Below are 72,089 nucleotides of genomic sequence, written 5' to 3'. Positions count from 1 at the left end.
CCTTCCCCATTGGTAACCACTAGTTTGTTCTCGATGTCTGTGAGTCTGCTTGTTTTTTGTTACATTCACTAGTTTGTTGTAATTTTGATTCCACATATAAGTTATATAATACAGTATTTGTCTTTCTCTGTCTGACTTATTTTGCATAACACAGTGCCCCCCAACATGCCATCCATGTCGCTGCAAATGGCAAAATTTCATTCTTTTTTTATGGCTGAGTAGTATACCATTGTATGTGTAAACCACATCTTCTTTATCCATTCATCTGTTGATGGACATGTAGTTTGCTTCCATATCTTGGCAACTAAATGCACTTTTAAAAATAAATATTTTCTACTTAATATTGATAGAGAAAACAAACTATTAGTTTGTGTTTGTAATTTATTTAGGGTTTACAGTGTAATGATTTAACATATGTTTAGATTGTGAAATGATTACTATAAGCAAGTTAATTAAGACATCCATTACTTCACATAGTTACCTTTTTGGGTATGTGTGTGGTGAGAACACTTATGATTTACTCTCTTAGTAAATTTCAAGTACACCATACAGTATTATTAACTATAGTTGCCATGCTATACATTAGTTTCCCAGAATTTATTCATCTTCTAATTGAAACTTTGTACCCTTTGACCAACATCGCCCCATTTCCCCCATCCCTGAACCCTTGGCAACCATCATTCTAATGTTTGGTTCCATGGGTTGGACTTCTTTTAGATTCCATACATATATATTTATATATATTTCTCATGTATATATAAGTGAGATCATACACTGTGTGTCTTTCTATGCCTGGCAGACAATTGAAATAACACTTAGCATGATGTCCTCCACACTCACCCATGTTGTTCCAAATGTTCCATGTTTTTCCTTCATTTTTATGGCTGAATAATATTCCACTCTATGTATGTCACATTTTCTTTATCAGTTAATCTGTGGACAGACACTTAGGTTGTTTCCATATCTTGGCTTTTGTGAATTATACTGCAGTAAACATGGGAGATCACATTTCTCTCTGAGGAACTGATTTCATTTCCTTTGGATAGATAACCAGATGCTGGATTGCTGGATCATATACTAGTTCTATTTTTAATATTTTGAAGAACCTCCATACTGTTTTCCATGATGTCCATGCCAATTTATATTCTCACCATCAGTGTACAAGGGTTCCCTTTTTTCCACACCCTTGAGAACGCTTGATATCTCCTATCTTTTTATTTATTTGTTTATTTATTTTTTAAATTTATTTTTGGCTAAATTGGGTCTTCCTTGCTGCGCACAGGCTTTCTCTAGTTACAGCGAGCGGGAGCTACTCTTCGTTGCGGTGCATGGGCTTCTCATTGCAGTGGCTTCTCTTGTTGTGGAGCATGGGCTCTAGGTGCATGGGCTTCAGTAGTTGCAGCACGCGGGCTCAGGAGTTGCGGCACACAGGCCCTAGAGCACACAGGCTTCAGTAATTGTGACACATGGGCTCAGTAGTTGTGGCTCGCAGACTCTAGAACACAGGCTTAGTAGTTGTGGCACACGGGCTTTGTTGCTCTGTGGCATGTGGGATCTTCCCGGACCAGGGCTTGAACCCATGTCCCCTGCGTTGGCAGGTGGATTCTTAACCACTGTGCAACCAGGGAAGACCTCTCCTATCTTTTTGATAATAGCCATTCTAACAGGTGTGAAGTGATATCTCATTGTGGTTCTGATTTGCATTTCCGTGATATTAGTGATGCTGAGTAACTTTTCATATGACTTTTGGCCATTTGTGTGCCTTACTTGAATGTATTTGTAATTTAAGATCTTCATGATATTCTTTACCTGTTTTTGAATATTGTCTAGTGGACAGAAGTTAAAAGAAACAAGATAAGGAGGGAGCACTGTATTGTTAAAGGAAGAGAAGCCAGCTTTACCCCCTTTTTTTTGCCAAGGTAAAAATGGCTGTCCTGTCCTCATGTCAGTCCAGTTTCTATCATTTTATGTTGACTGCTGCTTAAATCAGTGTAAACTCATCAAACTGTTGTGATAGCATGGTGATGTAGCATGCAGGAGTAGTATGCCAGAAGGCTTCTCTTTATTGAAAAGAAATGAAATAAGCAATGACTGTTGGCTATCAAATTGATATATCCTGGTACCAAACCAAACCAAGCCTGGGGCCTTTTGAGGATTTCAGGGCTGTGTGAATTGTCTTAATTATAATGTGCTTCTTTATACACGTTTTTCAGAGGAGCTCATGTAGCCTTACCCACAACTTCACAATTAGCCCTTTTATGCTTATGTAGGACACAAAGAGTTGACATTAGGGTAGAGTGAGGAAATAAGGTAATCTAACATACTCAGCAGCAGCAGTGCTGGCCAAAATGGGGGGAAAAAATCTGCATTCTTCACTATAACTGTGGTGCAGAGCTTGAGTCAATGATTTCTTTTCCCTTAACCTCCTTACCTACTCATTCCAGATCCCACCAATAGGTTATGAAATATGCATAGAACTTGGCAGATGATAGCATTTAACATTTTGTTGTGTGAGAAATTATTTAGAAAAATTTAGCTAGACAAATGTCTTTATTATAGAGTAAATAATTGCTATTCAGTTCACATTGAATTATGGAAAATTTTTGAATGAGCAGACATTGTATGCAAAGATGCTCACATACTTTAGGGAAAGAAACTATCACTAAGGCAAATAGATTGTATAATTGGGTACAATATGTTTAGGAAATTTAATTATGAGTGTTAAATAAAAGTCTGTAGCTCTCTGTTAAAAGTATTGAACAAAAGTACCTTTATAGTGCTGATTCACTCTGCAAAGCAACCAAGGTTTCTTAAACCAAGAAGGGAGGTTTCTTATAACCAGAATAGGAGGGACCCTGTCCTTGCCCTAGGATCATTCACATCTTCCTGTTCGGGCTGCTTGTTTATACCATACTAAACTGATTTTTAGGTTTCTTGATCCAGAATCTATCCAGTAGCCCATCCTGCCCATCACTATTTTAATCTGGATCCCTGACCCCCTTAGCTTGTTTCATCATGACTAACTTGCATCTATGTTCATAGTCAACCTCCAGCTGGTTGGCTCAAACTCTGTGTCATATATATCTCTTTTGGTTGGATCTAGATCTTAGATGCCAGCCCAGATTCTTCCTGAATTAATTCATGATACCCATGGCCCCTGTCTATATGAACTTCTCAAGACATGTTCTCCTGTATGCCATACTTGCCCTCACATCGTTCTGGGCTGGTCCTCATGTTCTAGCCTAGCTTTTCTCATTTCCCTGGTTACTCAACAGTGAAGTAACAGGAGAGTTAAAGATGGGATTGGTTTGGGGAATGGTGTATTAGAAAGAGAGTAGGGGCAGAGTTATCCTGCAGTCTAAAGAGAGTTATAACTGGCCAAGAGATGGGTGAACAAAACTGAGTATATTGGAGGTCAAGACAGTGTCCAAAAATGAGAGTAATGTTAGGGTAAGTTATCCAAGGAATTATACAGGAATCCAAATCTAAAAACGGGTCTGATACTTGGCTAATAGTTCATAGGAAAAAGTCAAGCAGGTATGATGTTTAATAATCTTTCAGAGTTATAATCTGTCAGAGTTTTTCTCTCACATATATTTTTTCAAACCTTTTTCAGAGTATAGGTCCCAGTTTAGGAACGTGAATCCATTGGTGATTGTAGTTATGGGAGAACATGAGCATAGAGAAGGAAGCTGGTTTCAGGGAAAATTGTATGCAAAGCAAAGCGAAACAAAACAAAAATAGTTCCTGAAATATGAAGGTACGGGAAGATCAGAAGCAATTTTGATTTTGCCCTAGTGAGCTATGAATCTAATGTTTCTTATGTGCCTTCTAAATATGGAAAGACTTGGTACTAGAGTTTGGAGGGTGGGGGAGTTGACTGTAGGATTAGACACAGAGAGGTGGGTGGATATTTCTTGTGAGTGGGAGCTTTTTCTAAGGTTGCCATTCTGAATCCCTGATTTCTCACTTCTACCCCATTCCTTTTTCTCCTGGGTAAATTGTTTTAATCATTGGAATTCCATTATGGGAAATGATTCTAACTGCTGTTGCATATTCCACTCGGGTTAAATTCAAGTGCCTCTCTGCTAGGTATGCCTCTACCTCATTGCCACCTCTTAAAAAAAAAAAAAAAAAGGATTTCAGAATTTGAATGAGTGACATGATTATAGGCATATATTTGACTCTGCTCTAATCTACAAAGGAAAAGGAATTCATTTATTCTTAAACTTTGGTTCTTTAATGGTTATTAGAAACAAATTACATGGGGCCATATCTCAGAATGGTCATGATGTATACTTTAGCATGTATATAACAAGTTGAAGCTGATTCATCTAAGTATATCCTGATTAGTATGGTGATATATCCATAGTTAACAAAATCCAATCCCCCAAATTCTTGAAATGTAATGTGGGTCTCTCCTAAATATTTTTTTTCAGAATGTGAAAGATGGGATTACACAGCTCACCATCTCCTCTTTCCCAAAATTCCTCTTCTCCAGCAACATAAATGGCTTAATCTCTCCTCTTTTCCTGCAAAGCCTTCAGCACCTACGAACTCTATTCTTAATTCTTAGTCACTTCTCCATCCCAACCCTCAGAGCCTTTTTTTGTTGTTCATTGGGCAGCTGCATCTTACTTTATAGGTAGAATAAGTTTGCCTCTCAGCCCCGTGTGGTTCTTTTCCCCACTGCTTCCCCTAATCAGCACAAAGAGTTTAAGTACCTGAGTAGTAAGAACGAAAGAATTCTCTGAAAGTTTGTTATTTTCTTTATGCCTGACATGTAAGAATTCAGTTCCTAAGAATTCAGAGTCTAAGCATCTAAAGCAGAGGTTGGCATGTGGTGGATGCTCAGTAGACGTTCATCATATCTGAATAAAATATTTGAATATTTCACTTTGATAAGGAAGTAGGACAAATTCTGTAACTTCTTTGATCTTCAGGGTGAGGTGATTATTCTTCTTTCACATGTAAGTGTGACTGGCTCAGTGATCACGTTCCAGAGCCTGGCAGAGCTGAGTTCAAATTCTGCCTTAATGTTGCTTACTGTCTCTAATTTTCAATTTTTTCACTTGAAAAACAGGGTAATAACTGTAGATGCGTTGTGGTCTTAACTAGATAATGAATGTAATATGTAACATTTTTACCATGCTGTTTGGTAAGTGCTCAATAAATATTAGTTTATTATTAAAATGACTTTAATAAATATGTAAATATAATATTGAGCATATGATTATTATATAATATTTTATTATTAATAAATAGTAACATGTTCTATAGAGGCAATTCTGTTTATCTAGAGACTGTCTTGAGGTAACTTTAAAAGCCCTTGTATTGATTCATTATCATCAGAAACTTTAGTGAGACGTATTCTAAACAAGTTGCCTTATTTTTTGAGCAGATTCCTCTGAGCCCAAACCTAGTCCATTTCCCCATGCTGGCTGTTGATTTTCTCTCTGCAGCCCCTTTTCTTATCTGTGCACTCCTATTTTAACTCTTGTAGCTCAGGCCTTCATTGGGGTTGACATATATGTCCTCCTTTTGTCTCTTTCCTTCTCGTCTGACGCCCCTCCCAATTCATTGTCTACAACGTTGTCAGAGTAATCTTTTAAGAGCCCAATTCTGATCGTGTTACTCTCCTACCTAAAAACCGTCAACTTCTTGACTTGCCAAGAGCAGCTCTCAACACTCCTGCCAAATTGCATTTTCAGCATGATTGTTCTTCTGCACTACATTATGCCCTAACCAAGTGGGATTAACTGCGGTCCTGAGCACACAGACCCCCTGCCTCATTTCATATGGTTCTGTATGCATGGAATACCAGGACTTTTGGTTCAAAAATTAACCCAGTCCTTTGTCTTGCATCCCAAAGACACCTAAACCATGACCAAAAGATAAGAACACTTTCTTTTTTTTGCAGACTCCATAGAAATAAATATGCCTCAGTAAATTAGTAAAATGTCGAGCAACCTGCATATTTACAATTTTCATGTTCAAATATTAGAATAGCTAATTAGTTTTACATTTTGTGTGTTTATATATATATATATATATATATATTTTTTTTTTTAACTGACACCCTAGTTAAAGGACAGAGTTGATGTAACCGTCAAAGTACTGCATTGTTTTCCTCAACCACAGGACCTGGCCCTGTATGTCATATATACCAAGAAGTTGTGACTATTCATTTAATCTTATAATTATATTGACATTCAAAGATGCCTTTGCACATTGTTTTTCATTCTTTGTGTCTATTTTTTCCCCCACTGTTATTTCCAGTGTAATCACAGAGCCTATTAGCCTCTCAATAAGTATTTGTTGAGTAAATGAATAAATAATATGTGAATAAAAGAAAGGTACCTCAAAATAATGAACTTTTTGAATAGAACTATATAAATTATCTGATAACAAAAGAAAAATTAAGAAAACTTTAAAAATAAAGGTGCTGAGGGAGGGACTATTAATTTGACACACACAGTCACTACTTATTCTTTATCTTTGCCAAAGGGAATGAAATACTTAGTAAGAAACCAATGACCCTTTTTTTAACCCATGCAAATTAATATTGCCTACAAACTTAGTGTAAGAGTAAATTATACAGGAGCTTAAGAATATTGGGCAATGAGTCTAAAAAACAAGTTAAGTTGTTTGATCTGATACCATATGAAAAGATGGTAACAGGATCCCATACAAGGAATAGATCACAGTCCAATTTTTATCTTCTTTCAAACCTAAATACATCTTCTCAGTGTTAACTGCCTATTGATTTCAGAGGGTGATACGGAGTTACAAAATACATGTGATGAGTTGGAATGAATTAGACCCCAGCTATATATCACTCACTCTCTATGGGAGAGAAATTCATAGAAGTGCCTTAAAATGCATGTTTTACAAAAAGATGGCAACATTTTTTTCTCTGTTAAATAGGCTTAGGACACTCTTACAAAATTTAAATTCTACCAACCCAAGGACAACATTAATCTTCATTAACCCCCCCTTTTTTGGGGGGTTATATGCATTTATTATTCAATATGTTTTCAGAGTTTGGCATCCAAACCTTACTGAAGCTTTGCATCATTTAAGTTCTTAATTTAGTGATTATTAACTTGATCGTTAGAAGAGGGAAGTAGAAAATGGGTATTAATGATAAAAGAAAATGGAGAAAATAATATTTGAAGTGTCAGAAGATCAGTCTGAAGAGTAGATATTAAAGGCCTCTGAAACAGAGCTGTTGTGTGACTAGGATTCAAGTGAGTAGGCACTTATTATCTGTGTGACTCTGCGTAAGACACTTAACAATTCTTTGCCTCAATTTCTACATCTATGAGCTAGGAATGGTATAATGAGACCCAGCCAGGGGTATATTGAGAATTCCACAAGATAAAATCACAATGTCTGGTACTTTTTATTAATGACCGAGACAGAGAGATATTTATTAGTGGGCTGCATTTGATATCACAGAAGTATTTTTTATCCCTATTTTATTTTATTTTTTAACTGGGGTAAAATTGATATATGTCATCAGTGTCAGGTGTACAACATAATGATCTGATATTTGCATATATTTCAAAATGATCACCACAGAAGTTTTATCTTGATATGTTTAATTACTTTTAGTAATGTACTATGATCCTCAATTTTAAAAATACTTCAATAGTTTTAATATTTAGTCTTTTTTTGTTCGTTTTTAAAAATTTCTGTTTACTAGACAACTATTTTCTCAGGTGCCACAGTGTGCCAGACAGTATAGTCAAAGTTGAATTAAGATGTAGGCTTTACCCTACTTAAGGAACAGACAGAGTACTGGTGGCACTAGAACATGGAAATTCACAATTATTGTACAGTATGAAACTAGAATGGACAAAAGGTGGTGGAAACACAGATGTTCAGCTACTGACCTCCTTTACCAGCATTTATTCAGCAAATATATGTACCAAGTGACTGCTGTGTGCTAGGGACCTTTCTAGGCTCTGGGAATAGATGAGTGAATGAAATAAATTTCTGGACTCACTGAACTAATATTCCAGTGGGGTGAGAGATGGTAAATACATAACCAAATAAATAATATAAACTGAGGTCCAGGTAAGTGCTGTGAAGAAAAACAAAGCAGCATTAAAAGGATGATTGGAATTGCTGTTTTAGGAAGGGTGGTCAACTAAGACCTTTGTAAGGAGATAACATTTGAACCAGGACATGGGGAAGTGGAGTGAGGAAGTAAGCCTTGCAAAAGTCTGAGAGGAAGAGACCTACCAACAGTTAATGGTGGGTAAAAATGCCCCAGGCTCTTGAAAGAAAAAAGAAAAGGGAATGGTGCCAGTATGGTCTCAGTCGAGTGATTAGACATAAGATGGTTTGAAATAAATTGGGAGAGGTAGCTGGATTTGCAGGAGAACTCATAGTGGGAGAGCTACATAACTCAATTTTTATTTCAGCCAACATGTGAAGAACAGTCTCTACAGGGAGTCAAACAGAAATCAAAGGCAGGGAGACTTTCTGGTTCTTCTTTCCTCTGGCTTTGAATTTGCTTTGAAGACCTGAGACTTCCATGCTGTGAGACTTCGGGAGATGGTGGTTGGCTAGCTCTTAAGTCTAGTTCCTGGCCACCTCCCTGACCATTTAGCTTTTCCATGCCCTCTCCTTGGGCCTTTTGCACCTCAGGTGTAATCCATTTGTGTTTTCTTATTTCTTTAGTGTAACAGACACTTCCATAGACTTTACTATAAGTCAGAACCTTCCTACATCTCTGCCTCATCTTCAAGTCTATCTTTTTTTTTTTTTTTTTTACTATTTATTTGGTTGCACCGGGTCTTAGTTGCGGCAGGCGGGCTCCGTAGTTGCAGCTCACCAGCTCCTTAGTTGCAGCAAGTATCTGGGATCTAGTTCCCTGAACAGGGATCGAACCTGGGCCCTGGGAGTGCGGAGTCTTATCCACTGCGCCACCAGGGAAGTCCCTTCAAGACTATCTTAATTGTTGTCTAAGACTTTGACTCTCTTGCAGCTGTTGTCATTTAACTGTGTCAAATGATGAGACATGTAACATTAAAGGTATAAGGTACATCTAAGCTGTTAGACGCAGAACTTACTGTCCTTCGGTATAAAAGTTTAATTTGCTGGAAATATTGAACAGCAAAGTAGATCACTTTAAAATATGGTCAATATTGTGGAATATTTTTATATATTCAAAGTCAGAGGAAAGAAGAACCAGAAAGTCTCCCTGCCTTTGATTTCTGTTTGACTCCCTGTAGAGACTGTTCTTCACATGTTGGCTGAAATAAAAATTGAGTTATGTAGCTCTCCCACTATGAGTTCTCCTGCAAATCCATCTGCAGTGTTTTTCTTCTCTTAGTTTGTTATGTTTATTTTATTCAACAAATATTCTTGAACACACAAAGCACTGTGCTGGTTGCTGGACCTGCATGTTACGTGGTGTTATCATTGTGGTCAGGGGATAGTCATTTTAAGGAAAAGACTTGGGATAATACATGAATGTTTCCTGAGGTTTTGGTTAACTATTTTTTTTCTAAGTTATATACATGTAATGCATGCATATATGTGTCTGTGTGTGTGTGTATATATACATATATATGTGGGTGTGCTATGTATGTGTGTGTGTGTGTGTGTGTGTGTATATATATATATAGGTGTATATATCATGTAATAAAATAGTTACTGTTTATTTAGCTATCTCTTTGTGCCAAGCATTTCCCTGACATGTGATTTAAACCCCTCGGTAACCATGCAAAATGTAGGTATAATTCATATTTTAAAGATTAGGAATTTTAATCTTTAGAAGTTCATATTTTAAAGATGAGGCAAGTGGATCTAACTTGCCCAAGATCAGGAGATGAAAAAGTTGAAGAACCAGAATTCAAGTCCATGTCAGTTTGACTCTAAAGCCCACACCAACTCCCCCAAAGCGTGCTAGTATTAGCAAAATGCAGACTGGATTTGGAGCAAATAAATTTACTTCTAAGAAAAGTAAAACCAGGCTTAGAAGTCTTTGCCATCAAATCACATTTCTGTTAAGTCGTTTAGCATTTCCCCAGAGATTCCAAGTAAAGAGAGGGTATTTCATTTTAAATGAACATGTATGGAGATTTATATCATCGACTTCAGTTTCTTTTGTATTGTGCAGTACTAATCTGCATTTTCTTTTCTTTGTTAGTCTGTTACCTCCCTATAAATAAAAAACTGCAAAAAGCTGTTATACCACATTCAAGATAATACTCAATCCTCCGACTTTTACAAGCTTTTGTAAAAGTGTAGTAGTGATCTTGGTGGAAAACATCCTGGCTGGTAATATAGTGAACAGATGAGCTCACCGCTGGTATGCAAAGCTGCCGAATTAGCTGGTTAAACAGGCTGCTGAGATAATTACATTGTCTGTTTTGTGACACATTACACCGGTGCACTTGGGATTAACCTGTTCTCTTGTGTCTACTTCTGATCAGTTTTTTAGACAGCCTTTTATCTGATGAAGGAGCACAGACATCAAAAGAGAAGGGGGCGTGGGTGAAAAGAAAGGGCTCACATAAAGCTGAAGAGTTAAATTTTCTATTCAAATTTCTGAGCATATATCCCTTATTTCCATAATTTTAGTTGCTCTCTAGAGACCTCTGCTGGAAATGATAGGTATAGATTTTCCTTTCCAATTTATTGTGTTTTACTGTGGCTAATATATTGTAAACTCAGTAACTAGTTAAAGAATGAAATATCAAAGTCATGTCATACATATGACACATTAGATATAAAGCCTTACTCAAGACAGAACAATTTGCATTTTAAAAGTTTTGAAAGGCACTGTCATGCTAGAAGTACACTGTGATAGTCAATCAGCACACATTTCTACATTTATTAAGAGCCTACTATGGGCTTAGCAAGTATAATTTTCAGTTTGTTTGTTTATTATTTCCATATCGTTTTAATGCTGTTGAAGCCCAAGTGGAATTATTTATTTTAAAATTAAATGTGGCACATTATAAAAACAACAAGAACAAAAACTATCCCTAAAGATTTCTGTGGACCTTTAGTTCTATGTCATTATCCTGAAGAGGAAAAATTATTTAGACCTTCTGATTATGTGGGAATGTGGTGCAAATAAGATTTCATCATCAGTGATAATTTAGATAGAGAACAATTAAGAGAATAAATAGAAAAACCTACCCATTAACAGCCCCTGGCAACTCAAATTGAATTTAAACAACTATGGAGCCTCTGGCTATGGGGAGATGCAATTTAAAGCAGGTATAATAGATTTTAACAACTAAAATTTGTTTGTCACACTGTACCAACTAAGATATTAGTTAAATGAGGCAAGAAATTTCCCTTCATGTTAATGAACATCAAATTTAACTCCTGCTGTCCATTTTTTTTTTTTTTTCCTGTCTAAAATAACTGTGCTTGACTTGATAGGCCAGCATTCAAATGAGGTTCTTGCAAACAAGTCTGCAAGCTTTTGGGATGAAGTTTGCCTCAGCTGATGCTTCATCCTTCAGATATTTCCAATGTTTAGGAGAACTTAAAAATATTAGCATATTTCCTCCTTATAAATGCATCTACAATATAATGTCACGTGCAAAGGCTCTGCTAACTTTAATTGCAAATCTCTGTAGAAATGTTAGAGCACATGTTGATATGAGACCTCATTGAAAAGTAATATGTTTTCTTAAAGATTATTTTAAACATTCTCATCAAGAGAAGCAAAGTCTATGTTAATCATTTTTCCTGAGTCAGTTCTACTGGTTGTAGATGTGTCAAGCTTTATTTTCATTACTTAAATGCAGACAAAAATGATAAAAAGTTTATTTCATGTTTTTATTATCTCAGCGAACACACAAGATTCTTAAAATATGTCTTTGTGACTCAGAGAGTCTCAATCACTCTTTATGACTTGAGTCTGAATATTTCTTGCTACTTATAATTTTAATAAATGTTGTGATAAAACAGAAACAAGTGATTGAGATAACCTTATATGGTGATAAACTTATTTTCCAGTCAATCCAGAAAAAGGTGATTTTTCCTTATAGATTTTCAAAAATATTATTTACTGTGCAGCTATGACTTATAACCATAGTAGTCTAATTAGTACTCTGACAGTGGACCTACTACGTATCAGAGACTAAGACTAAAGGAAATTAAAATAATACTGTTCTCTTTTCCAAACCTTTTTGCTTTCATTTAGTTTCTATGTTTATGCAGAATTATTAGTATACTTATCACATAGATGCCTATTTTCTATTTATCCAGTGGGTATGAGTACAAATGATAGATGGTTTTGTGTAGCACTTACTGTGGGCCAGCAATATCCTAAAAAGTTTATGGTATATAATCTCATTGAATCCATCTAATGATCCGGTGAGATGGTAATTGTTAAACCCGTTTTACCAATGAAGATATGTGGCTTAGAGAAATTAAATAACTTGCTGAAATTAGCATGGCTCAAGAGTGGCAGCTTCTGGATTGAAACCCAGACTCTTTTTACTCTAAAACTCAATTTGAGTACTAGGTTATACTACTTCTGAGAAATGAGCAGGATTAAATGTACTGTGTACAGACTGCACCTTTTGGAAGTTGGATAAATTTTGTATGCATTTCTCAAAAATGGAAGAGACTGGTGTTCAGAGTAGCATAGTCAGGATTGGAACTCTAGTTTCCAGTCCCTGAAGCCCCTAACCTTTCCACTTTAGTGGTGGTGGTGGTGGTGCTGATAGCATAGGTTCAAGTACCCACAGGAATGAGGTGTTATTTCTACAACACAAAAAGCGTATAGAGAAGTCTTTGGGAAGATATTGTGGTGAGCAACTATGAAATAAAATTTGCTTGAGTTTGAATCCGAGAGTGCCACTGTAGTAGGTGTGTGACCAAAGAAGGCATATAATATCTCTGGAATTCTATTTTTCCATCTGAAAAATGGAGATATTAATGCGTACCTTAGGGAGTAGCTATGAAGATTAAATACAACACTAAAGTGCCTGGCACAGTGAAAGTGCAAGGTAGGTTCCCATCTCATCCTTCTGGCACAGTAAATTTTGGGAAACTCGACAGGTATACATGATGCAATTAGGTATGAAACAATGACAGAATGTTACATAATTGCACCTTGATCAAGTGCAACCCTGAAGTGTAAGAAAAATTCTGCAGTATGGAAGGGAGTTTCAAGGGAGCATTCAGGGAGAGAATGAGGCTTAAAATGAACCTTGAAAGATGGGAGGAGAATTTGTATGATTTGAGAAAAAGGAATCTATTTTTCAAGGAAGACAGCGCTAGCCGAATTGTTGGGTGTAGTAAAAGTTCAATCCAGTTACGAAAATACCATTCCAGTGAAAGGCTTTAATAAGATTTCAGCACCCCAGCAGATGACTCACTTATTTAAATACCCCACAATATTCAAAACTACAGAATTCCTTGACGACGTGACAGTTCACTCAATCTCTTGCAACTGGGTGTAGTATAATCAGTAGAAATTGAGGACACTTTCCTTGCAGTCAGTATATTGCCTCTTGAGTTAGCATTCTCCATGGACCCCAAGACTGGCTACTACTCCTGTGATCTTCTTTTTGAGAACAGTGTTTCTGTGCTTTCACTACCCATGTACCAAGACCACTTTTGCATGCATTCATAGAGTAGTTCACCCCTTTTGCTCTGTCAGCCCTTTCTTTAATCTTTGCAGAGGCGGTATTACTTTCATTCTAAGTTATCAGTGGTTAATGTGATTAAATTTGTTCAAAAAGTCCTTTGTGAGTCATGAAGAGTAAAAGTGGAACAAATGTGGAACATCTCTCATTTATGTTATAATCCAGGTATTTTCGTAAACTCTTCATAAGAGCTTATGTAGCAGTGGCCTTTTGGAGGGAAATATGTCAATAACTTTAAATTCACACAGTCTTTGCTTTAGCATTCCCTTTCTAGAATGTTATCTATAGATATATTTACAAAGGTGTTCACCAAAAAAAAGTTGCAAACAAGCTAAAACATCAATCAAGATGGGAATGGGTGAATTAGTTGAGATATATTTATACGATGAACTATTATGTAACTATTCAAAATGAGTTAGGTTTGGAAGTGTTGATATAGAAAGACTGCTAACATATATTGTTAAGTTGAAAGAAGGTTCAGAAAAGCATGTACTCATTTAGATAACCAGCACCATTTACTGAAAGGACATTCTTTTCCCAGCTGCTTTGTAGTGCCACCTTTGTCATAAATCAAGAGTGAATTATATATGTAGCTGTTTCTGGACTCACTGTTCTGCTCCATTAGTCTACTTATCTATCTTTATGTCAATAATACATTGTCTTAAATACTTTAACTTTATAGTAAATCTTGGTAGACAGTATTAACTTCTCTCTATGTCTTTCAGATTAGATTTGATATCCTTGGCTTTTGTGTTTCCTTAAAAATTTTATAATCAGTTGATTTCAGCCTCACACAAAAAAGAAACTTACTCATTTAAAAATGTGGATTACATTAAATCTGTGAATCAATAGAGGGGAATTGACACCTTAAGAATACTGAGCCTTCTCTACTGTGACTGAAGCATATCCTTTCATTTATTTAGATCTTTTAAAATTTCTCTCAATACTAGTTTGTAGTTGTCTGAGAATAGGTCTTATACAGCTTTAATTAGATTTATTCCTAGGTAGTTTATGTTTTTGATGCACTTATAAATGTTTTAATATAGTCTGACTAAACATTCTGCCAATTTATGGAGAGATTTATGATCATCAAAAGACATTAAAAAATGATAAGAAAAACCACATAGTGCTTACATGTAATAATACAAATATATACAAGATCCTGCAAAATAATAACAAAATAATAGACAAAATAATTTCTAAATGGGCAAAAAATGAACAGAAGTTTCCCAAGAGGATATACAAAGGGCCAACAAACATATTAAAAGTTAGTCATTAGGGAAAGGAATATTAAAATTACAAGATACAGTGTGATACCTCTACACACCCACCAGAATGGGCTAAAATTTATAAACTGTTTCCAGATTAATACTGTCAGGAAAGATGTAGAACAACTGGAACCCTCACATTCACAGCTGATGGGAGCCACGTTTGGGAGCCAAAGTGTGTAGAACTTTGAAAAATTGTCACTGTCTCCTAAAGTTGAGCATAATAAATGGTATGACCCAGCAGTTATTCCTCTATATATATATCCAAGTAATTCACCGTACGTACATCAAAAGACTTGAACAAAGTGTTTATATCAGCATTAAACATAATAGCCCAAACCTGGAAACAACCCAAATGTCCATCAACAGTGGTATAGATACATAAACTGTAATATGTTTATATATTATAGTTTAGCATATTCTACATACATCTCACTTCTATATTTCTATCAGAAGTTTCATAGTATCAATAATTAAGTAAATCAACCACTGCTGCATGCAATACATGAATTTTACAAGCATAGTGTTGAGTGTAAGTAGACTGACACAGAAGAACACAATTCATACAATCCCATTTATCCAGGCAAACTAACTTATGGTGTTAGGATTCAGGGTAAGAGTTATCTCTGGGAGGAAGGAGAGAGTAATATTTGGGAGATGGCATGAAAGGGGCTTCTGGGATAGTTGTAGTATTTTACTTCTGAATCTGTGTGTTGATTACATGGGTATGTTCACTTTATCATAATTCATCAGCTATCTATTTATGAATTGTGTACTTTTCTCTCTATATATTATAATTTAATAAAACTTTCTAAACATATAATAGAAAATGGAGTTTTCTGGATACATACAAAAGAACCTACTGTTTTATTGATAACTAGAACTAGCTATATGGAGAGAAGGAATTTTAGTTTTAATTTTAGACCTTTATTTGTATTCATCCATTAGTATATATTGTTTGTATAATGTTTAAACATTTAAAAAGTTGAAATCTATGTAAAAATATCTAGGAAATCACTTGTATGTAATAGAATTTTAGCACTTGGATAGACTGGACTAGATTATCAATAATAAGTTTTCTTAAGTCAATTGCCTTGTTGAAATTCACACAGTTACTAATAAATATTATAATTATATTACCTAAAAATTTTTAGATTAGACCAGTTTTTGGACTCAAAGTCTACTTCTAATTTTACTACAGCATAGAATCATTCTAAGATATAACAATTATACTTAATTCTTAGGTGGTTTTGATTTGTGTCCATAGCCTAAGATCTTATTTACCAAAACACTGAATAATTATAACTCTGCTCTTAATCTTGAAGAGCTTGGGTTTTAGAATTAGAAAAATCTGAACTTAAATGACTTCTTCAGTTATAAACTGTGTAATCTTGAGCAAATTTATTAAACTCCTTGAGCTTCAGTTTATTTATCTATAAAATAAATATAATCATTCTACCTTGTAGCCTTATTGTACAAACTAAATGGTAAAATATATTTCAAAACACTTTCTATAATGTTATGGAAGTGATATAATAAATGGTAACCATTTGGGTTCAATAGATCTTGTGGTCTATAGCCAATATTTCATGATTTCTAATGTTTATCTGAATAATTTTTTTTCTTTTTGGTTTATGACAAAAAGGAGAGTAGATCCTTAAAGTTCTCATTACAAGGAAATAAAAACTTTCACGATGTATGGTAATGGATGTTAACTAGACTTATTATGGTGATCATTTCACAATATATACATAATATAATGACTCTGTTGCTTTCATCCTAAAATTTGACCTTAGAAATCATCATTCTTCATATGCTGCATTGAAAAATAAAAATAAAACAAAATTTGAATGCTCATAAAAACCTTAAGTATGCTTTCAATTTATCAACTATTTCCTAATAAGTGAATGTTAATTTGGACAACATTCATGTAGGGTAATACTTTATGAAAGAAGAAGATTTTTAAAATCAATAAGCAGGATTAATTCAATTATGGAGGGATTAAGTGTGTTTATAATGTGGTTCTTACTAACATGTTGATTGCCCTATATTAGTAGTGGATTTTACTGTCATTCATGGAATTCAAGGTAACACTTCAGGAAAAAGGAGGGGAAAAGACATTAATGTTTATTTTTCAAAATTGTCTGGATACTTTATATAATTTATTGTATAATTCAAAAATAAAATTTACAGATTAGAGATTATTTCCTTCATGTTACAGATTAAGAAACTAAAGTTCAAGGAAATAAGCAAATTTGCCCAAAGCTATATAGCTAGGTGGGACAGGGATTCAAAGCCAGTTCTCTCTGAATCCATAAGCCAATGAATGCTTTATTAAAATGATTTGGTTATATGTGATTGATTATGTTTATTTTTTATCATTAAATTTTAAGGTAGATGGGACTTGTTAATATTTTAAATTTACATTTCATTTAATTTTATGTTTTTGCAATTTTTATACTTAAAATGATTTTAAGTGTTATAATAATGTTGCAAAAATTTAAGAGATTTTTAAAAAAATGATGACAGTCTCCTTCCTGGAGCAAAAAGACCAGAATGACATTTTCTAATGTAGGTTGGATTTTAAAACTGCACATGTCAGATTCACGTATGTAGAAGTGCATCCCAAACACACAACAGTTCTAAAATGCTTTTGATAGTCTAGAATCAACAGGAAGATTCCAATAATATAGTAACCTGATCCACATAAAAGCAACTGTGAAATCACACAAAAATTGTAGAATTTCTGGCTGCTGTTTACTTTTGTTAGTATTTGGACATATGTCTCAGTTCTTTCCAGAGTTTTATAATACGGTTTTTCAAGCTGGGCGTTATAAATATTAGGAGTCACTGGAAACATTTGTCCGTAGGAGAAGATGGTGGCGTTATCTTTTTTTTTTTTTCCTTTCCTTGTCCCTTGGGAATGATTTTTAGTCTTTGAGTGAGAAATGTGACCAAGTGAAGAAAACAAACTCCAGGTGATTAGTGCCATTTCAAAGGGCCAGATAAAGGTGTTTTATTTCTTTTTAAAATATTTTCCCCCAATTTTTGGAGTGGTCAGTGTGTCTTCATATATCTCACACATTAAGATCATTTGAAGATTTTAAATTGTGTATTATTTTATTTAAGAGAACCATGTATTTCCATACTTGTGATTTTACTTTTCAAGCAGCTCACATAACGTTCTGAAAAGCCACAGATATGGCTTTATTATTTTTTTTTTCTTAAAGATGGGAGGCTGTGAGAATTGCGTCTGTTGCCTGCCCCTAGATCCTGCTTCCTTCTTTCTTCCTCTTCTTTCAGATTGCTGCAATTCATCATTCAGGACTGAGCTGGAAAGTTACTTTCTAGGAAGTTTCCCTGATGCCCAAGAAAGGCTAAGCTTCCCTTTTGTGCAGTGCCTTGCCACTTGTGCTTTTATTATAAAAATAACTCATTTATTTAACAATGAATGAGTGATCTTAATCACAGAGTCCTCTTAAATAGCATCTAAATTATCTGAATTTTTGTTGGTTTTTGTATTGTTTTGTTTTGCTTCTTTTGAAATAGACTGTGGCCACTCAAATCCTGATTCACTGATTCTGTTCAGCTAGATTCTTAAAATGAAGTTGTATTAAATGTAAAAAATGTGCATATAAATACACATTAAATATAAAGGGATATAATAATTTAAATTGCTCTGTCACAACTCCACAAAAATATGTAGACATTATTTATCTCTAGCAAAATAGAGCCCTTTATTACCCCTCTTTTTTTTTTTTTAAATGCTGTGTGTCTCAGGGTCAACATCAAAAGCAACCCTCAGTCCACAGAGTTTATACTACAAACTCTCAGTTGCTTTTGTGGTACTCGTTAAACCTGTAAGACACCCTTAATTGTGTGAGATGCATGTAAACAACTATACATTAATGGGTTACGTTACTACAGTTTAACTGGGCTATGTTCCAAAATATACAAACTTTGCATGTACAGCTCCACAGTATAAAAATACTTTTCTGTTCATCAGGGTAAGTAGGACATTGTACAGAGAAGTAGACAAATTATGAGAATTCACTCGAGTACAGTACCATAATGCTATGAATAGAAAGTTTGATTTATGATGAAAGCTTGGAAGAGAGACCTAGTGAAAACTGGCAAACAGAGGGGGTGGGGGGGAGTAGTGGTGAGGAGGACATAATAATAGACTGAAAATATTTGAAGGTGCTAGTGCCCACGAAGAGGAAAAAGTATTCATGTTTTATCTTTTCCTTCTTGTCTTTGTTAGAAGTGATTTCCAAACCTTTTGCCCTCCAGTCCAACTGGTGGCTGGATATTTTCAGTTAAATGTCTTACCATTATTGTTTCCAAATCAAAATTATTAGATCCCCTAAAAACTTTTTTTTCACACCTGATTTGCCTGGTTTTAATTTCCAAAGCTTTGGCTGCTTCTAATGCCAGCGTGATGCACATACTAGGAACCCACAAACTCAAGGAAGAGAGCTGACTTTCATGCCTCTATGTCTTTCGTGTCCAATCAGTCCTCAAGTCTTGTTGACTTTTCCTTTATGTTGTCTCTAATTTCCACTGAGTTTCTTTGATTCTTTGCCCAAGCCTCCATTTTAGTTCAGGTCATGGATATAGTATAACAGGCTTCAACATCTCCAGTTGTTTCCTTCTCTAAGCCATCTTGCACATTTAATTGTTACTTGTACACTCTTTATCCCTTCAGGGACAAACATGGCATTCTTAATATAGGAGACATTCAAAAATATTTTTAGGTTCAGTGAAGTAAAAATGTATAAAACATACAGGAACAAAAGACCAAAGTGAGCAAAAGTTTTTCCTTTCAGAAAAATATCATGTGTGTCTGTGTGTATATGTGTATTTCTGTGTATACATATACACACTGTTATGGAAGTGGATCCCTTAAGAGGTTGTGATACCTCCAGAAATAGAATACTGAAATACCTGAACAGTAGACTTTTGACATTTTGCAAATTATGAGGGAAGAAAAGATCTAAGTAATTGTAAGCTTTAGGTGTGGTGAAAGCTGTGCTGTGCTACTGTACAGTAGTGCTATTTAATAGAACTTTCCACAGTGATAAAAAGTGTCCATATGGTAGTCACTAGTTACCTGTGGTTATTGAACACTTGAAATGCTGTGAGTGCAACTGAGAAACTGACTTTTAAATTTTATTTGATTTTAATTAATTTAAATTTAAGTAGACACATGTAGCTAAAGGCTACCATATTGGACAGCAAAGATCTACAGTCAGAAGCTCTCCCAAGGATTATGGGCATTCATTAAGCTTTACTTACAGCTTTTGTTGCAATCACCCCCAAGGTCCAGGTGGTTTTGTTTTCAGATAGCAACATACAGGGACCATCTTGATCTCAGTTAAAAACTTAGCCTAACACTGCATACATCTTGTATCTATATTATGTAACCTTATTTCTCTTGTTTATTCTTTCCAAAAATTTTTATTGAATATCTACTATATGACAGGCACTAATTTTGGTCATAGAGATACACAAACTTAAAATCCCTGCTCTCATAGAGCTTTTTTTCAAAAGGAGATATAGGCAAAAAATAAACATACATCAAGTAGTGAAAGTTTTGTGAAGAAAAAGCAAGGGGCTAATTAATGACAGAAGATCCTACTTCTGGAAGAGTCATGAGAAAAGAATTCTGAGGAGGCAACAATTGAGACCTGAAGGAAAGGAGAGAGTGAGCTATGAAGATGGAGGGGGAAGGAAATTCTAAGCAGAGGGATCAGCACATGCCAAGTCCCTGAGAAGTGGGTATTCTTAGTATGTTTGAGGAGCATCAAGGATGATCCCAAGGTTTTCATGCTGAGTAACCAGGTGAATCAAGTTGCCACTTGATTCACAAGTTGGGAAGGTCTAGAGGAGAACTGGTGTGTGGGGAAAATCAAGAGTTTAGTTTTGGATATGGTAAATTTGACATGGCCATTGGACATGCAAGTGGAAATGTTCAAAAGCAGACCAAGTTCTGGGATGGAGATACGGATTTGTCTGCCATTGTCACTGAGATGGTGTTTAAAACCTTGAGCCTGGATACAGTTTCTTCAAAGATGAGTATACAGAGGACTGGGTCACTATAATATTTAGAGGTTGAGAAGATATGGAGGGATCAACAAAGGAGGCTGAGAAATGGGACCAGAGAGTCTGAAGGGCAACAGAGTGTGTGGAGACTTGGAAGCTAAGTAATTGGAGAGTTTTTAATGGGAGGGAAGAGTCAACTGAGAAGTCAAGATGAAGACTGAAAATTGTCCATTAGCTGTGGTAACCTGGAGGTCATTAGTGGCCTTGATAAGTAAGGTAGGAAAAGAAGACATGGTTCTTTTCCAGAAAAATCTTACTAATAGGCAATCAGGAAGACTGGTGGAATCTAGGGAAAGGGGCAAAAGATGTCTGTGCTTTCTCCCTCCACTTAACCCCATATTAGGTGATTTTGATTTCATCTTGGATGGCATAAAGGAATTCTTCCTCCAGAGTCTCCCTCCCTCATCTCTTCCTCTTCTACAATCCCCTCAGCCTCCACAGCCCTCAGCTATTTTTACAAAGTTCTGCTGATTCTTCTGCTCTTCCCCTGGCTTTGTTCCTTCCATTTTTCCCTCCCCAAACCTGGGTATAGAGACTTCAGGATAAAGCATCTTCAATACAGACAAACATTTCTGTTGTTAACATTAACTACTTCTTATCACAATCTCATGTATTATCACAATCTCATGTATGTATTATTATAATTTTAAAAATCTGTCTCAATTTTTTTCCTAACCAAAAAACAAACAAAAAAACACTCTTGTGATATTAGTTTGTTTTTTTAAATTACAATTTGCATGTCCCAAACCCAGTAATTTCAGTCTCCCTTACCCTGCTCTACATTTTTTCTTTTTGCTATTTTTTTTTGCTATTGCATTTATTTTTGCTATTGCATTTATTGCTATTGCATTTTTGCTATTGCATTTATTGCTATTTTTTTCTTTTTGCTATTGCATTTATCACCTTCTAGCATATGCTATAATTTACTTGTTAATTGTGCTCATTGCCTGTTCATTTTCTTTTCTGCTAGATATAAACCCCAAATGAGCAGTGGTTTGTTTCTGTTGTGCTCACTGATATGCCTGTTTTGGTCACTGACATGCTTAGTATAGGGCCTCGCTTGTAGTAGATGCTCAGGAAATGATGCTGAATAAATGAATGTTCTGGTCTCCAGGAGTGGTGTGGGTTGTGCTATGTTGCAGCAAGTAGATGCAAGTGATGAAGGAGACATTATCTTGCCACAACTAATACATGGTATTAATTGATGTACAGAAGATTCCTTTATCCTGATCAATTCCATCTGCTCTGAAAATTGCACTCAGGTCATTGAAATAGAAGCTATGGCCTACTCTGTGATATCTCTGGAAGGGGTTAAGGTTTTTGCTGACCCCCAGAATACAAGGCATAGAAGAAGGATGGTGATACAGAAAAACAGATCCAGGAAGAGTAGTACAGTGGTTCATAACCTTGCTCAGATAAAAACTAAGAGGAAAACAAGACAACATAGACTTGTATTAAAGATCTAAGCCCAGAGAGAAGCCAAGCCTTCTTCTCTTATGCCTAGGATCAGCAAAAATCAGCCTGCTGGCAAGTCTTTTAACAGTTCTTTTATGTTCCAACTGAGGAGAAGCAGTGGGAATACTGATGGGAAAGTAATAGCCAGAATGTAGTCACGGGCAATCAACAACCTTGAAAATATGGTGCTGGGGTGGCCAAAGAGAGCTTAGATCTGTCCGCATAAGAAGGGAAGAATCTCATGGAGACAGGGAAATCGTGGGGTCTTATATGTATTTCTAAACCTTCTTGAAGTCTACAGCTGCTTCTTACTCTTTGACCCTTTCTTTGTGCCTACTTTTAGATGATATTGAAGTACTTTATCCTAGAATAGGCTACTAACTCCTGAGGTGTTGACCTAGAGCAGCCTGAGCCTTGGTTAGCATTTTTGCTTGGCTGAGATCTACCCCGTCCACACTCCTTTAACTTGTTTTTTGGTCATTGCACAATGGAAATTGAAGTACCTACAGTTATGCTGTGAAACAAATGTGATAATGTGTCTGAGGCAGTTGTAGTTTGTAAGAAAAATTCAAGATTCAAGGTATGAGTTCAAGAATATTTTCTGAATTTAAAATACACTGATTTAATATTTCTCTACTCTTTAATGTTATATTTTCATATTTATATATATCTTTTCATATTTATATATTTTGTAAAGATTAATATTTAATTCTAAAACATTTTAAATGTTGCAGAAGAGTTGCAAGTATAATACCAAGAGCTTTCCCCTGAACAATGTGATCTCCTAAAAACAAGGGCATTCTCCTACATAACCATAATATTAATCATTAAAATCAGAAAGTGATCTTCAGACCCCATTCAGATGTCACCAATTTTCCAGTAGTGTCCTTTATAGCAAAAGATTCACTTTACACATTGCATTTAGTTGTCAGGGCTCTAGTTTTCTTCATTCTGGAACAGTTCCTAAGTCTTTGATGATTCCGACACTGTAGAAGATTACAGTTTTTTAAAATGGTCCTCAATATGAGTTTATCTGAAATATCTTTATTAACTATATTTGCTTCTTTTGTATATTTTTGATGCTCTGGCACTGGTACCTCCCTGACTGGGGAGAGACTGCCCCTCCCAGGGTTGGTCAATGGAGATAGCAAGCAGTTGTCCCTGAGGGTGTGTCTTTCATATGCAAACCAGCCTGTTCAGAGCCCTCACTAGGGTCTACCTAGTAGGGAGAACCACCTCCTCTATCTGGCTCTTATTACAGGAAGCAATATTTCTGTTCCCTAGTCATCCCAGGGTTAGGTATAAAACAACTAAAGGTAGCCCCTGTACCCCAGAGCTTGCAGAAATTATTTAAACTAGTCAATCCCAAGCCTGCCTATTACTCCTTGCCTTACCTTCCCTGAAAAGATTGTAATAAAGGTTCCTGTCCATGCTTTCCCCTTGCTCCTATTGCTTGTGTTTAACCCTGGTGCTTCCCTGTGTGTCCCTGCATGACATGGCATGCCCCATCCTCTTAGGAATTATGAATAACAAACTGTCTTTTCAATGGCAGTCTCCTGTGTTGACCTCACCATACCTGAATAATAATAAAACCTACAGTTAAAAACAATCTCCTCATGATTAGAGTCAGATTATACTTTTTCTTTTTTTTTTTTTGCGGTAAGCGGGCCTCTCACTGCTGCGGCCTCTCCCGTTGCAGAGCACAGGCTCTGGACGCGCAGGCTCAGCGGCCATGGCTCACGGGCCCAGCCGCTCCGTGGCATGTGGGATCTTCCCGGACCGGGGCACGAACCCGTGTCCCCTGCATCGGCAGGTGGACTCTCAACCACTGCGCCACCAGGGAAGCCCTAGATTATACATTTTTTTGTGGGTATGTCACAGAAGTAATACTGTGTTCTTGTCATTGCATTCTATCAGTTGTTGCATGATTTTGATTTGTTCCATTGCTGATGATGTTTACATTAATTGCTTGATTAATGCCAGTCTTTTCCCCTGGAAAGTTACTTCTTTTCCTCTTTATAAAGTGTTTACTGGGTCAGCACTTTACACCTATGTAAGTATTCTGTTCCTCATCAGACTTTAAATTTCTTCTTTATTTCTAGTATCAGTACGGCCTCGGTTTTCTATTTTATTCAGTCATTTACTTTATGCACGAATTTCCAAGGTTTCACCAGTGGGAGCCCAGCTGACTTCTGTGTCCCTTTGACAAATCCCCATAATTTTCGGATCATTTTCTTACAGTCTAGCACAACAAGATATTCCAGGCTTATCTTGTACTTCCCTTGTCCTAGCACTGGTATCAACCATTTCCCCAAGGAGCCTTGGCTTTATGATCTGGATGCTATAGGTGTGCTCAATTCGATTGAGGTACGACTGCTCCAAGGCCTCTCAGTAGGTAAGCTGGGAAATACTGTATGGATATGCCTGTTTACTACATATCATGTGTATGGTATGTACATATACCTGTAAATATATATAATATATATGCAAACATACATTTACATACCCTTCTGTTTTTATTTCTATCTATATGTACTGAAAACCATAATTTCAAACCAGTAACTCCAATTCCAGTCCAGCACCACTGGCAGTTTATCCTAGTTTTCTCCCTTTCCACATTTGTAACTCTTCCTCCTGATAGAAACATGATTCCCATTATCCTTAGTGTATTTACTTATTTGATCAATTTCCCTATATATAATCAGTGTCCCATGGCCACCAATGCCTCATCCCCCACATGCTTGCTCCTTAATATGCACCACCTCCATCACTGACACTGTATACCAATCTGTCCATATAATAAATTTTGTTTTAGGATTTACACCTATTGAAAAATCATACTCACTTAAAAAATACTATTGAATGTTGACCATGTTGCTTTAAACATCAATTGATGTGTATAACATCATACCATAAATAAATGAAAACATGGTCTTCTTCAACTCTAATAATACATTAGTGGAATCAAGAGTGAGCCTTGTGATATTTTGTAACTCCAATAAAACTTGCTTTTAAACATTTGTATTATTAAAGGTTCAAGGCATTACATTTGCCAACAGAAATGGTAAGAACCATCACATGGCTACACTTGGTTACATGTAGTACGTATCAGCACTTATTTTATGGAACCTTATATTTTGGATTTAGTACATGATGAACATACCCATTTCTGGTTAATCAGTAAGTCTTGTGATAGACACTAATGGAAATGGGATAGTACTTTCCAAATCAAGGTAATAAATGCAAAACAGGGACATTTCCTTAACTCAGCATGGTCAGGTTAGCATTGGTGGAGAGTAGCCATCTCAAATGTGACAGCCATTGATTTAAAAGGGGATTGGCTGCCAAGAATACAGATATAACTAGATGCTTGACATCTGGCAGATCTCTTTAACTCTTAGGGTCTCTGTTACCTTGTCTGTGAATTAAGAGTGTTTATATTGGTTACGATGCATTTGGCGGCAATAAACAGAAAACTCTGATTCATATGGTTTAAGCAACGTTGACAGTTTATTATCTGCTATAACAAAAAGTTAGTGGTTTGGAGGCATCATCAGGATCTGGTGTGTGTATATGTATGTGTGTGTTTGTTTTCCTTTTCCTACTAGTTTCAGTATGTTTTCTAGTCCTTAGGCTAGCATCCTTCATGGCCACAAAATGGCAACAGTAGAACTAGGTATCCTATCATGATGAAACAACATCCAGTGGAATAGAGGTACTTCTTCTTCCTATATAATTCTCATTATTATTGAGGAAACCTTTTTCAGAAGACCCCAGCAGAATTCTCCTATCTCATTGGATAAACTTGGATCATGTGCCCATGTTGAAGCCAATCATTGACCAGGGGAATCAGTGTAGGATGATTGCCTTTACCAGTTATGATTCACTCTTTGGAACTGGGTCTGAGGCGTACCTCCTTTGAAGTCATGGCTGGACAAGGGAGGGTGGTTATCTGGGGAAAGAAGGGAAGAAAATGTTTGAAAGGTCATGATTGCTGGGTAGGCCAGTACCGTCTCCTGACATGCTATATTATGCAAAGTCACTTCCAGTTTTCTCCTTTTGTTACTCAGTTCTCCCACTTGAAATTCTTGTAAAGCCCTCGAGGGTGGGATCATGACTTTTTTTTACATATTTATCTTTAGTGCTTAGCACTAAGGTTAGAAACTCAGCAAATATCCATAGAGAGAATGAACAATTAATAATTCCTTAAATTACTCTATCTTGACATTTTTATTGTGGTGGTGCCTGTTGATTTTAAGAGTTATCCTTAGGTATGGCCTCGCCTGGTATAGCCACCTATTCATCTCATAAAATAATGTTTGGATGATAAAATTTATTTTATTTATATATTTCATTTGTATAAAAGATGTTGGACTTTTAAGCAGTGAAAACTGCCTTCCAATTTTTCACCTATCTCTTCTAGTTGCTTAGGCCTAAATGAGGCATATGAGTGCATTTTGTTGACTGTGTCCTGGATTTATCTTCCACTAGATATGGTGAGTGAACCTTGATAAATATATAGCAGGTATCTGCAGCAATTGTGAGAGTCAATTTAGTTTGAATGTCTGTCATTGCTATCCACTTGCTGAAATAGTACATAGATCAGTGTGGTTAAACACAGAGATATTACAGCACAGAAGGGATTAACAAATTCCCTGTTTTGCATTTAGAATGTATTGAATGTATTCAGGAAGAGCAATAACTGGTTTATAATTCTGGAAGTCAGGGAAAGTCAGTTCTTTAAGGCATTTACTTTTATTTATGTAAGAAGCCTTTTTACTAGGAACTTCAGCTTCCAGGCATAACTAGAATAAATGAGGTTTTTTCTTCGTTAATTGACAAACTGGTAAAGACTGTAAAGAATCACACACAAAGTGTAAAACTTTTAATTATATGAAACTCTAAAGTTGTTTATGTCTACTTAAAAATGATAAAAGCTGAATAATGAATGGGATATTACAAAAATGTTCTATAGGAAATTAACAAGATTATTTGCTTTGCCTGATGTTTTTTAGAGCCTTGTACAAAGGACTCTGCATCAGAATATGAGTCCCTGTCCAAAGATCATTTCCTATATTAAGAAAACCTTAGAAGACCACCAAATGTCTTTGTGCTCAGTTTACCTATTTTTAAGTAGCAAATTAATAATTATTAGATTGAATTTATTATGACAATAGCTACAGAAGGAATTTTTGGAAGAAAGTTTGTTATATCATTTTTTTCCAATAAAATATATTTTGAATGGTATCATAATAATAAAAAATCTCCATTTATCTCAAATATCCCTGCATGTATGATTGCTATAATTAAACAGTTTCTCCTTCTGAAATCAGTAGAAATCTAAAGACATAGACGAGGCAAACCATATTGAATATTTGGGACTACTAAAAAGAAAGGCTAAATTTAGTGAACTTTTTCCAGAGTTTATTTTACTGATTATAGGATTTGAACTATTGACAAATCCTTCTTTAATAAACAGTTCTACTTTCTGGTACTTCTATGACCCTACTCTCTTTTAGACATCCTCTTACCTTTATGATTGTTCATTTTTTCTGTCTTCTGAATGTTCTCCTTCTTCTACCTTATCCATAAATAACACTGGTTTCCACACATTTAATTCTCTACACCTCTCAACTGATACATTCTCCCAAGATGATCGCACTCGCTCATGATGTTTCAAGTACCATCTGTAAACCCTTGGTCTCCAGCTCACTAGCTCTAGAATGAATCATTCCCCTGAGCTTCAGATCTAAGAGTCTCCTTAATACCTCTACCTGGATGTTCCATAGACATCTCAAAGTCAGCATATCTAAAAATTGATGTTTCTTCATAACCCCACCCCAACCAAGTATTATTCCATTTGTGTTTCTAGTTTCAGAGTTTGTCACCACCATCTTCTCAGTCATTCAAGCCAGATACTCTGGTACATTCTCAATTCCTAATGTCTTCCTCAGTCCCACAGTCAATCAATCAACAACAAATCTCACTGATATTTCTACCTTAACATCACTGGAATTTATCTATCCATTTCTTTTCATTCCATTGTCCCTGATTTATTTGGAGCCACTATTGTGTTTTCCCTGGATCAATGCAAACTACTTTCTAATTGATCTTTTTGCTTTCATCCTGAGAGATCTTAATAGAAAATAGTTTGATTGTGACATTTCTGTACCTAAAACACTTCAAAGTCATAACATAAAGCCAAATAAAGAATGATGTGTAGGGTGTATCATATTCAGTCTCTGCAGCCTTATTCAGTCTCATCTACTGCCACTTCTCTCCTCAGAGTTTAAGCTCCAGATGAACTGAATTTCTTAGAGTTTCTTCAGTACACCATGCCTTTTTCTTCTCCTTTGAGCTTTTATTATATAGGCTCTAATTTTACTTGGGACATTTTACCACTTGTCTCTTTATTCAGTGCAGTCTTATTTACTGTTCAGGTATCTACTTAGACATTACCTCTTTTAAGAAACCAACCTGGAGGGAGAGACCTTCAAGATGGCAGAAGAGTAAGACATGGAGATCACCTTCCTCCTCACAAATACATCAGAAATACATCTACATGTGGAACAGCTCCTACAGAACACCTACTGAACGCTGGAAGAAGACCTCAGACTTCCCAAAAGGCAAAAAACTCCCCACGTACCTGGGTAGGGCAAAAGTAAAAAGAAAAAACAGAGATAAAAGAATAGGGATAGGACCTGCACCTCTGGGAGGGAGCTGTGAAGGAGGAAAAGTTTCCACATACTAGGAAGCCCCTTCACTGGCAGAGGCGGGGTAGTGAGGGGGAAGCTTCAGAGCCACGGAGGAGCACACAGCAACAGGGGTACAGAGGGCAAAGTGGAGAGATTCCCACACAGAGGATCGGTGCCGACCAGCACTCACCAGCCTTAGAGGCCTGTCTGCTCACTCGCCGGGACGGCTGGGGGCTGGAAGCTGAGGCTTGGGTTTTGGAGGTCAGATCCCAGGGAGAAAACTGGGGTTGGCTGCGTGAACACAGCCTGAAGGGGGGCTAGTGCACCACAGCTAGCCAGGAGAGAATCCCAGAAAAAGTCTGGAGCTGCCTAAGAGGCAAGAGACCATTGTTTCAGGGTGTGAGAGGATAGGGGATTCAGAGTACCTCCTAAACAACCTCCAGAGATGGGCATGAGCTGTGGCTATCAGCTCAGACAACAGAGATGGGCGTGAGACGCTAAGGCTGCTGCTGCAGCCACCAAGAAGCCTGTGTGCGAGCACAGGTCACTATCCACACCTCCCCTGCCGGGAGCCTGTGCACCCCGCCACTGCCAGGGTCCCATGATCCAGGGACAACTTCCCCAGGAGAACACATGGTGCACCTCAGGCTGTTACAACGTCATGGCAGCCTCTGCTGCCACAGGCTCACCCCACATTCTGTACCTCTCCCTCCCTCTGACCTGAGTGAGCCAGAGCCCCGTAATCAGCTGCTACTTTAACCCCGTCCTGTCTGGGCAGGGAACAGAGGCACCCAGGCGACCTACACGCAGAGGTGGGGCCTAATCCAAAACTGAACTCCAGGAGCCATGCGAACAGAGAAGAGAAAGGGAAATTTCTCCCAGCAGCCTCAGGAGCAGCGGATTAAATCTCCACAATCAACTTGATGTACCTGGCATCTCTGGAATATCTGAATAGACAACGAATCGTCCCAAAATTGAGGCAGTGGACTTTGGGAGCAATGGTAGACTTGGGGTTTGCTTTCTGCATCTAATTTGTTTCTGGTTTTATGTTTATCTTAGTTTACTATTTAGAGTTTATTATCATTGGTAGATTTGCATATTGATTTGGTTGCCTCTCTTCCTTTTTTGTTTTAGATATATATATATTTTTTTCCTTTTTCTCTTTCTGTGAGTGTGTATGTGTATGGTTGTGTGATTTTGTCTGTATAGCTTTGCTTTTAACATTTCTCCTAGGATTCTGTCTGTCCATTTTTTGTTTTTTGTATAGTTTTTAGTGCTTGTTATCATTGGTGGATTTGTGTTTTGGTTTGGTTGCTGTCTTCCTTCTGTCTTTCTTCCTTTTATTTTTTTAAATTACTTTCTAATTTTTTTTAAATTTTTTATTTTAATAACTTTATTTTATTATTATTCTTTCTTTCTTTCTTTCTTTTTTTCTCCCTTTTCTTCTGAGCTGTGTGACTGACAGGGTTTTAATTCTCTGGCCAGGTGTCAGTCCTGTGCCTCTGAGGTGGCAGAGCCAAGTTCAGGACATTGGTCCACCAGAGACCTCCCGGCTCCACATAATATCAAACGGCGAAAGCTCTCCCAGAGATCTCCATCTCAATGCTAAGACCCAGTTCCACAACGATCAGCAAACTACAGTGCTGGACACACTATACCAAACAACTAGCAAGACAGGAACACAACCCCAACCATTAACAGAGAGGCTGCCTAAAATCATAATAAGGTCACAGACACCCCAAAACACACCGGTCCTGCCCACCAGAAAGACAAGATCCAACCTCATTCACCAGAACACAGGCACCAGTCCACTCCACTAGGAAGCCTACACAGTCCACTGAACCAACCTTAGCCACTGGGGGAAGACACCAAAACCAATGGGAACTACTAACCTGCAGACTGCTAAAAGGAAACCCCAAACACAGTAAGTTAAGCAAAATGAGAAGACAGAGAAACACACAGCATATGAATGAGTAGGGTAAAAACCCACCAGACCTAACAAATGAAGAGGAAATAGGCAGTCTACCTGAAAAAGAATTCAGAGTAATGCTAGTAAAGATGATCCAGAATCTTGGAAATAGAATGGAGAAAATACAAGAAACGTTTAACAAGGACCTAGAAGAACTAAAGAGCAAACAAACAATGATGAACAACACAATAAATGAAGTTAAAAATTCTCTAGAAAGTTCCAATAGCAGAATAACAGAGGCAGAAGAGTGGATAAGTGACCTGGAAGATAAAAGAGTGAAAATAACTATCACAGAGCAGAATAAAGAAAAAAGAATGAAAAGAATTGAGGACAGTCTCAGAGACCTCTGGGACAACATTAAACGCAGCAACATTCGAATTATAGGGGTCCCAGAAGAAGAAAAATAAAAGAAAGGGACTGAGAAAATATTTGAAGACATTATAGTTGAAAACTTCCCAAATATGGGAAAGGAAATAGTTAAGTCCAGGAAGCACAGAGAGTCCCATAAAGGATAAATCCAAGGAGAAACAGTCCAAGACACATATTAAAGTATCAAAAATTAAATACAAAGAAAAAATATTAAAAGCAGCAAAGGAAAAACAACAAATAACATACAAGGGAATCCCCATAAGGTTAACAGCTAATCTTTCATCAGAAACTCCGCAAGCCAGAAGGGAGTGGCAGGACATATTTAAAGTGATGAAAGGGAAAAACCTACAACCAAGATTACCCAACAAGGATCTCATTCAGATTTGACAGAGAAATTGAAACCTTTACAGACAAGCAAAAGCTAAGAGAATTCAGCACCACCAAACCAACTTTACAACAAATGCTAAAGGAACTTCTCTAGGCAGGAAACACAAGAGAAGGGAAAGACCTACAATAACAAACCCAAAACAATTAAGAAAATGATAATAGGAACATACATATTGATAATTACCTTAAATATAAATGGATTAAATGCTCCAACCAAAAGACGTAGACTGGCTGAATGGATACAAAAATAAGACCTGTATACATGCTGTCTACAAGAGACCCACTTCAGACTTAGGGACACATACAGACTGAAAGTGAAGGGATGGAAAACGATATTCCATGCAAGTGCAAATCAAAAGAAACCTGGAATAGCAATTCTCATATCAGACAAATAGACTTTAAAATAAAGACTATTACAAGAGACAAAGAAGGACACTACATAATGATCAACGGATAAACCCAAGAAGAAGATATAACAATTGTAAATATTTATGCACCCAACATAGGAGCACCTCAATACATAAGGCAAATGCTAACAGCCATAAAAGGGGAAATCGACACTAACACAATCATAGTAGGGGACTTTAACACCCCACTTTCACCAATGGACAGATCATCCAAAATGAAAACAAAGAAACACAAGCTTTAAATGATACATTAAACAAGATGGACTTAATTGATGTTTATAGGACATTCCATCCAAAAACAACAGAATACACTTTCTTCTCAAGTGCTCATGGAACATTCTCCAGGAGAGATCATATCTTGGGTCACAAATCAAGCCTTGGTAAATCTAAGAAAATATGTATAAGTATCTTTTCCAGTCACAATGCTATGAGACTAGATATCAATTACAGGAAAAAAATCTGTAAAAAATAAAAACACATGGAGGGTAAACAATACACTACTAAATAACCAAGAGATCACTGAAGAAATCAAAGAGGAAATCAAACAATACGTAGAAACACATGACAATGAAAACACAATGACCCAAAACCTATGGGATGCAACAAAAGCAGTTCTAAGAGGGAAATTTATAGCAATACAATCCTACCTCAAGAAACAAGAAAAATCTCAAATAAATAATCTAACCTTACACCTAAAGGAACTACAGAAGGAAGAACAAACAAAACCCAAAGGTAGCAGAAGGAAAGAAATCAAAAATATCAGATCAGAAATAAATGAAAAAGAAATGAAGGAAACAGTAACAAAGATCAATAAAACTAAAAGCTGGTTCTTTGAGAAGATAAACAAAATTGATAAACCACTAGCCAGACTCATCAAGAAAAAAAGGGAGAAGACTTAAATCAACAGAATTAGAAATGAAAAAGAAGTAACAACTGACACTACAGAAATACAAAGGATCATGAGAGATTACTACAAGCAACTATATGCCAATAAAATGGACATCTGGAAGAAATGGACAAATTCTTAGAAAAGCACAACCTTCCGAGACTGAACCAGGAAGAAATAGAAAACATAAACAGACTAATCACAAACGTTGAAATTGAAACTGTGATTAAAAATCTTCCAACAAACAAAAGCCCAGGACTACATGGCTTCACAGGCGAATTCTATCAAACATTTACAGAAGAGCTAACACGTATTCTTCTCAAACCCTTCCAAAATGTAGCAGAGGGGGGAAGACTCCCCAACACATTCTACAAGGCCACCATCACCCTGATACTGAAACCAGACAAAGATGTCACAAAGAAAGAAAACTACAGGCTAATATCACTGATGAACATAGATGCAAAAATTCTCAACAAAATACTAGCAAACAGAACCCAACAGCACATTAAAAGGATCACACACCATGATCAAGTGGGGTTTATCCCAGGAATGCAAGGATTCTTCAATATATGCAAATCAATCAATGTGATACACCATATTAACAAATTGAAGGAGAAAAACTATATGATCATCTCAATAGATGCAGAAAAAGCTTTTGACAAAATTCAACACCATTTATGATAAAAACCGTCCAGAAAGTAGGCATGGAGTGAACTTACCTCAACATTATAAAGGCCATATATGAGAAACCCACAGCCAACATCGTTCTCAGTGGTGAAAAACTGAAACCATTTCCACTAATCTCAGAAACAAGACAAGGTTGCCCACCCTCACCAGTATTATTCAACATAGTATTGGAAGTTTTAGCTACAGCAATCAGGGAAGAAAAAGAAATAAAAGGAATCCAAATCAGAAAAGATGAAGTAAAATTGTCACTGTTTGCAGGTGACATGATACTGTACATAGAGAATCCTAAAGATGCTACCAGAAAACTAGTAGAGCTAATCAATGAATTTGGTAAAGTAGCAGGATACAAAATTTTAATGCATAGAAATGTCTTGCATTCCTATACACTAATGATGAAAAAGCTGAAAGAGAAATTAAGGAAACATTCCCATTTACCACTGTAACAAAAAGAATAAAATACCTAGGAATAAACCTACCAAAGGAGACAAAAGACCTGTATGCAGAAAACTATAAGACACTGATGAAAGAAATTAAAGATGATACAAACAGATGGAGAGGTAGACCATGTTCTTGGGTTGGAAGAATCAACCCTCTGAAAATGACTGTACTAGCCAAAGTAATCTACAGAGTCAATGTAATCCCTATCAAACTACCAATGGCATTTTTCACAGAACTGAAAAAAAAAAATTTCACAATTTGTATGGAAACACAAAAGACCCCAAATAGCCAAAGCAATCTTGAGAAAGAAAAACAGAGCTGGAGGAATCAGGCTCCTGGACTTCAGACTATACTACAAAACTACAGTAATCAAGATAGTATGGTACTGGCACAGAAACAGAAATATATATCAATGGAACAGGATAGAAAGCCCAGAGATAAACCCATGCACATATGGTCACCTTATTTTTGATAAAGGAGGCAAGAATATACAGTGGATAGAAGACAGCCTCTTCAATAAGTGGTGCTAGGAAAACTGGACAGCTATGTGTAAAAGAATGAAATTAGAACACTCCCTAGCACCGTACACAAAAATAAACTCAAAATGGATTAAAGACCTAAATGTAAGGCCAGACACTATCAAACTCTTAGAGGAGAACATAGGCAGAACACACTATGACATAAATCACAGGAAGATCATTTCTGACCCACCTCCTAGAGAAATGGAAATAAAAACAAAAATAAACAAATGGGGCGTAATGAAACTTAGAAGCTTTTGCACAGCAAAGGAAAACATAAACAAGATGAAAAGACAACCCTCAGAATGGGAGAAAATATGTGCAAATGACAAAGCATTAATCTCCAAAATTTACAAGCAGCTCATGTAGCTCAATAGTAAGAAAACAAACAACGCAATCCAAAAATGGGCAGAAGACCAAAATAGACATTTCTCCAGAGAAGATATACAGTTTGCCAACAAACACACAAAAGGATGCTCAACATCACTTATCATTTGAGAAATGCAAATCAAAACTACAGTGAGTTATTACGTCACACCAGTCAGAATGGCCATCACCAGAAAATCTACAAACAACAAATGCTGGAGAGGGTGTGGAGAACAGGGAACCCTCTTGCACTGTTAGTGGGAATGTAAATTGGTACAGCCACTATGGAGAACAGTATGGAGGTTCCTTACAAAACTAAAAATAGAACTACCATACAACCCCGCAATCCCACTACTGGCCATATACCCTGGGAAAATCATAACTCAAAAAGTCATTTACCACAATGTTCATTGCAGCTCTATTTGCAATAGCCAGGACAAGGAAGCAACCTAAGTGTCCATCGACAGATGAATGGATAAAGAAGATGTGGCACATATATACAATGGAATATTACTCGCCATAGAAAGAAACGAAATTGAGTTATTTGTAGTGAGGTGGATGGACCTAGAGTCTGTCATACAGAGTGAAAGAAGTCAGAAAGGGAAAAACAAATACTGTCTGCTAGCACATATGTATGGAATCTAAAAAAAAAAAAAAAATGGTTCTGAAGAACCTAGGGGCAGGACAGGATTATAGACGTAGATCTAGAGAATGGACTTGAGGACACAGGAAGCGGGAAGGGTAAGCTGGGACAAAATGAAAGAGTGGCATGGACATATATACACTACCAAATGTAAAATAGTTAGTGGGAAGCAGCTGCATAGGACAGGGAAATCAGCTCGGTGCTTTGTGACCACCTAGAGGGGTGGGATATGGAGGGTGGGAGGGAGACGCAAGAGGGAGGAGATATGGGGATATATATTTGTATATGTACAGGTGATTCACTTTGTAATGAAGCAGAAAGTAACACACCATTGTAAAGCAATTATACTCCAATAAAGTTGTTTTTTTTTTTAAAAAAGAAACCAATCTGAAGCTTTCCCTCCTATTCCCGGCCAAAGGCTTGTTAGATGTCTCTTAATACCCTGTACCTAATCTTTATTAAATATGTATCTTACTGTATGAATGAATGATTTAATGACCTTTTATCTTAGAATTCTATTATAACAAAGAACTATTTAATTAGTCTGTTCTGCTTCTTCTGACATTTATGTGTCCAGATGGAACAATAATCACTAACTTAAAGGAACAAGTATATTATACTCAGATTGTATTACAGAGTGTCAGATGACACATTCATAGCAAATAATATCCCTGTTCCATGTTAATCTGTTGGAAGCTGGATTATCAGATATTGTAATTCCTTATTATGGTAGTACTAAAATATTTTTGCATTTTATTCATCTTGTGACTCTGGTGTCTTAGGAAATGTAGTTTAAGTTTATATTTAAAAGTTTTTTTTAAGTAGATTTCATTCTCAAGAACTCTTATGTTTTATTTCATTGTAGCATTTTCTTATGTACTACTGTACATATTCTCAATCAAAGTGAAAACATAGTGTTTCTCCTTTCTCCTATTTTGGTAGTTAGTCTTTGTTATGGGTACTTGAGGCTGAAGTCAAGGTCTTCAACATTTAGAGTGAAGTTTGATGACTTTTCTTTTACAAAGAATTCACAAACACTCAAGTATTTTCTGAAAATTCAATTTTGATTCTAAGCATTTAAAGCAAGAAGGTTTGATTATTTTAAGCATACAAATTTTATTTTTATTCATAGCGATGTTTGCAAACTTTTTATTTGCTGTCTTGGCTATTTGGAGAGTTGAATGCCTTAGTAATTTCTCATTTCTTCTCTTTTAGTGGAAAGTAACTGTTTCTCTTTGGAAGAGACATATGTTCCTAATATTTATTGATGTAAAACAAACCAGCCTGTTCTTAGTGGTGCAAAACAATAACCATTTTATTGATCACAGATTATGTGTTTCAAGAGTTCAGAAAGGGTGCAGATTGGGGCCTCAACTGGGAAAATTCAATGAAAGATGATTCGATAGCTGGGAGATGGATTCATCTCTAGGCTTGTTTATTCACATGTCTGGTGGTTGATGTTGACTATTTTGGGGGACCTTAGCTGGAGCTGTTGGCCAGAGCATCTAAATAAGGCATAAACATGTGGTATCTGCACATGCATTAGATTGGATTTCCTCATAGTGTGGTGGCAGACTTTGAAGAAAGATCATTCTTAAAAAAACAAAAAGCCAAGGTGGACACGCATGGCATATTTATGACCTAGACTCGGAAATCATAAAGATTTTAAGGTACTCTTGTTTCAGTGTACTCTGTTGGTAGATGTGCTCACAAATGTCAGCCAGGTTTCAAGGGGAGGGGACTAAGACCTCACTACTAGATGTCATGTTGTAATAGAGCATGTGACATGAGCTATATTGCAGTGGCCCTCTTTGGAAAATACAATCTGTCTCAGCATACATTCACAACTTAGCTTCTGGCAATGACACATGTAGTACTGTGGTTCTCTTGAACCCTTAAATTTTAGTTTTGTCAAAATGACATTTTAAAAATATTGTAAAGCCTTCATTTAGAATGATAAAAGTAATAGGTATTCATTAAGGATAAATTGAAAAATAAGCAAAAGTAATAAAGCAGAACTATGTGCCATGATTTACTTGTCAATAATTCTCTGACTTCTAAGGATCTTTTTTTTCCATCTGTTGCTTATTTTAGATAATGCTACAATAAATATTTTAAGACTTTTTTCATTAATATTTGACTATGTCTTGATTTCCGTAATATATATTTCTAGAAGTGCAATTACATCAACAATGGGGAAGATAATCATTGTACAGAAAAATAGCCCTCAACCGTAGTCAGTGTATATTTTCATTCATAAATTGATTAATAGCATGTTGGCAGTAATATGGGCATCTTATCTTGGATATTCAATAGAACAGTCTTAATCTTTGTTGTTTATCAAATCTTAAGAGTTGTAGTCAAAGGACAGTACTGAGAGTAGAAATAGATAAAGGCATCTGTTTAGTATATAACTAATCATTCCTGTAGTCACCAGTGATTGCTCTATGGGAAACATACCATTGACCCAAAGGAATAATTATATACTAATTCTGAAGCATAGCGTTCCTTAACTCAATTTTGAACTAACTGCAACTAAAGGGCTATTTTAAAAAATACTATTTAAACCTCATTATTTGAGCATTATAGAAAATTATAATGTAAAACAGCCATAACTGTAAAAGTTATAGAATCTTTTTAAAAAAGTTTTTTCTTAGTATTTTATGACTGTTACTTAAATGATGTATTTTTTTCATAGATGTCTTCAACTATTCTTTATATTATTTTACAGAAGACTTTATATTTTGATAAAAAAGGGTCACACACAGCATTTGTAGTTTAATTTCAGTTAATTTTAGGATTTGATAAATCATATGAGGCAAAACTGACCTAAAATTGCAAGTTGTGAGGACAATTTTAATAATGCCGAAACTTCATGAAAATTTATTGGCTTACTCCTGACATATCAGAAAAATAAAAAATAAAAGATGGAGAAGTATTCTGAAAGCTCATATAGAATAAAAATGTCCCAATAGAGGGAAAGTATTTTTACTGTTCTAGCTACTGTAATGTGGCTCAAAACAAAATCAGTATTAAACTTAGGAAATGCTGTGTATAGTATATAAAAATATGCTTTAATATACCAGCTTCCACTCTTAAAAACAAATAATGGAACATTGCACCCAGAGTTTCTTCAGAAGGTACATGCATCACCTCCCCCATCCCCCTAATGCTCCAGATGAGACATCATAAGATCTGGGTTCTCACTCTGTGACTTTGAGCAAGTCATTTAACCTGTTTAGATTTTAATTTCTTAGCCGTATTATGAGGAGGTGGACTAGAGTGATCTTAACCTTCTAATAGATTTTGTGATCATGGTCTGATTTGTAGTTTCATAGGAAAGTTGAAAATTGCCAATCTGGAGTTCATTAAGAAATATCAATATTAATTTCATATGCACAGAAAAGAATGAAGAAACATTTGACCCACATTCCTCTGTAGCTTGTCTCAGAGGTTCCTACCTGAGAAGTGGTTTATGTAATCTTCTGATCATTCCACCCAATTAGCTATTTATGTGGCACTTAATACTAGGGCCTAGTTTCCTGACAAGGAAAGGAAAAAAAAAATCATCGCTTACATTTTAACAGTATTGCAGGCAAAGTCCAAAGAGTTGCTTACTCGCAAATAACTTGAATTTTTTACTCATGTGTGCATATATACTGAAAACTCACTTCTGTAGCAGTAGAACTAGAGCTCGTATTTAGTGAAGAAATCAAGTATCTTATAACTTCTATCATCTGAACCCAGGAAAGGTTCTCCGGTTCCCTTGGAAGAACCGATGTTGTTACAAAGTACAAATTCTGTGCAGGCCTTCAATCATTGATGATGATTCTTTAGGGGAAGGGAAAGAAAACAGGTAGAAAACATGAATCTCAGAAGAAATGCAAAAAGAGATTATCTAAAAATTTTTGTGTGTGGGGGTAAAACCTATTTAATTATCAATATTTTTATTTTTTAATAAGGATATTTCATCCATTCATTCTTCTTCATGGAACAGGTTGTTAATATGTGGACTTTAACTTGTAGAACTAAAATGGAAGAGGGATTTTTTCAAATGAGTGAAGTTTTTATTTATATAAAGTGGATATAAAATTTTAAAATTACTCATGTATTTTAAATATTAAGAGCTGCTCCACATTCACTTGCAATTTTTTAATTAGCTTGATTATAGTTAATTTTTTATATCTTAAGATTTTCAGTGTAGGAAAGAAAGTGGGAACAAAATTTATAAAGAAATGGTTTAGTGACTTAAATTTAATAAAAATTCCAGAAATACACTTATCAGCTTTCTGGCACTAAATTTTGCCTGAATCCAGAAGAAGCCCTGTGGTCACAAAAAGAGACATCTTTGATTTACACCCTCTGACTGCTTGTGCAATCAGCATCACTAAGACAAATATAAAATTATCCCTGTAATTGTATTGCTATAAAGAATTTGTTTTTCGCATGTCCATAGCCTACAGTGAATGTATCAAGTACCGTACTAAAGAAGTATTGTGAGGTACTGAGCCATGACTAATTTATTACCTGCAGAAATGCCTTAACACTTAATAAGGTGTTAATTGCATTCAGGTGACACAACTGCAGTTGGAAAGATAATTTGGTGCACCTTATCTGAGCTGGTGGAAGTGCAGAAAGCATTCAGGTTACACTGCACTAGGAAGGGCAATTTCTTGCAACTTATCAGCACTTGATAATGGACACTTAGCCATCTGACTAGTAAATGTGTTTATTCTATCACCATTAATGAAAAGCATTTCAATTAATAATAGGAGGTGGAAATTTTGTTCTTTAATGTTTTCACTTGCTCTCTTTTAAAAAGGTATCCATGTGACGATCTGGAATATAAATTATTTATTTAAATGCTTCTTATCCCCATCAGTAAGTCATTTAGGAGCTTTACTCTGTGTCTACCCTGAATGACACCAACATATTCAGATAGAAAATGAAAAAAATTCAGTGAATCATCCATACATTTGTAAGTTTCCAGAAAATGAGGATATAATGGCTGAACTGGGGTTATTGTTTGTAGCAGAGAGCACCAAATGCAAGATCATAGGAATTTGAGTTGCTGTGAAAATCTGCTGTCTTTCATTAGCTTGATTTGTCACAGATGTACAACTGAGACTGTGCTAAGACTTTAGTCCCTGTGCAAATTTCAAATATTGTTTTCTTAGTTGGGACTCAGAATCACCAGGCATGTTTACACGCTGATATTATTCAAGATCACAGACTATTAGCATTTACAGTAGATTCATATGTTCTAAACCAAAGTAAGTGAACACAAAATTTGAAACGTTTGACTCCTAGAAAATCATTGCAGGCTTTTAGATCCATGCTGGTTTATCCTTTTGTTCTTCACAGTTTAGTCTCTGGAATAAAATGCATAGTTGATATTTTCATTTTCATCAGTTTTATTTTGTAGTTATAGACACAGTATTAGCATAAATGTATGAGTTACCACATAAAAATAATAGCTAACATTTATTGAGCACTAACTCTGGCCTAGACATTTTTAGCCTTATGTGGATTATTTTATTTAATTCTGCAGATAACTCTATGAGGTAGATAGTTTTCATCTCCAGATGAGGAAACCAGAGCACAATATAGTATGAGCAATGTCACATACTTAGGAAGTGGGGCTTACTAGAAATTCGAATGAGGCCACCTTAGATTCTTAGATTCTTAGATTCTCAGCCTTAGATTTGATGGCTCAGGATCAAATAGCTAATAACTTGAATGAGTGAAACTTGAATAAAAATTGTTTCATTTCTGAGCCCATGCCTATGAGATATATTGTCCTTTTGTGAAATCAATTTCACTTATTTTTTTGTCTACTTGAATTATAGAATTGAATTTGGCAGTACTGTAGAGGCCTTACTTGTGCAAATACCGATGGAATGATTAGTGGCACAGTTGCACCTGCCTGTTGAAAGAAGATTGGCCCTCCTTAAGCTTTAAGCAATGGTTAACTTAACTAATTGGTACTTAAAGGACTTTTTTAGCCATAGTATAATTTGCAACATTGACATGAAAGCTTGACTCATTTAGTTTTGACTTTATTTGGCTGATGTTGAATTATCTACTTGTATGTCATCAACATGGTGTTCATCAGATATTGTTCAAGAGGTGGAAAGTCTAGGTGAAAAGAGAATAATGTGGGAACCAGTGGGGAAACTCACTTATCACTATTTTATGTTTTTTCCAAGGCTTTTGGATAATGGGGTGCATTTGAAAAGAATTGAAAAAGTTATTAAAACTTAGGGGATTTAAAGGGTCAAATACATTCCTGAGTGAGGGAACCCATGCTTTGGTGCAAATCAAATAGTCTTTTCTAATCTTGTTCCCTTTCAAACCTCCCATATTTTTTATGAATATGACATGTAGCTAACATATATATTAAGAATTGCCCTAAGAGAAAAACACAGTAATAAAATTGCAGCTGGCAGCCTGAGATCAGTGGCAAACAGGGTGGGAGGAAGGTTTAACATGAGTGAGGAACCCTGTGCCAGGATGTAAAGATGTGGTCCTTGTCCTTAGAACTTTCCAAGTAATTACCATGTAAGGTAATACACAGACACACACACATACACACTAACTGGCAAACAAGGAGGTAAAGAAGCCCCATTTATGTAACATAAATAAATAGCCTTAAGACTTCCCGGAAGGGGTAGTTAATTTCTGGGTGGGTGATGTGGAAAATCTTCATGAAGGAAGTAATAGTTGAGCTGGTCCTTGAAATATGGGTAGGATTTAGAGGCATCCCAGGTAGATGTAATGGAGCTAGGAAAGACATAATGGACGCAGTGTATCAGATTCACTGGATAGAGAAATGGGAGTTAATGAAGATCTAGATTATGATTTTGACAGTAGGACATGGAGAAAATGAATTAAAGGTAAATTATGAAAGCAGAGTCACTGGACAGCTCATGCACACTGTGTGAATGGCCCTTGGTTTACAGTGGCTCCAGATTTGGATTCTCAGGCCTGGAAGTCCTAAAAACTAATAATTTTACCAGTTTAGCCAGAAGTAATTCAGTTCAGAACAACTGACAACCAAACTCATACACACACACACAAGCACATGCACACACACACCCCTGACAACTTGCAAGGAAAGAATGTCACAGAGGAGGTAAACTAATGAAAGTTTGCTTAAATTCTGCCTTGTTAGGGATATTTAAATATGTAAAAATTATCTCACCAGCCTTCACCTATTTGTGGGTTCAAATAAGTCATTTTATTGTTTGATCAGAATACTGGTGTCACTTTAACCTTAACCCCCACTTGCATGGTGCCAAGACCTCAAGTACTTACTGTTTCTCCCCTTTTATGACCTCTCTCTAGGAGTCCCTACAACCTATTTCATGACTTAGTTAGCAGGAGCCTTCATCTTAGTTTTCAGTTGTATGACTTTGGAAAGACTCTTTGGTTGCTTCTGTGGAGGTGAATTTGCTCAAACTGCCACTTTCAATTTGCCTGCGGGATTGCCTTTGCCCCGGTGCCTGCTGAGTTTGCTCCTCCATCATTCAGAACCCCCTTAGACACTGGCACACTACACCAGAGTGCTACCCTTGGTTTGCCTCTGCTACCTGCTACCTCTTGCCCCTGCTGCCACGAGCTGTCTATTACTGAACCTTCACGGTTGTTCTGGGACCCACACCTTATCTTCAGTCCTGCTGTAGGAAAATGCTATCACTTTCCCTGTGTTTCATTCCCATATTAGAGTTGGCTTAGGCCTGATGGGTAAAAGCTTTTTAAAATGGTTTGCTTTGTTCAAAACACCCACCCACCCACACGCACTCCACAACACTTTTTCTTTCCCAGGGTGCAAAGCCAAAAGGTTGGCCCAAATTAGCTAAAAACTACCCCCAAACTACCAGTGTCCACCGACTCTTCTGTTAAGTGCAGATCTTCAGCTGACTTTTTAACTCATGGTGGGTCATTTCCAAATACTTTCCTTTTATCCCTGCAATTTAGCTTCTGTTACCTGCCCCAGATTTGTCACACACCAGTAGCAGTGCGACCCATTTAGAAATTAACATTAGATGCTCTTATATCTCTGTAGCATGGTGACCCATTTAGAAATTAACTTGTGTGTGCATTGTTCTTTTGTTTGTTTTGTTTTGTTTGATCTCTGCTGCAGGAAGAAGACCTCCAATCTGTTCTTGAGATGGGGTTGCACATTAGGAAGAATGGAAATTATTCAATATGGGAAGGTAAACAGAAATGTGTGTGTCTAAGACCCGGGTCCTTTGTGTCCCTAAGGAAGGTATACAGGCCCTTTTGAGTTTCTGAAGGCTGAGATCTTGAGATTCTGATAGATAGTTCAAATTGTTACCATAGAAAAGGAAGAGGTGGGCAAAAAAGCAAAGTAGTTTGTCCCTGGGATGAAAACACAAACTTGGGAAGAGAGATAATGGTTTCAGGTTCAGTCAGGGCAGAGGTCTACACCTATGCTGGAAGAGAGGTGGGACTGAGATGAGGAAGGTTATGTACAGGACTGAAGTGACAGGGTGCCTTGATCTGCAGCCTTGGGAGCCAGGGCATGGGTTACATGTGGGTAAGCTTGGTTCAGAAAAAGTAGGGATACTGGGCAGTAGTCTTCTCTTGAAGGACCAGGCTTGCCTGGGCAGGGTTTTTCTTGGCCTCAGAAGTACAGATCTGGGCAGATAGTGGAGAACCAGCATCCAGTCCCTGCCCCATGAAGCAGCAAAGTACAATGGCAGTGATAGCAGCTACAGTCTGAGAGATGCCAGGGCACCTGCCTTTTGAAAGTGGAAGTACCAAATTACCTTTCTGCACTGGCTTAGTCCCATAGTACTTCAATGATCCAGATGTAGAGGTAGGAACTTTAAGGTTACTTGACTCCCTCTCAAACTGCTGGGTGATGTCTCAAGCTGATATCAATTTAATGTGAAACATAGAGTCATAAGGCACTGCGTGCCTCTGGACAGTATCAGACCGCACTCCAAGCACCCACAGAAACAGTGGAGCTGGCAAACAGATATGGTGAAGATGTTGATTGTGGTCAGGGTGCATAGGCATTGTTTATGCCACACACCAGGTGTATCCAGCTCTTAGCTTCAACTCATCTAGGATCCCTGATTAAATCCTCATGATACCCTGTAGTGTATGGCATTACCTACATTTGTTTTGATGCCTGCCTGTTATATTACATTTATGTGGAAAGAATTATCAGAGAGATGACTAATTGGAGGAGAAGTTTTGATGGTCCAAACGGTTAGCATAATAAAATCATGATAGATGAATGCATCCCTCTCTACTCTCAGGGGATGTCTGCCAAGATATTTAAAACAAATATTTACTCTTGGGGCACCCTCTTCCATCAACAGTATTGTAAAATTTGGCAAATTCTTACTCTTTAATGCTCATGTTTCTTTATTCTAACCTTCTGATTTACTAGCACTGAAAATAGCTCAGATAGTTAAGAAATTAAAGATTTTTGAGAATTACCTTGAACTTCATAACTAACTTTGGGGCATAGCCTGGTGTAAGCAATGTATTTAAATCTATTTATTAGGCAGAGTAAAATGTAGAAGGAACCTATGTTTTGTGTACTATAAATTTCATTTTGGGTGTTTTCCTGACTCTCCCACCAAAATAGTTCCCTTTATCCTGTCAAAAGTTATTCTGAAGGCTCATGTCTGAGTGGTTGTATATATGGTTCAGCAGTTAACAGGGATATAAAAGTCAGGGAAAGGTGCTGATTTTTCAGGGAAGGTAATTGGTTTAATTTTAGATATATTGAGATTGAGATTCCGGTGGGACAGCCAAGTAGAATTATCTAGTAGGTGTCAGGAAGTGTTAAGGTACCTGTGCATTTTGAAGACATTCAAGCAGGACTTTGAATTGAAAACTGTAAAATACAAGACAGCTGAGGAAGGGAGTTAAAGAGAATAACCAAAAGCCAAGGGGCAGAGCATTTTAAGAGGTGTCTTGGAGGATAGGCAGTGGCACTCAAGCAGCATTGATTTCTTCTCCCAGTTGACTTTTTCTCTAACTCACTAGCCAAATTTCTGCAAGCACAGCAGCACCAGGAAAATGAAACTTGACAGCCTTCACATTAAACAATTACTGCTTCTGGTAAATCAGTTGAGCCACCTGTCATGGTTTCCTGCCCAGGAGGAGCAATAATCCCAGTCATAGAACAATTCAGGAGCCTGTTAGAGCAACACTGTCACCTCATTTTCAAACAGTTCTGGCTCCATATGACAAAATCCATGACCAGAAATGGTTTTCAATATATAAAGTCACCTTATCTCATCCAACTACCACAGTGGGTCCTATTGAAGATTGAGAAGAAAGTAAAGAATAGGTGCTTTGCAAGGAGAGCTTTTATTTTTTAAAACTATGACATACTTTTGATAGCACATTTTGATAGAACTAAGTTAAAATTCATAACCAAATTATTAAATTAAACACACACATATACACACAGCACACAGTTTATCAGCTAGTCTCTGGAGTAAATCTCACCAAAGGTCCTATCTGTTAATTAGACAGGCCTTCCAAAGGATTCACCTACTGAGCAACTCGCTTCCTATATCATGAAAACTAAGAAGTTGCTAGCGTTGCGATTTTCCTCAGCAGGTTTTTAAAGACTCACTCTTTGTGACACCCTTTATGGTTAATAGAGCCCATAATTATTTCATTACCTACATTAAAACCTCAGAGCCCATACTAGGCTTACTGTGTCACCAACTGTTATAGACAATGTTTGTATCCCCCTAAATTCATATGTTGAAATTGTAACCCCCAATGTGATGGTATTAGGAGGTGCGGCCTTTGGGAGGTGATTAGGCCATGAGAGTGGAGCCCTCCTGAATGCGATTCATGCCCTTATAAAAGAGACCCCAGAGAGCTCTTTCAGTTTTCTGCTATGTGAGGACACAGTCTTCTATGAACTAGAAAGTGAGTCTTCAACAGACACCGAATCTTCCAGTTGCTCTATCTCAGACTGTCCAGCCTTTAGAACTCTGAGAAATAGACATTTGTTGTATAAGCTACCTGTCTGTGGTAACTTGTTAGAGCAACTCAAATTCAGGCACCACCCTTACTAAATAAGACCTCTTATTTAGTGTTTCTATTTTATTCTTAAGTATAGCCTAAGTCCCAGGAATGAGTTAAGGAAATGCTCCTGATCTTCGTGCATACTTCCCTAAAGACTTTGTTTTCCTGTCTCCCTCTACACTGATAATTTCTTTGTTCACATTCTTTCAGGTACATCACTTGTTCTGCATTATCTTAAATGTAGCCAAGTCCTTTACTTGCTTTTTTTTTTTTTAATAGATCGTTATTGGAGTATAATTGCTTCAAAATACTGTGTTAGTTTCTGTTGCACAACAAAGCGAATCAGCCATATGCATACACATGTCCCCATATCCCCTCCCTCTTGAGCCTCCCTCCCATCCTCCCTATCCCACCCCTCTAGGTGTGTATATCTTTGGTTCTCTCAATCAGATTGTAACTTCTTTAAAAACTAAGATTAAAGAATCTCATTTTTATAGTCTTTATAGTTTCTAGCTAAGTATCAAGTATGAAGTAAAAGTTCAGCAAAAGTTAAAGATGAATCAGAATAAATTCATGAAACATAAGCTCAATTTATTTGCATTCAAATTATTATATTTTATGCCAGGAGTTGCCCTGAAATGCATTTTGATATATGAGCTCATTACTCTAAATATAAATCTGAAATGGTATAGTAATAGTCACTATATGATTAGAAAGAGTCACACATACAGAGAGTTACTAACACATTAGGTACTCCCTGTTTGGGGTGAGTGTGTAACAACAGTGATGATTAAAACACCCTCAAGATTGCTGTGACTATCATTCACTTGACTTGTAGAAATAAAAATGACTACACAAAGGAAAAATATGAATTACTGACTGAGGAACTAAAATTTTTAAAAGGTAATGAAAGGTAAATCAATTTCTGTTAAGTGTAATGCTTGATTTGCATATGTGCCAATTCGGAATTTTTATAATTAAGGACCTACCCATCCTTTCTTGTCCATTTGTAATTCAGGATTTCTTGACACCTGCCAAATTTCTGTATGTTATTCTAACTTAAAATAGCCTATAACTAGGCTTGGATTTAAGTTCAAAGTTTATTATCTGTTAAGAAGAGCATAATTAAAAGCTAATATTTTCGAACTTCTCCATTGAACTTCAAGATTCGTTTCAAGATACTTCCACAAAATGAAACTGACAAATCTGTTAAATATGTGTCTATCTCGACACTTCCTAATCCATATGACTCTAAGACATGGAAATAGGAGTACAGAAGGTTGTCCCATATTTAGTGTCAATATCTAGGATAGATTTTTATGATTTGGGATCAAAAGCTCTGATGAATGCAAAACACACATTGCTAACTGAAGTGTGAACTTGCTTTGAGAATTTCATCAGAATATATTTTCTTGGTAATCTTCCCATCATCTTAAAAAAAGTCCTTGATTTTCCACATTCACTTCTGATGAAGCCAAGAACAGGGCAAGTAAGGCTGGGGAGCTGTTTGTTTTCAACTCGCAGGTTGCTCCAGTGAGTAATGAAAGCCTGATATGAAAGTATATAGAATACTTGCTGTGGTCAGGAAGTGTGGCAGAAGTTGAGACTACATAGGTAAGAGGAACAATATTGTGAATAATCTTGTATGCAAATGAGTTTGAATTTATCACATAGACAGTTAAGAGTTGAAGCAGGGAAATGCTATAATTTGCTCTAGCAGCAGAAAGTCTAGTTAAAACACTATATCTAATAAAATTATAAAGAATAAAAGAACAAAGAAATAATACTGTACAACATTCAAGACAGTTCTTACCTCTAGGGAGAAGGAGGATATAGGCCAGGAGAGGGGCACATAGGTAGATGATGCAAGTCCATTGTTCTAGTCTTGGGTTAGATGCTGTTCCTCGTAGTATTATGCTTTAGACTTTGACACATTACATATTGTATCTTGTATGGGTCAAACATCATGCTAGAAGAAGGAAAGTTAGATGGAAAGAATTATAAAAGAAAAAACCTATAAAAAGTTTGTGCATGATATGATAAGGGCTGGTGTAAAACAGGGATATTAGTAATGGGGATGGGTAGGAGAAAGGCTGTTGAGTGTGGAAAGGGTGGGAAATGAAGGAAAAGAAAAAGTTAGATATGACTTCTAGAACACTAGCTCAGGAAATCAAATGAAAGAGAAAGACATTTAGTTGCCAAAACTTGAGAAAAGGTCTTCCCTGTCTTTTAGAGTCACATAGTAAACATGACCATCTACTTGGCCTGGATAGAGAGCTAGCCTAAGGTCCTGTGAAACCTCAGATGTAAAGGCCTATTTAACCCAGGTAATAATACTACTCCCACAAGGAAATATGTATATGTAATTTTACAAAATAGTTGTAGCATTGTATATTCCCATCTACTGCATTGAGAATTCTAGTTGCTCCACATCCTTGACAACACTTGGTATTATCAGTCTTTTAAAATTAACTCTCTTAGTGGATTTGTAGTGGTATCTCATTGTGGTTTTAATTTATGTTTCTTCTATGTCTAATGATGTTGAATAACTTTTCACTGATTGGTCAGTCATATTGGCAATTCCTATTATTTTGTGTGAAATGGCTATAAATCCATTCATTTTTAAAAAATTACTGAGTTGTAAAAGCTCTTTGTATGTTCTGAATACAAGTCCTTTATTAGATAATGAATTCTAGCAATCTGTGGCTTTACTTTTTGTTTTGTTTTATGGTTCATGGTGTGTGTGTGTACATAAAAATCTTTGCCTAACCCACGGTTACAAAGATTTTTCTCATATATTTTCTTCTATAAGTTTTGTAGCTTAACTTTCACAGTTAGATCTAGAATCCATTTAATTTTTGTTTATAGTATGAGATAAGGTCAAAGTTGTTGTTTTTCATACAGACATACAGTTGTTCTCATTTAGACAAGGCTAGCTTTGGCACCTTGTTTAAAATCAAATACCTTATATGCATGGCTCTGTTTCTGGACTTCCTATCCCAGTCCCTATATCTCTAATTTTTGCTACCACATTGTCTTGATTACGTAGCTTTATAGTGAATCTTGAAATCAGGTAGTGTAATTCTTTCAACTTTGCTCTTGTTAAAAATTGCTTTGGCATTTCTAGGTCATTTGCATTTCCATATAACTTTCAGAATCAGCTTGTTAGTTTTGACAACACTTTTGGAAATTTTCATCAGAATTGTATTAAATCTCTAGATCAATTTGGAGCAAGGATGCTCTTTTAAAATGTAAATGGGGCTTCCCTGGTGGCGCAGTGGTTGAGAATCTGCCTGCCAATGCAGGGGAAACGGGTTCGGGTTCGAGCCCTGGTCTGGGAAGATTCCACATGCCGCAGAGCAACTAGGCCCGTGAGCCACAACTGCTGAGCCTGCGTGTCTGGAGCCTGTGCTCCGCAAGAGTGGCCGTGATAGTGAGAGGCCTGCGCACCGTGATGAAGAGTGGCCCCCGCTTGCCACAACTAGAGAAAGCCCTCGCACAGAAACGAAGACCCAACACAGCCAAAAATAAATATAAAAAATAAATAAATAAATAAAAGTTGTATTCTAGTATAAAATACTTTAAAAAAAATTTAAAAAAAATTAAATGTAAATGATTCTGGAAAAGGTAACAACAAATTACAAGGATTATAGTGACTGTATGAATGAGTGAAATTTAGCAGTAAAAGCAGACAAAAGTCTAGTGTGAATTTCATCCCATTCCATATTTTCATTATTTTGCTTAGAGGTAACCTCAATTTAACCTTAAAGAAAAATTTCCTCTAAGAGAATAACCAAAACAAAAAACTGCTCTATACCCAAGATCCCAGCTTGTAATGAAGTATGTTTTACAATCTTTTCCCCTTTATTCTAAAGAAAAACCACACAGGATATCTTTTTACACAAAATGCCTATGCTTGTTTTAAAAACTACCTTTTCAATGTGCAAACAGACCAGCATTTAGAACTACAGGTTACAAGGTATTGGGGAAGTACCTTCCACTTGGAACCTCATCCTTTCTGCATACTCAAGCACCTACTGATAAGCAGACAAAGGAAGTGTTTTCTTGATTCAGACAGTAACACATCAGAAGAGTTGAAACCACTTTCAAAACTACTTCACTTGGAAAGGTATTTTGCCCCAAAGGAGTTTTCAGAAAGCCTCCGAGGGCAAATGCACAGAACTCTAGCTAGTAGAAAATTTTCTTTGACCTTTTAAAGGGCTCATATTTTCCTGTATCTGCTTTTGCTTGTTAAACATCTAGTTATTTCTGTTACCTGTTTTGATATTTAGTATGTTCACATGGACAATGCTTTTATTTAGAACAAAATTTTGTAACACTTTTAATATATATTAAATGTAGATAAGGGCTACTCAGCACCCTTATTAATAGAACGATCGAGCATCGATTTTGTCATGGAATTGAGATGGTTACTGAATGAAGAGGAATTTACCTACTAGTTTAAAATATAAGCTCTATACCTAGACACATGGGATTTATTTTAAGATTTACTCATTTTACTCTGTACTTTCAGAAACATTCTTTTTGCCTTAGGGTACTTGGTACTCACTGCCAAAATCAAGATGGTACTTGTAAAGGTTACAACTCTCATTGGAAGACAGGAGGTATGCAAACACTGTCTCTCAGGGTTGGTTTATATCCCTACTCACAATTCAACTTTTTCTTTCAATAATTATTGTCATAATATTTTCGGTTTTAACTATAATAGCAGTGATCATTCATTTATTTCCAGAAGATATTTTCTAGACTGTAAGAGGTAAGTCGATTCAAATGCTAAGGAAACTTTAGTTTTATACACATGCTTGCTTCTTGTGCACTTATCATCCATGAAATTCAAGCAAGTCTAAGAGAGAATCTGAAATCAACCCCCCAATCGCCACCAAAATTTGTTAACTCAGTCTGAGCTCAGAGGAAGACAACTGGATTTTCGTCACAATTTTTAGTGTCTCACAAATTCTTGTTTTTATATACATATATATATATATATATATATATATATATATATATATATATATATAAACACAAACAGAGAGAAAAAGACCTTGCTGTCTTATGTTTTCAGGTGTTTTTTTTTAATTTAATTTTTTCTAGTTTTATTGAGATATAATTGACATACAGCAGTATATAAATATAAGGTGTACAGCATAATGATTTGACTCGTATATATTGTGAAATGATTACCACAGTAAGTTTAGTTAACATTCATCATCTCCTATAGATACAAAAAAAAAAAGTAAAAGAAAAAACGTCTGTTTCCTTGTGATGAGAACTCTTAGGATCTACTCTCTTAACAGCTTTCAAGTATACCATACAGCCATGGTAACTACAGTCATCATGTTGTACTTTATATCCTTATTTATCTTACAACTGGAAGTTTGTTATGTCTGCAGGTGTTCTGTTGCAGATCACTTTCACACTTTTGGAGATGCTAAATTGTGCTCACTCATTAATATACCTACGCACAAATCACCCAGTATCCAATACATATCTGTTTCTCATAACTCACTTGGGAGGATAGGACATGAAAGGATGGTGACCACAGCTGTTGCTGGCTCCGTGCCCCGCTCTCCCACAGCATTTGTCCCCCCTGTGACCACCACCACTCTCTGTAGCCTCTAGAGCTGTTAGGGCCATGATTCCCATCTCACATGCACTTAGGGAAGGATGAAAACTCTCACGGTTGATTGATTTCCACATGCCAGGTACTGTGGGCGGCATGTCTTACACGTGAGTCAGTGTTCCCCAATGCTAAGTACACCCCTGGGGGTACACAGATAGTTTTAGACAGGTGACCCCATCATTTCTTGTCTAGACTGAAATACTTTTGTAAGTAAAAGAAAAGGTATTAATAATTACACCGGGACAACAGGAATAAACTGTTCAGGCAACTGAATGATGTGGTTCCCTTACTTTTAGGAGCTATAGATCTTTATGATACTATAGTATCTTTATGATACTATGATACTATTAATGATACATGATAGTGTATAATAATACAAAGTTTTCTTTTTTTAAGGGAAAAATAACAGTGAAATAATACTATTACTGTTAGATTCAAAGTTTTAAAATATTATAAGAAAGACTGAGATTTGGGGACTGCTTCATTAATTTATTTAATCAATAGACCTGTGAGATGTATTAGTGATTTTTTTTTAATTCATAAGGAAAGTGAGGTGGGAGAAGTCAAGGAGTTTGCTCAAGATTATACAGGTAATAAATAGGTGACTTGGTATTTATATATGACTAGCAAATCCATGTTTTTTTTTCCTTAATAGGAGCTGTGGTTTTTATTTTTATTTTACCCAGTGTCTAAGACTTTCCCTTTTTCTTTTAAATTGAGAAGATATGGCAACTTTTCAAGTCTGGTTTAAGGTGGATTTTGTGTAGTTTAATGTCTTTTTGATGATGATGGTTGGGATTTTTATGGGTCTCAGATCTCTTAGAATCAACAGGCTCCCCCAGACCCACTTCCATCACCTCAGCCTCCCCAGTCTTCTCTGGTGTCCAACTCCAGGTAAAGATGCTTCCCTCTCTGGCTGGCAGAGAGGCCTGTTTTGGACCTTGAATTGTTTGCTTAATCATTTCCTTATCCCAAGGACTTGATGCCTGAAGCGAGCCATTGATGGGTGCCTTTCTGATCTATACAATTTGATAAACACATCAGCACTATTTGATGCTTGAATCTGATTTAATCATTTGAAAAACCTCACCTTTATTACACTCCATTTTAACCCAGTAGTCTTCAGTCTTTCTAATCAAATATATTCCAATTCACTCAAGAAAACACAGTATTTTGAATGCCTCCATATCCCAGCCCTCTTCTAAAACTTTAGAAACATTGATGAGTGAAACAGACAAAATGATACAAAAAGCCAGTGAGTAACCAAAGCCAAACAGAAAAAGATATTTGAACACAAAACACACAACCATGTGTATATTTTCTATATATGTTGATTTTTATCCATATATTAAATATTAGTAAAGTCTAATTTCTTTTCTTAGACAAAATACATATAAATCTAAGTTCCGATTTTTTTCTCCCTCATTAAAATGGGTGATTTTGCACATCCTTTGGCTAAGTGCATCCCACTTCACAGACCACTTTTAAGTGACTGCAGAAACCTAGTGGCTTCAATGGCCGATACCATTTTCTCCTGAAGTGTGTATTTATGCTTTACATCCACCTCTCCACCACTGCCTAACTTTTCTTGTTTCAAAACTGAAACTGGGGCTTCCCTGGTGGCGCAGTGGTTGAGAGTCCCCCTGCCGGTGCAGGGGACACGGGTTCGTGCCCCGGTCCGGGAAGATCCCACATGCCGCGGAGCGGCTAGGCCCGTGAGCCATGGCCGCTGAGCCTGCGCGTCCGGAGCCTGTGCTCCGCAATGGGAGACGCCACAACAGTGAGAGGCCCGCGTACCGCAAAAAAAAAAAAAAAAAAAAAAAAAAAAAAGAATCCGCCTGCCAAAGCAGGGGACATGGGTTCAAGCCCTGGTCCAGGAAGATCCTACATGCTGCAGAGCAACTAAGCCCATGTGCCACAACTATTGAGCCTGTGCTCTAGGGCCTGCGAGCCACAACTACTGAGCCCACGTGCTGCAACTACTGAAGCCCTCACACCTAGAGACTGTGATCTTCAACAAGAGAAGCCACCGCAGTGAGAGGCCCGCGCACTGCAATGAAGAGTAGCCCCTGCTCGCCGCAACTAGAGAAAGCCCGCGTGCAGCAACGAGGACCCAACGCAGCCAAAAATAAAATTAATTTTAAAAAACAAATATGCAGTGAATATAAAAAAAGAAAATTTAATGAAAAGGAATATCATTCTTACACACCATGCATGTTTCAAACTTAAAGGAGAAATAGATGCAGGAAACAAACGAGAACCACCTAGTTCATTGATACTCGTTGCTAGTGACTCCACAGCAAATTTTATTGATCATCCTTCAAGTGCAAGCCATTGTGTGAATAATCTTGTGGACTCTGCAGAGGACTCAGCCAGAATCCCTGTCTTTTGAATGAACTCTTTTATCCTAGGCTGGTCTGTTGAGTTTAGACTGCTCTCTCATAATAGCGACACTTCGGATTTTCAGACATTCCTTTGGCTAGTCTCTTTGCTCATTCTGAGACTCTCAAGAGGCGATAACTGCTTTTCTATTTATTTATTTTTAATTCATGGTCTATAAATACACCTGGTAACATGACTCACCAACCACTAGCTATCCCACACAAAGAGACAGAATTGTTTGGGGCCGCAAAGATCTGGTTTTGAGGGGGTGCTGTCTGGTTTCACAGCCTCAACTCCATTCTCTTTTCACTGGAGTCTTTCGAGGACGACTCTGAACAGCTTTGCACAATGCAGTGGGGCACGGTTTTGTGCAGAACTTAGGGCAAAGGGAAAAAAAGAAAAACTTCCCTATAGTAAATTGGCAGAAAAACGTTTCTAAAGGTTACACACCACCCACACATTCCTTTCAAATGATCAAAGACTTACAAGAGGTCATGGAAGGAGAAAAGAAGGGGGGCGGGTGGAGCCTGGAAGAATTTTTTTTTTTTGTAGTTCTCTGTATTGCAAGTCTTGCTGAATAAGGGACAGATTAGGACTCTTGTTACTCTTTTGGAAGATTTCTAGACTGAAGGGAGCAAACATTAAATTGAGTTGGTGAACCGATATCTTGAAAATAAACAAGTATGCCTGTCTCCTTCCTATGGAACAAGTACGCCTGTCTCCTTCCTATGTCTCATTCCAAATTCAGCCCCGTTTTTGTGTATTAAATCTTTCAAATATTCGTTTCATTATTTTTTTAGGTTTATTTTTCATGGTCCTTTTTACTTCCTGGTTTCAGCAGAATACACTCAACTTGTTATCTTGATATTTCTGGCCCATCCCAAAGCAGGAAGTATTCAACATGTACAAGAAATCTGTTTGGACATGATTTCTTTATCCATTTTTAGTTTCTAAACTTAAATTTAGCCTTTTGATTTTTTTTCATCAGTTAGAGTGACATGCTCCCTCATTTAGGTTTTTATAGTAATATATACCTTGGTTAGACATTTACTCATAATATACATTTTACTTGCTGGCTTCACCCTAGGTATTGAAATCTACTCGTGGGAAGCAACTGTGTCTTCTGCATCTTTGCATCCTTACCTCCTAGCAAACTGCCTGACAGGTATGAATACTCAATAAATATTTGTTGAAAGAATTAATAGATTTTTTTTTTTAGATTTGCAAAAGCTCAAGGCATACATCTGTGGTTTTTTTCTTGACACCCTCTACCAGGTGCAAGTGGCTAGAGGCCAGCATTTTCACTGTTGTTGTTTAATCCTTCTTTTGCCATTTGGTGCCCTGCCTTGCTTCCCAGTTTCCCTGTTGCCTTGGTCCATACACAAACAGAAGAAGATATGAAAAGATACAGAAAAGATATGAGAAAACCCCTAGAAGGTACTTCAGCTTTCAACTAAAGGAACTCTTACACCAGGTTTGTACTTGTTTCTAATAAATACTCTGATTGCATAATGCATATGATAACTTGCTCATCTCTAGGATTGTATGAGTGGTATGCCAAACAGGGGACTCTCTGCTCTTCTCTCCAGTAACAGGGTCTGTTCCGGCCTCTGGGCTGCTGCCTTCTCCACTGACCTCTAGTGTCTGGGCTGCCCCTGACTCCAAGCACCTTATCTGATATGAATTCAGGGCCCTTTTTTGACCTCTGGCTTCACGGTGTACCCTTAGTTTACCTAGAGTTTTACTTGCACCTACTTCTGGCCTGAAGTTCAGAATATACTTCCTGTTGAGGTCAGAAACTTGCTTTCCAGAGCATGGCTTGGTCAGAGTCCACATGCCTGCTGTGAGCAGTCTGACCCACGTGGAAGATCATGACAGTCTGTGCATAATCTCTTAATTTGACACCTTTCAACACAGCCCAAGTTGGATTTACTGATTCATCTACTGGTTTTTGTTTTTTGTTTTCGGTATGCTGGCCTCTCACTGCTGTGGCCTCTCCTGCTGCGGAGCACAGGCTCTGGACGCGCAGGCCCTGCGGCCACGGCCCACGGGCCCAGCCGCTCCGCGGCATGCGGGATCCTCCCGGACCGGGGCACGAACCCGCGTTCCCTGCATCGGCAGGCGGACTCTCAACAACTGCACCACCAGGGAAGCCCATGTTTTGTTTTTTTTTTTAATTAAAGTAATTTTTTTATCTCCTCAGCTTAGAATTCAGTTTGGAATATTATAGAACATAATCTTTTCCAAAATATTTTAAAGCCGATTTTGAAGGTATGGCCTTACTTATTTGCCAGAAATACATATTTTTCTGTATTGTTTACAAAGACAATTGTAGTAGCCTTTCTGTTTCCCCAAATTCACATTTTTCCCCTTTGAATGAAATCTTGAATGTTACAGTTCAGTGATTTTTGTACCCAAAGGAAATGTCCTGTACGTAAAAATGTTTCTATTGTGTCTTTGAGAGATTGCCAGCACAACATTTCACAACTCATTTTGTACTAAATGTGTATAATTTGAAAATTTATTTTAAGTGCAGAAATATAAAGAGTGCTTCTTAGGATGTATATGTATTTACACACAGAATATATATATATATATATATATATATATATATATATATATATTAGGGTATATATATATGTACATATACACTCACGGATATGTAAAACTGGTATGTAGACTTATAAAGGACACATTTGGGGTAATCACAGTGTTAACTGTAAATACTTTGGGGAGTAAATATTGATTGTTTTGCCTACTCAAAAGAATTTCTGCTCAACTCTGATGATGTGGTTCTGATGGTGGCTGCCGATCGGACTCACCTCTTCCCCTGGTCACAGGGAGAGCTGTGATTTTGGCTGTTCTAAGCAGAGTATACTATGGCAATTGGTCTAGGCATGAGTATGTGACCCATGCTGAGTTGCCCAGGTTCCTTTCCTGACTTTGTCTAACCAGAGTTAGTGGTGCAGCCTTCTTATCGTCTCTGGTTACAAGCTCTTGAGCTGGGAACTCTGAGCTGCCCACGGATGTGTCCCGTTCAGAGCCAGGCTGAGGGACTAAAGCTGACCCAGAGCAAGGCAGGCACGTGGGAGAGAGAGAGAATCCAGAAGGCACTCTGTTGTCCCCAAGTTTTCTCCCCAGTTATGTCTGTGGTTTTGTAACATAAGCCTATGGATTCACTTTTCTCTTTCAGCCTTTTAAAAAAAAAATTTGTTTTCTTCTTTTTTCTTTTTTGCATTTCCTAAAGGTTCTACCCTTGGCAATGTCTTGATTAGAATAATGAAGAAAAGGCTATTGAACTTGTATTTTCCTAAGCAAAACTCTTGCCCAAGAAAGGAACACATGTTTATTGAAATCAAAATTTAGAAATAAAAATAATATATTTCATTCTTAACCTATACCAAATGATAAGCTCTGTCTTTAAAGAATTGTTTGGGTTTTGTTTTAAAATCAGTTCCTTTTATTAGACTGGGGTATAACTTTTAAAATACCAAGGCTTTTAAATACATATAAATGTTTATTTGTGTTAGATACTACTTCTGCTTTGAAGAATCCTGGTTCGTTAAACAAACAAAAGAAATTATCCTGTTGAGTCTCCTGAAAGATTCTTTTGGATAACACCCACTTTATATATGTCTTACACATAGAAGCCCTTCCTCTACAAGAGTAGTTTCCAGAATGTCATCTCAGACCTTGTAGGTGTTAGAACCACTCATCTTTATGGATGCTGATGAAATCTCTTTAGCACACATGTAACTAGAGTGTAATCTTTGGGTCAGATGAATTTTGCGAAACTTTTTATGGCGTTTCAGGTTCAAGCTCCCCTCAGACAATACACTCCCTGGACAACTTCTCAGGATGACTCAGTTTTTATAGGCAGCAACTGGTATTCAGCAATCCACTGAGTCCAGATTCCTAGATGATGCGTCTTTGGTGTTTTGAGACTGGTTTGTCCACCTTTGCTAACAGACCAGCCTAACTGTTCCTGACTCATTACTCAGCTAAGCAAGTGCAGAGGCTGAATGGCTCTGACATTGTCCATTAGTCAGCCGTGTCCCTCTCTTATAGAACTCTCAGTGTATGCCTATGGGATTCTGAGTGTTTCACAACTGTCAGCGCAGATGTCTTTCGTATTGTACGTGGACTCATTTCAAAATATGATGCAATGAAAACTGCAGTCTGGTGGGGAACATTCTACTTTCTCTTACTGAAGGATAGCTGTGTGATAACCAGGACACCAAGCAGGATTCCTGGGTAAGTTTTTGTGAGCAAGCAGACGTGTTGGTTTGAGATGGATTCTGACTGGCCTCCACCTCTGCTTATTCCTCCAGATTTTTAAAAAATGCCTACATTAAGTTGCATATGTGGTACCATTCTTAGTAAAGATGGATAAAAATGACAAACGTAAAATGTATATTAAAAATTCTGACTTTAAAGTGACTTCCAATACTATCTACTATATATAAAGCTCCTACTTTCTAGTTTGAATCATAAGGTTAAAAATAGAATTTTCCAGGGTAAATGCTTAGTAAATTGGTTACTTATGTCCTCCTACTTTCCAAAAAGATTTTAGGAGCGATGTGAAAAGCTACAAGAACAATTTAGCTAATAGAATAAGGGTAAAAACTTATATTAGAACCCCAGAGCTATGTCACTTAAGAATTCTCTAGAAGACACATAAAAAGAGAAATCCAGTAGATTCCCATTGTTTTCAGAATCTGTACAGGAGAAATTAACATTTTGTCGAGAGGCAATGGGAGAGTAGAATGGACAGTGAGGGTGGAGAGAGGTCAGTTCTGATCTCTGTCTTGCCCTTCACTCATCATTTACTTTGGACAAATTGTAACATACTTGAGCTCTGCTCTGTTTATCTGTAAAATGGATACTTCCCTCCTCATGAACATCTGGTGAAGAATACAATGAAACCAAAAAAGATACAATGCATGGATGTTTTCAGTAAAATCATTTACCTCCTACCATTTTTCTAAACTCTAAGGTGAATTTATTGCAAAGTTTTTATATAAAAGTTAGTGATCAACATTTTAGTAGGCATGTTGTCATCGACATCAACACTTGATTAAGAAAAAACGAGGGCTTCCCTGGTGGCGCAGTGGTTGAGAGTCCGCCTGCCAATGCAGGGGACACCGGTTCGTGCTCCGGTCCGGGAGGATCCCACATGCCGCGGAGCAGCTGGGCCCATGAGCCATGGCCGCTGAGCCTGCACGTCCAGAGCCTGTGCTTTGCAACGGGAGAGGCCACAACAGTGAGAGGCCCGTGTACCGCAAAAAAAAAAAAAAAGAAAGAAAAAACGAGGGTACAAAATTAAAGTAGCTCTCTGTGAAGTCATTTCTGTGGGGGAGTTAGAGTGAGTTACTTCGAGATGGCACCCTCTGGTTATCTCAAGGGCAAAACTTTGAGACGATATGGTGATAGGTGTTTAGCATGTACCGTAGACTGTTCCTCACCATTATTTTCTATTTTTTTATTTTTTTATTGTGGTACGCGGGCCTCTCACTGTTGTGGCCTCTCCCGTTGCGGAGCACAGGCTCTGGACGCGCAGGCTCAGCGGCCGTGGCTCACGGGCCCAGCTGCTCCGCAGCATGTGGGATCTTCCCGGACCGGGGCACGAACCCGTGTCCCCTGCATGGGCAGGCGGACTCTCAACCACTGCGCCACCAGGGAAGCCCCTCACCATTATTAATTGCTTCAGACCAACTTTTGACAAAAGCTAAAAGGTTGAGACTGCTGAGGTAGAAAAACTTTTCCTTCAAACGAGATGAGTTTTACAGAGAGTACTTCCCAGCTTTATTTTCATTCCCTAATTCTCATAATTGATGAAAATATGAAAGTGAACCATTAACATTCCCACATTCTGTGAGTAGCTTGCTGTTTCTGTCACCGGCTTGTTGTTCCCATCCATCAGAGGACGTCAGCCTTGAGTCTCCACTATGTCCAAGAACAAGTCTGTTCACATACTTTGTATCTGGTGGCCACGTTAGTGCCATCACCAACAAAGTCACTTAAAAATATTTGGTGTCCACCACTGCCATTCAAGGAGCATGCCAGCCTAATGTCTTCCTGTGCTTCTAAAGATGAACATCCTTGGGGGTCCTAAGAACTTGCTTTATTCTTTGCAGATCTTAACTGCTTTAGTGTCATAGTGTGGTCTAAAGAGAAATGGGAAGAATGCTGTCTCTCTCAGCAGGGCTGAGACATACTATTTTGTCTAATTCTACTATTGCTTTTCTTCCTAAGTACCCTGGCCCATAACCCCATAGTTCATTGGATCACTCAGCCTTACATCCAGCCAAGGAACACGGCTATATTTTTACTAAACTGAGAAATTTTTACCATCTAGCAGTCTAGCATTTCCCCATCTTGTGACCTCCTAGCTTCACTCCCACCCCAGAAAATGAGCTCATGCAAAAAGGCCAACACATAAACACTGCAATGTGTTGCCTTTAAGCAAGTCACTTTCCAGAATAACTTGAAAAATAGGCATATTAGTGACTGGGTGTTACTAGAAACCATGTAACTTCTCTGGAAAGCCATAAGGTACTTCTCATACTCTTAAGAACTTATTTCACTTGACAATATGAAGTGTGCAATGTCTGCTTGTGATAAAACTTAGAAATAATGTAAGATCTGGGTATTAGAATTTGGGGTATCTTCCTCCTCCGTACTTTTTAACTTGTGAAGTGGATTTTAAACTGTGTTCTTCAGACTCCCTTTAATGGCAGGGGATGGGAGGGGGAAGTTTGTGGTTGTGCTTCCTCAGGCTTTAACATGAATGGTTCTTATCTGTTTTGCATCTTGGGCTTTCAGATAAACCTCTTGTTGAAAACAGGATTGCTCTACTAAAAGCAAGGCAAAAAAACAAAGAAACAGAAAATGCTTAAAAACCGTTAGACTGAATGGTCTTCAAAAATTGTTCTATGGGCGCCTCCTATGACTGTGAATCAGCTTGAATTTGGCCAACCTACCAATGCAGATGTTTCCACATCAGTAAAATCCAACAAACACTTGAATGCTTATGCTTTTTCAAGCACTGGGGTTGACACAGAAGGGATGACTTTCTGTGTCAGAAAGCCTCCCTGGGGGACAAATGGTAGATAGAAGCGATGTGAAAACCCAACAGAGTGCACCTTACGTGAGGTGTGCAGAAGGGGCTTTGGGGCTCGTTGTTATATGGCACGCTCAACATAAAGGCTTACCTGGCATATCCCTCGGCAATAACAAAACCCCAAACGTTTAAAGACAAAGGGTACAAAAGGATATGACATTTTATAAGCTCTGAGGGTGAGAGAGATTGTTCAAATATTTTGGTCGTGAAGGAGTAAGGTTTTGACAGGTGCAGTGAGGAGAAGGGTATTCCAGGCAGGGAATGCAAGAGCGGAGGTGGGGACATTTGGAAGCGAATGAGTATTCTAGAGGGTTGAGTGGTCAGAGACAAGAAATGGTAATGGGATGGCCAGGCAGGTTGGGATAGGTTTGTAGTAAAAATGTTATGTTGATGAGTTGGATTTTATCCTCTAGCATGAATAGGGAGGAAAAGAAATTTAATTAGATTTTTATTTTTATTTTTTTTAGGAAGGTAGGTATCCTGACACTGTGAGGGCTGGATTAAGTTGGGAGAGATTAGAGGAAGAGAGACCAATTAAGAGATTATTTAAATTGTCTAAACCAGAGAGAATGGAGCCTGGAACTAGGGAATGGTAATGTGCCTTTTGATTGGAGAAGTTAGGTTTTGATGAAAGAGGCCAGGATTATATTTCATCATTAATAAATTGCTATCAAATTTTTTAAAAAGCCTTTGTTTCCATTATGAGATTGAGTTGAATAGGCAATTCAAAAACTGGTGGGAAATCGTCACACAGTTGCTTTCTGTGCTTTAAATGTATCTGGGCAATAGGTAGATGCCTCCAGCAAAGTACTGTCTTGGTATAAGGGCACCATTTATATGTATGTATGTTCATAAATGATTCTTCTTCTATCCACAACCCAGGGTGACCTAGAACTAGCACCTGAAACTGCTTTATAGACATATCTGAGAGTGAGTCCTCAATTCTATTAGCTGGTGAGATAAAAATGAATATTTAAATACGAAAGAGTTTGACTTTTTAAATTTGCTACATCTACAGCTGGACCTTTTTTTCCTTACAACTGGCTTTTCCAACTAGATGAATATTTAATGTGTGTCCAAAAGAGACCGAGGATGTCAGTTCCCTTTAAGTGGCAAGGACTTGGGTCTTTCACGTGGGTTTAATCTCATTTTAACACTGACTTGGTAAATTTTATTGAAAGCATTTTGGGCACGAATGGTGGTTGTGTTGGTAATGCTAGTGGTGGTTGTTTTCAGGGAACATTTAATCTAATTGTTTTAAGCTTTAAAGAGTCAAAATTATGATTTGGAACAGATTGGGAAATAACTGTGATGGAGTCCCGTAAAGACCTCAGCACTATTTACAGTGATTGTATAACTAAAAGGAGAGTAACTGGTGTTTGAAATGTCAAAAATGACAAAGCAAGAAAGAAATCAGAGGAAGAGCAATCCTTCTTTCAGATTTTCTATTGTATTCTTCCCACCGTGTTCAGGAAAGGAGCTCTGTAAAGTGTACGTGATGTGTTTATTAGCAAAACACTTTTTGTGTCTCCTTTAAAAATGTGTTATTATATCTGAATTTTTGTTCCTGATATTGTAGGGAATATGAGACTACCCCCTTTATAAGAGCAAATTTCTAGCTAGCTTAGCTCTTGACATTCCCCTTGAACAGTTTTTCCCAGTTGCCATGCTTCACCTTGTTTGTTTTTCTTTCTGGAAAAACTTAACAAAAAATGTACGATTCTGTATCTACCAACTTCTCCCTCCCCCACTAATTCCAGCTGCATATATGAACAAAAACTGATTGGCTGATAAAATGCCTTGATGCCTTATAAAAAGAGATTTTTTCTGATTTTCTGAGAAGTTCTTCTGGGATGTATTAACTCTTCTATATCTCTGTGCTTCTGGTTGGTTTCTAGACAGTTCAATTAAAAGTCAGGTTTATCATGTACAGCTAAGCATCTTCAAATGATTTTATACTTCTTCTCTAGGAACAACACCCCATTCTTAGTTTCCCTCAACCACATTCATGATAATTCCTCTCTACTTCATTCTGTATCCTTTCTTATATGCAACTTCCCAGAAGCAATCCTTTTATTTTGTTTCTCATTGCAGCAATTGCCTGATACTTTGTTATGCATCACTGTGAGCTCAGTTTTCCCAAGGTATTCAGTGTATGGGAGACAGAAGACGAAACATTCTGGAGACAGCACTTATTGAAATAGGCACAAGCTTTAGTGATGACTTTGGTTTAAGAATCTCTTCTGGGACTTCCCTGGTGGCGCAGTGGTTAAGAATCCGCCTGCTTGGGCTTCCCTGGTGGCGCAGTGGTTGGGAGTCCGCCTGCCGATGCCGGGGATGCGGGTTCGTGCCCCGGTCCGGGAAGATCCCACATGCCGCGGAGCAGCTGGGCCCGTGAGCCATGGCCGCTGAGCCTGCGCGTCCGGAGCCTGTGCTCCGCGACGGGAGAGGCCACAGCAGTGGTAGGCCCGCGTACCGCAAAAAAAAAAAAATAGAATCCACCTGCCAATGCAGGGGACATGGGTTTGAGCCCTGGTCCGGGAAGATCCCACATGCCCCAGAGTAACTAAGCCAGTGTGCCACAGCTGCTGAGCCTGTGCTCTAGAGCCTGTGAGCCACAACTACTGAGCCTGCAAGCCACAACTACTGAGCCCACATGCCACAATTACTGAAGCCCATGCACCTAGAGCCCATGCTCTGCAATAAGAGAAGCCACCACAATGAGAAGCCTGTGCACCGCAACAAAGAGTAGCCCCAGCTCGCTGCAATTAGAGAAAGTCCACGCACGGCAACAAAGACCCAATGCAGACAAAATATATATATATTTAAAAAAAAAAAAACTCTTCCAAACAAAGCTGCCTCCTGATACAGTTTTCGGAGAAGAGAAGTGAGCTCACATTCAAGTACACTGTCCACGCACACTGTCATCAGTATGCCATCTGTACACATCAATGCCCATCCCCACGCCCACACCAGGGTCCTGTCACTGCTCCCCTCTGGTGTCTGTCTGTCTCTCCTCCTCTCCTCCCTCCATTCTTGACCCTTGGCTTTTATGCCATCTTGATGCCAGAGTCCCTTTCTGATGCCTTGTCCAGGAAGCCGGAGTCCACATTATCCTTATGGGTTAACAGTATATTTGTGTAAAGGAGATAAGGTCATAACTTAAACGGGAATCTTCCCCCAGATCCTTGATGTCTCTGGGTAATTGTGAAACTTAATCAGTATAATAAAATTCAATTCTGAGAATTCCTATGTACAACATCACAGAGATTGATAGATACTCAATAAATATGTGCTGATTGAATGAACGAATGGATGGATGAATGAGTTTGCTGGAAATAATCCCCACCATTCTTCCTCCCACATTCCATTTTTTAAATTCCACTGGAGGGAGTTCCCTGGCGGTCCAGTGTTTCGGACTCCACACTTTCACTTTCTTGGGCCTGGGTTCAATCCCTGTGGTCGGGGACCTAACATCCTGCAAGCCTCGAGGCACAGCCAATAAATAAATAAGTAAGTAAGTAAATAAATAAATAAATTCCACTGGAAAATGAGTGGCAGAGATGGAGACACGGGTTAGAGGAAGTGTCCTGTTCTTCTCCATTGGTTTGTTTTGTTTCCTGTATGTCACTATGTGGCACAAATGGAAATATAAAGGAATCCTGGATTTTTAAGGTTCTCTCTCTGCTTTCTGTTGCCCAGATATAAAAAAGCTTCAGTAATTTTGTCTTCCGGCTTTAAAGAAGCCCAGTTGGGTACATGAAGGAGAGAAATTTAGGTCTTGTTTTAAGACTTCTGATAATGCAAATCGAAAATCTACTTACACTTCGGTTGATGGCAAAGATGAAATAGTCAATTTAGGAAGGATGGAAGAAGAGGTAAAACTTATGTTCAGGTGTTTTTTTTCTTTTTGACCTGCTGCTTCTGCTGCTGAGAACAGGACTTCTGAAACACTGATGACTGTGTTCATTCTCACAGTGGTACTGGGCTGGGCTTTGCACTCTGCAAAGCATGTTCACACACATTTCTCTTTGGTTCTTAGAACAACACAAAGAGCCTTATCTCCTGCCACTCTCCCCTTCAGTGTAGCCACAGGAGTCTTCTTGCTGTTCTTGGACCACTTCAAACTCCTCCTTGCCTGGGGCCTTGGCATATGTTCTTCCCTTGTCTTGGGATGTTCTCTCCACCCCCTACCTTCCCACCGTCTTAGCTTAAATATCATTCCCTAAGGAGATATTCTCTGACCTCCCAGATTAAGCTACATTTCTGTGTTATTTATTTATTTTTAATTTGTACTCCTTGCTTTTTCTTCATGGCAATCTTTAGAAATGTAGTGTATCGTGTAGTAGTGTGCATATTATGTGTATGTTTAGACGTTTGTCTTCCTTTCTAAATAAATGGTAAGCTGCCTGAAAATAGTGGCTGTACCTAGCACACCACCTACTACTGTCTCTGGTGCATAGTAAATGCTCAGCAGATGTTGACTAAAGCAACATTTGAGTCCCTGCTTCAGCAGTCGGGAAAGTGAGACTCAAGTTACTTGATTTACCCACCCCCTGTCATAGGCATTTTAAGAGGTGGAAATGGAAGTAGATACCATGACTTCTGCTTAATAATTTAACGGCAGGGCACTTTCTCTCATTTTTTCTTTAACAGCAGTTCCTGGTATCTCCATGAAATAGTTATTTGGGCCAATATCTAGGGTGGGTGAGCAGGTGGAAGTGGTCAGAAATACTGGGACAGACACCAAACTGGTGTCTCATTTTCCTATATGTGTTTCTCGGAGGTGTGTATCTTCTTTGCACAGACAGATATCAGTTGGCATGACAAAGGGCTCTCAATACGCCAACCCAAAGAAATTCCCACTGTTAAATGCTGTTCACATGGTTTGAGGAAGACACTCCAGGGATTTTGAAAAAACAAGATTTGAATTTCCAGAGTTTATTTGGGAAAAAATTTCTGAGGATCACGAAGGGTAGCTTGAGTAACACCTGTAGAACCCAACCTATATTGCCAGATCTATTTTTGTTTATATACCCGAATTATTACTTCAGAATACCTAATCATATTGTATTTTGCAACTTCCAAATTCTGATCAGTAGGTTTGTATTTTATTCATTAGTGGTTGCTAAGGGTGTGCATTTTTTTCTAAGTGTGGCCATTCTCCACGGCAGCTCTCAACAAATACCCTCCAGCTGAAAGTGGATGTGTCTGGCATTAAAATCACTAGCATTCAGGCTGAATCAGAGCCCTGTGTTTATGGGTAGATCACCTCATCTCTCATGCTGCCATTAACAACTTGCATTCCTGAGAGATGGAATAAGCCATCTGAGTCAACAGAGCCTCAGCTATTTCTAAACATCAGTGTGGCCTTTTTGATGAGTTTTCTTAAGTATTTATTAAACCTAGTAACATAATTATAATGTTTCTTTAAGTTCTAGCCATAAGATCTAGACATATCCCCCTTTTTAACTTTAGGTGCTTTTGGTCTTCTGAATTCTATTTTTTTATTTTTAAATCTCAATCTGAGACTACTTACCCAGATATCTGCAGCCTTAAATTTTCAAGGGATTGTGTATTTTAATTGTTTATGTAGGTTTATTATTTTGTGAGGTTCCGGGGGCGTGGGTTATCTTTTAAGCTTGGGACCATCAATTCAAAATTTAATTATTAAAAGAGATGTTAAACAATTTTGGATATTCTAGGATTATCAATAATCCAGAACTGTTTGGAATCTCAAAAATGTAGCACTTGAGATCAAACTTAAGTAAAAGGAGGCTTTGCAAAGGAGAAGAGGAAGAGAGAATTCCCAGCTGGTGTCATATGGCCTTAGTCAGCCACAAGAATGGTTTGGCTCGTTCAAGAGTCTAGGAGGAGTTAACCTGAGCTGCAGCAAAGCTAAGATCCATTGAAAAGGTGAAGTGATGGCCAGATTATAGAAGGATTTGTATCAGTGTTACCTATTTTAAAAAAATTATATTAAAGTGTAATATGCATAATTGTTTTACTGTTATGAATTGAATATTGCTATTGTAATTTAGTTTAGATATCTCTCTTAGAAAACTGTGAGGTCACCTAAGTTGTTCCTCTTCCTTGGATGGCATGAACCAAAAGGCCCCTGTGTCCCATGGAAATGGTGGGAGAGGTAGGTCTGTGAAGGAGGAATGGGGATATTTTGCAAAATCCTCAAAAATCACAAGCTCCAATATTGAAGGATTTGTAAATTCCATAGAGTAAGTTCCATACAATAAAGACTTTCATGAAATGCAAGAGCCCACCTTGAGCAAGGGCAGGTCGGTGACCAATGCCTCATTTCTGACCAGAGCCAAGGGGAACCAAGTGAGATGGCTGGCTGTTTGGACCTTTTGGAGGCTACACAATTAGCATCCTCTAATTCAAATCCAGAGACATTTTCACAAGGTGGTGCCTATCTGTCTTTGCGATGCTAGAAACAAGTACAGTGCCCGGTACTGAATTGGAACCCGCTATATCTTTATTGAGTGGATAACTTAATGAAGACTTGATTTGGTGGCACTACAAATCCATTTGCAACGTCCCTGATCAGCTTTCTGTCCCATCTACTTCAGCAACTATTTTTAGCCTTTTTCATCCTTCTGAAGCCCAGTGCTTTGCGATTTTGATGCTCACTCTTATTTCCTCCCTCACTGAAGAGATAGAAGTTGTCAGCTGGCAATCATCCATACTAATCATTTCTCTTTCCCCAGCACCCTCATTGAAAGGCATATTTACATCTAAAGCATTGTTTTTCTTTTTCCGTTTTCCTTACTCATGTTGAAGAACGCTTCTGGTGATCTCACCTATTTCTCAGAGACCTTCTTCCATCAGTCAGCGAATCCATCACCATTCTCTTTTTCCCGTACTTTCAAATTTTCAAAAATCTTCAATTTCATTTATAATCTATTAGGGATGAGAAATAAAAGATGAGAAAATAAATATATATGTTCTAAAATTTATTTAAAAATTGTAATGAATAATATGAACAATCCTCTCTCCATTAACTCCATGATTTTATGGCAGAGGATAGCAGGAGGAGCTTACTGTTGATTGCGTGGTCTGAGAAGAAGACCCTTCCAAAGGGTCTTCCAAAGACCCTAAGACCTTCCAAAGGCGGAGTCAGTTATGCAGAGAGAGAGAGAGAGAGAGAGAAAGAGAGAACTGGAAGAAACAGACTGAATCAAGGCTCTGAGGTAGGAACGAAGTTCACATATGACAGCTCCTAGAAGACAGTTGTGGCTGGAGAGTGGCACAGGAAGAGTTAGAAGGTCACCCAATAAGCCATTTGGTCAAGGAGATGAGGTCAGAGAGGAATGCAGAAGCCAGATCATGCTAGATATTATAAGGCAAAATGAGGAGTTTGGATTTTATTCTATGCCCAAAGCAAGGCCAAGATCCATTTTGTGTTGTAAGAAAATTACTTCTACTGCAACATGGAGAGGAGGTGGAGGAGAACGGGCAAGACTAGAAGCAGGAAGGCTGTTTTGGAGACTGTTGAAGAACTCCAGGTAAGAGATGGTGATGATCTAGGCCAAGGTGGAGTTGGATACAAGTAGACACATATGGGGGCCAGTTTTGCATCTGTGATCTCAAGAAGCAAAATGCTGAAGGAAGCCATGCTGGATTACCTAGCAGACCACCTGAGCATGGGTTCTAGCACATTTAAGCGGACGTATCAGAGCCAGGATGAAAGATAAAAAAGAAAGATGGAGAATATTAGAAAAATCTAGAAAAAAGGCATTTGAAAATGTAGATGTAGGGTTGCTTGGTCTACTGGCTCCAATTCTCTTGTGTTCTTTAATTGAAGTGAAACCGCTGGAACTGCTGTCCTCTGAGAGTTGCAGAAAAATAGAACAAGGTTCAGGATTACCCCATTTTTTTCATAGGCAACCTGTGTCGCAGAACTAGTAGCTCTTTTCCACCTGGCTACTGCAGCAAGCCTGCTCTCCTTAGAAGTGGAAGCTCCATTGTCTATGGAAATGTACACATCACAAATTTGGGAATCTGACATGCTCTTCTAAAAACGCCCTCCTTACACTATCCTCTGAAGGCAGCCCCTAGAGGGCCTCCAGCAAGCATTCAGTTGGAGAAAAAGATGCATTCTCGCATTCTTCCATTCTTATAGGCCCCTCCCCCAGATGCTAAAAATGATTCTCTTTGAGGCTCCCACCTCACTTGGCCTCTAACAGTGATCACTGCATTTTGTATAGGCTAATAACTTCTACCCAGACTTCACTTCTCAGTTGCCCTCTTTATTCCCTCTTATATATTATGGATGGGGAGAGGGAGGACAGGGCAGTAGTTGATTTTAGTAGGGCTGATTCTACTCTTTCTCATAACAGCTCATAGGTGTTGACTGGGACATGACAATCAACTGCTGACTGCTCTCTTTAGAATGTGGGAGTATACTGAATCTGTTGTTTTAAATTATTTGCCAGGGGCTTCCCTGGTGGCACAGCGGTTGAGAGTCCGCCTGCCGATGCAGGGGACATGGGTTCGTGCCCCGTCCGGGAAGATCCCACATGCTGCGGAGCAGCTGGGCCCGTGAGCCATGGCCGCTGAGCCTGCGCATCCGGAGCCTGTGCTCCGCAATGGGAGAGGCCACAACAGTGAGAGGCCGGTGTACCGAAAAAAACAAACAAACAAAAAGACAAACAAACCAAATTATTTGCCAGTTCCTGGGCAATAGGAAAATTTCTACCCAACCTATTCTTAGGTTTGTTTTGTTTATTTGATTATGTGATTACCAAAGCCAACAATCAAGAACTGAAGAATAGTTCTAAACTCTCCTGCTACCTTTGTTGTCCCTTGGACTTTTCATGGCTTAAAGCTGGACTATAGCTGGGTCTAATATGTTTTATGTGCTTTCTCTGCTGGCCATGAGTACTTCTTGAATGGTCCTCTGTCATTTCCTCTTTACCAGTGGATTTCTATTCATTCTTGGCTTTCTTTCTAAGGATTGGTCACTTTCTTAGGTGGCTCTGGGCACATCAGTGTTATACTGAGATATTTCTAGCTAGTGACTACCTGTTTCAGGGGCAGGTGTGGTTGTCAACTTCTTTCACTTGTTTCTGTCCAGTTTTGGGGGGGCTTGTGATGCACAATTGGAAGAATAGGTAGAGGGGCAGAACTGGAGAAGCAGGAGGAAAGAAAAAGGGGAAGAAAGTGATAGGAAGTTTACCAGGAACGGAGTTTCTGGGAGAGACTTTGGAATTTAAATTGTAAAAGACCCAGATACATCTCTGGGGTATAATAGATTTGGAGAGAAGGAAAATAGAGGGTTTGGTGAGATAGTGCTATGAGTTATGAGTTAGATTCACAATGATGGTTTTTGAGTGATGAAAATAAATGTCTTAATGCTTTTAGAGCTACTTTTTGTTGTTGGTCCAGTTCTCAGAACTTGGGTTTGTCCTAGGCTGTGCTATATCAGTCTCTGATTTTATTGTGGTTATACAAAAGAAACATAAGCTGATAATTTCAAAATGTCTGCTATTATATAAAAAGAGGAGAGGCCTGGCATCAATGGTCCTGTACTTAGCAGAGCATCTTAACAAGGTTTTCAGTCTGCAGATATAGACCATGCTACTGGGTTTTTTCTGTTTTTTTTTTTTTAAGAAGGCAGGGAGTGAAACCTAAATTCCTTTGCATAAGAGAGTAGAGAGAATAGGGAGGCTGAGGAGAAGGGGAAATGAAGGGTCTAGAGAGCCAAAGAGATGTGGGCAATGAGCAAGGTAGAAAGATGGACTGAGTCAAAAAGAAATCTCTCTTCGCCCAGGGAAAATCTGATGCATTGTTAGCACAATGTTGTCAAACATTCAGTTGGTATCTGTACCGTCCTGCACTCTAACATCTCTCTGCTACTCAAAATCATTAGGAAAAATTGGTTACCAGTGACAGCATTTTGTGAATAGTACTTTGGGGGATTTAATGAATAGAGGCAGTGTCCACATGGGGTAAAGCTGCAAAGGAATGCGATAGGGGACACAAAAGTACAGGAAACAGAGGACATTGATAACTGAATGAAAGCAAAAAATCAGATCAAGAGGTGACCAGGAGATGATAAGCAT

This window comes from Orcinus orca, chromosome 7 (assembly GCF_937001465.1).
Source record: "Orcinus orca chromosome 7, mOrcOrc1.1, whole genome shotgun sequence".
NCBI classification, from domain to species: Eukaryota; Metazoa; Chordata; class Mammalia; order Artiodactyla; family Delphinidae; genus Orcinus; species Orcinus orca.
Note: the sequence above shows the minus strand (reverse complement) of the source record.